We start from the raw sequence: 72,089 nt of genomic DNA, 5'->3' as shown, positions 1-72,089 counted from the left end.
AGTGCTGATTTCCAGTGAGTTGTGGAAGTAACTGCAGATTTTCTGACAAGTCTTATATTTCTATGAGTGGACATTAGAGAAAAGCTAGCCAGAGTAGAATAGAAGTTATAAAAAATGAAGAGAGAACAGTCAAAAAAGAGAAAGTACTGCAGATGTGCAAGACCTTATAAAGGAAGGGTCTTGTTATTCAGAAGTGGAATCTAAATTGTTGCAAGGAGAAAGATCTCCCCACATCTACCTCATAGCTTGCACTGCCGTCAGTGTGAGCATTTACTCTGCTAGCTAATATTTACTCTGGCTGGGTTATTAGAGTAGTGGGGTGTGCTGGTGTGCTGGTGTGCTGGTGTGCTGGTGTGCTGGTGTGCTGGTGTGCTGGTGTGCTGGTGTGCTGGTGTGCTGGTGTGCTGGTGTGCTGGTGTGCTGGTGTGCTGGTGTGCTGGTGTGCTGGTGTGCTGGGGTGCTGGGGTGCTGGTGTGCTGGTGTGCTGTGTGCTGGGGTGCTGGGGTGCTGGGGTGCTGGTGTGCTGTGTGCTGGTGTGCTGGTGTGCTGGTGTGCTGGTGTGCTGGTGTGCTGGTGTGCTGGTGTGCTGGTGTGCTGGTGTGCTGGTGTGCTGGGGAGCTGGTGTGCTGGTGTGCTGATGTGCTGGTGTGCTGGTGTGCTGGTGTGCTGGTGTGGTGGTGTGCTGGTGTGCTGGTGTGCTGATGTGCTGGTGTGCTGGTGTGCTGGTGTGCTGGGGTGCTGGTGTGCTGGTGTGCTGGGGTGCTGGTGTGCTGGTGTGCTGATGTGCTGGTGTGCTGGTGTGCTGGTGTGCTGGTGTGCTGGTGTGCTGGTGTGCTGGTGTGCTGGTGTCCTGGTGTGCTGGTGTGCTGGTGTGCTGGTGTCCTGGTGTGCTGGTGTGCTGGGGTGCTGGGGTGCTGGTGTGCTGGTGTGCTGGGGTGCTGATGTGCTGGTGTCCTGGTGTGCTGGTGTGCTGGGGTGCTGGGGTGCTGGGGTGCTGGTGTGCTGGTGTGCTGGTGTGCTGGTGTGCTGGTGTGCTGGGGTGCTGGTGTGCTGGTGTGCTGTGTGCTGGTGTGCTGGTGTGCTGGGGTGCTGGGGTGCTGGTGTGCTGTGTGCTGGGGTGCTGGTGTGCTGGTGTGCTGGTGTGCTGGTGTGCTGGTGTGCTGGGGAGCTGGTGTGCTGGTGTGCTGATGTGCTGGTGTGCTGGTGTGCTGGTGTGCTGGTGTGGTGGTGTGCTGGTGTGCTGGTGTGCTGATGTGCTGGTGTGCTGGTGTGCTGGTGTGCTGTGTGCTGGTGTGCTGGGGTGCTGGGGTGCTGGTGTGCTGGTGTGCTGGTGTGCTGGTGTGCTGGTGTGCTGGGGTGCTGGTGTGCTGGGGTGCTGGGGTGCTGGTGTGCTGGTGTGCTGGTGTGCTGGTGTGCTGGTGTGCTGGTGTGCTGATGTGCTGGGGTGCTGGTGTGCTGGTGTGCTGGTGTGCTGGTGTGCTGGTGTGCTGGTGTGCTGGTGTGCTGGTGTGCTGTGTGCTGGGGTGCTGGGGTGCTGGGGTGCTGGTGTGCTGTGTGCTGGGGTGCTGGTGTGCTGGTGTGCTGGGGTGCTGGTGTGCTGGTGTGCTGGTGTGCTGGGGAGCTGGTGTGCTGGTGTGCTGGGGTGCTGGTGTGCTGGGGTGCTGGGGTGCTGGTGTGCTGGGGTGCTGGGGTGCTGGGGTGCTGGTGTGCTGGTGTGCTGATGTGCTGGTGTGCTGGTGTGCTGGTGTGCTGGTGTGCTGGTGTGCTGGTGTGCTGGTGTGCTGGGGTGCTGGTGTGCTGGTGTGCTGGTGTGCTGGTGTGCTGGGGTGCTGGTGTGCTGGTGTGCTGGTGTGCTGGGGTGCTGGGGTGCTGGGGTGCTGGTGTGCTGGGGTGCTGGGATGCAGGTCACATAGAGATTGAGATGGTTGCTCTGCCCCCTTGCAGTATTCCCAGGCATCAGAGAAATGTCTGCTGCACACTGGGGATTAATAGCTACTCTTGGTGGGACATCCAAGTTCTAGAGGCCTCTTTTGAAAGACGTCAGCACCTGGCCATAAAAAAACGAGGTTCTGAGATCTTTAACCCAGTGAATTATTGCAATGTGTAAATGAATAGTAGAAGCTCCATTTGGTCATGGAGAAAAAAGTTCTCTGAGAGAAAACAAATGCTTCAGTTTGCCAAATTCAGCATTGATCTTTATGATGTTGGTTTATTGATGGTTCTGCAAGAATGGGAGATAGAATCTGAGGGCATTTTGAATCTCTGGGTTTGTCTCCAGGCCTCTGTACAATATGGAATTCTGGCTTATGTCATCCAACTGTCATTTTCTGCCCAATCCTGCTATGTAACTCTTCTTGCTCTCTTTCAAATTCATGGCCCCATTTTTCCATTGACTCTCTATATATTCCTAGGTATAATATATATATATATATATATTCCTAGATATAAATTTGATGTTACTCATATGTGTTTTCAGGGTTACCATTTGACACTGGGCAACCAATTAGGGTGCTCTTCCATGGTGAATGACATTATTATTGTATTCTTTGACTCTTGAGATAACTGCCCCTGGACCTGGGCTTAAGGGAATAAGAGAGGGTTCTAAGCATGTTCTCGATTTCACATAGACACAGCCTCCTCTGTGAGCCTCTGACTGAGGAGATCTTCCTGGGCTTTCTAGTCCTTACTGTCCTATGCTATGACACCACACCGATGCTTGTTTACCTTCAAGGCTGGTGTTGACCTCATACCTTTAGGTTCTGAGACAATTGACTTTAAGGCTCCAATAACAGTCCCCCCTCCCCCCAAGTGTTCTAACACTCAGTATCAGTCTTACAATAGTATGCAAAACTGAGAAAATGATCTAGTGATCTAGAGCCTTGGCCCTGGGTTCCGGTTTGAGTGTATGTACTTTTGGGGTTTCTGTCCCTGCTCAGAAACCTGTTTCCATAACACCATCAAATGCGTGGTATTATCTTTGCATGTGGCTTTTTTGGTAAGAGTTCTTTCCCTTCAGTCTCAGCAGTGATGATGCGGATTGATGCTTGGAAGTACCTCAGTACCTTGAAGCATTCATTCTACCTATGGGAATAGGATCGACGGCTTACTAAGACTTAAAAGGGGAGGTTTCTTGACCTTGGGCAAATGGTTGACTTAGCCATATGTTTTGTATTTCCATTCCTTGGTGTTTTCTTCGTTTGGAAACATGGTCACTTGCCATGGGTTACCTGGTTCTTTGAGCTGCAGTCAAGAAAGGAAAGGAGCAATTGTTAATGGTAGTGACTTGTTAAAACAGTAAAGGGCAAAGGAAGGTTAATAGTGTAGAAAGGACAAGAAGATACTCTCACCTTTCAGTCTTACTACTAGTGGTGACAGAGACAGAGTGGCCCATAAGCTTAGCTTGCGTTAATATACAGATACTTAGTTTTAACACTTAGAAACTTTCTTCATCTTTTAATGGGTGTCAGGTTCTGTTATGAATGATGTTATTATCAGAGATATGGTGGTAGCCAAAAGACTGGCTCAGTTCTTAATTCCACACACACCCTCTCTCTGGTTCTTTACTATGTCCTGGCTGTGGCCTCACTGTAGGAGAGGCTTGGTTCTCTATACTCAATAGTGTCTTCTCTTGTTCAGTGACTTGCAGGTGAAAGGGCCAATGTACTGGCCCTAAACATAAATCAGAAAGGCTTTGAATGCTTTCCTTGGGGACACGCATCAGTGCCACAGATGTGCTTTAGGAGGAGGGGCACCCCATGAGCCTGCACCCCATCTGACTGCAGCCTTCAGGAATGCCAGCCGTTGCCTCTAGAATCAGGAACACTTCTGCCCCCAGGCCAAGTGGTTATCATTTTAAAGTCAGACACTTTAAAAGTCATGTTAGGCAGTGGTGCAGTAGTAATAGCTTATAGGCACACATAGGTTGCATTATTTGATATCTACAGTTTCTGCATCAGGAGACATTGAGGCATGAGAGTCTGGTCCATCTGCAGTTGCACAGTAATGGAAGGCAGGTACTAGGACTTGAATGGAAGCATTCTGTCTTTAGGGCCAGACTTCTTCATTTGCTGTTTATTAAAATTAATTCTAAAGCTAAACTAAATTATTTAAAATTTTCTTTTACAGAACAGAAATAGAAAGGCACAAAGGCACATACTGTAGGAAATTCTGCAGGATTTTAGAGTTATGTTCCTGGATATGAATCTCAACTCTCTAACATTGTGTGAATTATCTGATAGCCATTAACTGGTAAGAAGAATGGCAAGGACATGGACTGTGTCATGAATACAAACATTTGTTCATGGAGACATGGCTTTAGATGCTCACCATGCTGTCATGAGTAACGCTCACTGAAACTGTTGTCCAGAGCAAAAGCAGATGGTGCCCAGCAAGATAAAGAAATAGAGATTGGTGGCATCAGTGTCTTAATCCATGTGTTAGTCAGAACCTTCTGGGCAACCATTTGCTTGCTTGCTTAGTGTAGAGATTTAGCTCACAGAATTGCAGAGCCTGAGAAGTCTGCATTCAGCCAAACTAGAGCTGGAGCTGGTGGTGCAGTTTCACTGAAAGCCCAAAGTCCTGAGAACAGTAGGTTCCGTGATGTGGGCTCCATTCTTTATCTGAACCTCATGGTCTAGCTTCAGACTCTGAACCAGAAAGTCCTGCCTTACCCTTCCCTTTCCTGAACATTCTACATGAAGTTCCATTGCAAGGGGGAGAGAAATCTGTACATTGCGCCTACAATTCAAGTGTAAATATTGCTGAGAGCTGGGGAGATGACTCAATGAGCAAAGGACTTGATGTACAAGCATGTGGACCCAAGTTCAACACCCAAACCACTGAAAAATGTTCAATTGTCTGTCAAGGCACACTTATAATTGCAGCTCTGGGAAGGCAGAGACAGGGAAATCCCTGAAGTTTGCTGACTAATCAGTCTTGCAGAATTCGTGATCTCCAGGTTCAGTGAGAGACTCTACCTCAAAGAATAATATAGGGAGCAATTGATGAAAACAGATGACATCTTGCTCTGGTTTCTACACATAAGTATGAACACACACACACACACACACACACACACACACACACACACACCAAAACCAAACCAAAACCAAAAATCAAACATTAAAATGAATCTTATGCAGAAAACCATTACAGCCACATGCAGATTAATGTTTATCTCCATCCTTGAGCCTCCCTGTGGCCCATGAAGACTGACATGCAGTTTCCCAGTATTCTCTGACTTGGGAAGTAGTCAGGGGTTGCTTTCCAGAGGGAGCTGAGAGACTGAGGCTTAATGAAGAAAGCACGGATGATCTACTGGGGTGACATGTAATGGGTACTCAGTAAAATCTACTTTTCTTCCTATCTCCTTCACAGGTCATGAGAACAACTACTACTTACTTCCCAGCAAGAACTTTCTGGGGCACAGAGCATGGACGATTTTCTCTGCCTTCTATGTCAAAAGAAAGAATTGCTGACTCGTTGATGGGGAGTGTGACTGCTACGGGTCATTTATAATTGTTCAGCATAATTCCATCCCCAAACAGAACACTTTCTGTGGTGTTATAAAAAAAAATCACTGATTGTTTTTACTTATGAGGTGAATTTCCAGTGAGCTTTGCTGTAAGGTAATCCAACCTGATGAGACACACTGCCCTGGACATTCTCAGACACATCTTTGCTCCCTGGAGAACAAGCTGTGAGGGGTGGACTGGTGATCGCTGTAACAGGATCAGCATGGGGGAGATTGATCACACCTTGGAAAGTGACCTCTTTGAGGAACTTTGCAAAAGGCACACCTTTCCTGTTGATTGATTACACATCAGGGTGACCAGCCCTGGGTGGAGGGCTCAGTGTGGGACTCACCTTCTGTTGGCACATGCACTTTTTTTTTTGTTGGTGTTCATGAAAGATTGATGCGAAGCAGCTGTAGTGTAAGGGACCAGAAATTCATACCACGAGAACACAGCTAGCTTTGAAAGGAGAAAGGAAAAGAGATTTATTATCCACAAACACAATAAGCTCAGTTCAAAAATGATGATTAAATTTTAATAATACCTGTAGAAGGCAATCCTCTTGCTGAAAGGGAGTAAGACGCATCCATGGAATGCAGGGCTCCAGGTTTGCATCCACGGCCATTCTCAGCTTTCCAGTTCTCATTCCAGGTCATGGCTTTCATTCCTTATAGAAAGTCTGCTCACTGAGGTTCCTCCATTTTCCACTCCATGTTGTCAGGGTCAGCTGTCTGATTTCTCTCATCCTCTGTGGAAGTCAGCATCATCTACACAATCTCACTCATCTTCTCTACTGAGTAACTACATACAGACAAGCCAGTGTGTCTTCATAGCCTGGGCACCTTTGTTTCCTCAGTGCAGGAATCCTTACCTTATTGTTCAGCTCCCTAGAGGAGGTCTTCCTCTCTCTCTCTCCCTTCATCTCTCCCTCCATCACCTTAAACTGTGCCATTATGACATGTTAACTCTGACAACAGGGACCCTTCTCTTCCCACCCTTGTGTCTCCCTCTGTAACTGTCCAGAGATCTGCCCTAAAATCTTTGGGTCTAATCTCTTTTCTCCTTTTCTTCCCTCTATCAGCCCCTCCTGTGGTTCTTTCCTGCTCCCAAATAATTTGATGTTGTCTATTTTCCTCAAATCCTGTTTGGTTTTCCAAACCCTCCAGACAGGTGGGAAACCTTCAGCTTTCCATCAGTTCAATGACATTTTCTTTCCCTCAACTCTTCCTAGGTGCTGAGTATTAAAAACAAAACACAGCAATAGAAAACCTGATCAAGACATCACTCTTCTTCATTCTTATAATCACCCTTTTCAAAGTTTCTCTCCTCCCAAACCTGCATACTTCTTGTTTCCCTGCTTTGTAAAAGATGATTTTCATTGTGACTTTTAAGAGGACAGAGAAATCATTCCATAAAAATTCTTTCAAACTCCTGCCCCTTACCTATATATACTTACTGCACTTAGTCAGGTTGTCCTTGTTCTCCTTGAAAGTCCAACTGCAACTCTGGTGTCGAAGCCCATCTCCCATGATCCCACATTCTTTGTCTGCTCAGCTGATATTTTTAGTTCCTATGCTGGAAACATGACTCTCATCCTTGACCCAACCTCATTTACTATAAAAGGTAGTTACAAAGCCCTGTCAAATCATGTCCTGCATATTTCCTGGATTTATCTTTTCCCCACCTTGCTGCCTTGGTTGCAACTGCCCCCTCTTTATTACTGACCCTCTCCCTTACTCAACAGTGAGTTGTTAAAGGTGATGGAATGTCCTTAGTGACACAAAGTAGAGGCTCGGTAAATATTTATTGTCAGAAGTAATTCCAGCTGCACAGGGGAACACACACACACACACACATATGCATGCATGAGAACTTTCTTACTCACTAGAGACAGGGGTAGCTGGAGCCATCTTGTCAAGGAAACTGGACTACAGATGACACAGAAGCACTGAAGACAATCAGGAAATACCATGTTGATCACTGAGTTCATTGTTTAACATGGTCTTTGTTCCTCACACCTATTTTGTTATGACTAGGTGACACTCACAGAGTTTTGTAGGGTTGTGTGTGGGTAGGGCATGTCAGTTTCTTGCTTTCAAAACCATTTATTTCAAGAAAAACACTAAAACATCATGCCAAGATATTGTATTTTGCTAGGTGGTCCGGCTTCATTGGAGAGTGACATTTTGTTAGAAATGTATTACTACAGATTATTTCCAAGGTGTTTTAAATGGAATATTATGTAGAATGGGTATTTTTTAAATTCTCAACTCTGTGCTTAAAACTACTGGAAAAAATAGCAAAAGTATAGTTGGTCTAATGGGACCACTTACAATTTCATGTTCCAAAGTATTGCTAAACACAACTTACAGTACTCTTGTAGTTCCAGTCTGTACCCATTTTCTCTGGTCCTTCAGTCTTGTGGCAGGCAGAGCACTCAGCAGTAGCTTGTCAAGTAGGACAACTAAAGTGCTACCCGTGACAAAGGACAACTGACTAAAGACAACCACCAATGTCTGCACGGAGGTGTCAAACTTGAACTTACATTTAGACATATTTCTGCCTCATTCAGTCCATTTAATGACATCTCCAAATATATTCTCTTGGGATCCTTGGCTGCCCTCCTCAAGGCCTGTTTGATAACCTCAAACCATGCATTTGACTTTACAGAAGATGGTTTTCACAGAACAACAATGTAAAAGATGTGCCTGGCTTGTGTGTAACCACACATTGGCTAGCATTTCAATTGTAGCAACAAAAGAAAAGAAAAAAAAGAAGCATAAGAGTGATTAGATGGATTTGTTTCAGGGCCATCTTTCCCCTCTCTGAAACACATGCCCATCCAAGCATGCATACATGTGTACACTCATACATACACTAATGCCAGTATGAACATGTGCACGTTCATGCACACACACTCACATGTGGCACCCTGGTCTAAAGGTGAATATCAACATTACTAGAACCCAGTCAGCAACTAAAGATTCCTCAGATTCAGGGTGAGGTGAATGAGTCTGTCTTGTCTGTCTTGGGACCCTGGTGTGCTTTATTATTTTATGATGACATTGGCACCATGAAAGCAATGTGACACATTAAGCCAATTTGAAGGCAGAGAGTTCCCATGAAGCATTTCAGTGATTTATTTAAACAGAGCAATGCCACTCAGTGATATTGATGCATCAAGAGAGATGGACTGTCAGGCTTTGGAATGGCAGAATCTGCTAGGACCTTACTCTAGCAAGACTCTCATCTTTGTGATTTTGTTATGCTGTATATGGAATCAAGTGAGGATAAGAACTGTAAATTATATTGTTAAGTTATTTGGTAGATTTAAGATTTAATCTTTAATTTGGGTTCTATCACATTCAGCCCAGACTTCCATAATAAAGTACTATACACAGGATGGCTTAAACAACAAAAGCTTTGCTCCATGTGTGAGATTCAAGGTCCAGGCAGATGCCAGGGGAGGGATTTCTTTAGGCTTGTAGGTGGCCGCTGTGTCTTCTCATGGCCTTCCTTCTGAACACATGCACTTTTACTCTTCTAGGGGCATCATTTCTGTGTTAACACTCCACTTTTATTATCTCATTTGATCTAAAAATCTCCTGATGATGTTGCCACCAAAGACACATAGGGGACTGGAACTTTAACATATGCATTACAGGGAGACAGTTTAGTCTGTAGAAGGCTCTAAAGAAGACCAAGAGAGAAGATGAACATTAAGAACCAGGGTCCAACCCATGTTTAGTATCAGGGACATGAACAAGGAAGGCATTGCTTTTCTAAATGCATTGATTTTCTTACAAGCCAGTTGAAATTTAAGTCCCAAATTCAATTAAAGCAAATGCCTTACAAAGCAATATTACTGCTGAAATGAGAAAGAATAAATTACATGTGAAGATGGAGATGCCCCATCTGGTTGACTCTTCAAGGAACACCTGACTGATGAGTGTTCCCTACAGATGGACTCCAGGGGTCAGCACTCAGGGATTTTTCTTCCAAAAACATCTTGTTCAGGGTTACTCCCTTCTTCAGGTAGCCAAAGTTCAAAGGCACAATAGATGGCTCTTGGTAGATGGATGGCAGATGACATCTCTGGAAAATTCTAGGTGGGTTTGTGAGAGCTGTCCTTAACCCACAACCTTGGTTCTCAACCTCTCCAGCCTCAGCAGCAGACCTCATTGGAGCATCTGCTTTCTGAAGAATTTAGCCTGCCACTCATTTAATCTAGAGTCACAGGACTCGTCACATTGTTATAAGGGATGATCAAAAACCAAAGAATGCAACTGGCTTTGCATCTTCATAAACACCAATGTTGCAGCCTGATTCAGTGGACTCATCATGGTTTCCAAATGTCTACACTTTTAATGTAAAAACACAATAAAAATTTTATGAAATGTACATGTGTACATAGCCATTTGTTTTCCTGCTTTATTATTACCAGACGTCTTTCTTATATGCTATGCGGCAGACTGGACTCAATCGGTCCCTCAATGTGTGGGAGAATCAGGGTCCTGGTATCCAGGTGGGCAAGGAGTTAGTGGGGTGACAAACAGACATGAACACCAGAGAGAGTGCTGGGTCCGAGTGTAATCTCTCAAAGCGAGCATCAGACTTATATTACAGATGGGAAAAAAAGGAAGTTAAGTAGTACATTAAGGTCATCCTGGGGACATTGAGGTTACCCAATGCAATTGACTCTTTATACAAAACAGAGAAATGCACACATAAAAGCTAACATGAATAAAAGAAATTTATATCAATAAAAAAAAGCTAACATGAACCAGGCAGTGTTTACAACTGGGATAAAAATCAGTGTTTACAACTGGGATAAAAAGCAGCCCCATCTAACGTCAACTTATTCTTAGAAGCCAGGGGCAAGGGCTTCAGGCCCTTGTCATAATTCCAAGTCTAGTCTATTGTATAAACCACCTTCTCCCTAGGCCATTGTAAATTCCTGTGTATGGGAGTGACTCAGCTGTTATTCTAAGTATTTACTCTAGTTCCTTCTTAGACCACAACCTTTCTTGTTCCTAGGCTATTGTAAATTCTTGCACATGGGAGTGACTCGGCTGTTATTCTAAGTTTACTTTGTAGAACTAGCCCTGAGATTTCTAGCCCTTTTCCAGTAAATTGTAACACCTGATTTCTTTCATTATCTCTCTGTCAACACTGGAGGCTTTTCATCTGAATGAATAGCATTCTTACAAAATTCAAAGCCCAAGGTTGGCTCAACGATTTCCTAGGATACTAGAACACTGGTGAAGGCTAATCTAACTTAGCTATATGTCAAAAATCATTCCTTGGAGGCACTTATAATAAAACAATATTGAAGGAAAGCACACAGATCTGTTCACTGACTGACATAGGGACAAGTTTGGAGCATTTGTGCTATGAGATGCCAAGACTGCAGGAGACTAAGTTTCTGTGAAACTTTTTGCCTCAGGACTGCGTTCAAGCTTTTGGGCCTGTCATGAGGTTTTCACTGGAGTGGGTGTTGCAATGCTAGTGTATAGTTGCGCGGTATGTAGAAAGTTTTCATATTCCTTTTATTTTCCCCACTGCTTTTTTTTAAAGCTTTGTTAATGTTAACTCAACAAATGAAAATTTGTATACATTCAGTGCATACTGCCTGTATGTACCATATGCTTTAATGCATATGTGTGTAAGGATAATCAGGAGACTTACACCCCACCACTTCAAATGACAGCCTGCTTATTTGTAAGTAATGATATTTAAGATCAACTCTCTCAGCAAAATTTAAGCACAGCATATTTCTACTAACTCTATGCCTGCCATAGATCTACATTAGTTAACCATCCTGAAACTGACAGCTTGGGCCCTTAGATCATGCTATTCCACTGCTCCCTGGTCCCAGTCCTGTAGATCCTTCTCTCTTGCCTTGAGTTTGACATCTTCAGATCTCACACATAAGCAAGATCATGCAGTAGGTACCTTTCTGTTCAAGTTTTTTCTCATCATAATGCCTTCTGGGATCATCTGCATTGCCACAAATAACAGGTTTTCTTTTTCTTTTCTAAGGCTAAAAGATCTTCAGTTGCATACACACATATACTTGTGATATCTCCTCTACCTACTCATTCATGGGCCCACACTCAGGCTGTTTGTTACATGGGATTTAGATTGCAAGACAATGTGGTATTTCTGCTTCCTAGTGTCGGAGGAATTACTATTGAAAGTCTGTGCTGACATTCATAGCATGTCTTTCGTTTTGGGGGTAGTGTAATATTGTCCTCTGCACTCTTCCCCAGGTTCTTTGTTTTTTTTTTTTGTTTGTTTGTTTTCTTTTTTAATGACACTGACCTAAAGTGTCTAAGACAAATTGCTTTGCAGAGTGGACTTCAATTCAGATTCGTTTCTGGCTATTTCTTCACAATTAGTTAATAACAATGGTTAGCATTGTGTCTCTTTGACAATGTTAATGACCATTATGCTTTTCCACAATAAAGGCTCCTTTTACATGAAGCAGGTTTTGAAGGTTTACACAGATGGAAGGTTCTACTTTCCCATCCAAAGAAGGTCTTTGTTTTATCTCTCAGATTACCGCCTCAAGTCATTCCTCGTTGACTCCTGACATACGTTGAGGATCTTATCAGATAATCTGGAGACAGTGAACTTGTAAATAAATGGGCGTCCACAGCCAAAGAAAATATTTTTCCTTTAAAGTACCATCAAGGCCAAGTGTGATGGTGCATGCCTTTAATCCCAGCACTTGGGAGGCAGAGGCAGGCAGATTTCTGTGTTAGAGGCCAGCCTGGTCTAAAAAGTGAGTTCCAGGACAGCCAGGGCTATACAGAGAAACCCTGTCTTGAAAAACCAAAATAAAATAAAATAAAATAAAATAAAATAAAATAAAATAAAATAAAGTAACATCAAGTAATCTTATCTTTATATTGTGGTTGCTTTTCATCTGATGACATGTAGTTTGACTCAAAACACTTATAACTTTTCACCCATGGATTTGAGCATGTCTGACCTCTCACCACCTGAGATATTGCTTGCATCTGTACATGTCCCGCACAATATTTAGAAAGCCAGAGATCAGACAAGCATCCACACCACATAGATCTTCTGTGTCCTTGGGGGATTCCTGAAGCAAACTTTAAGAGGTGAGAGACAATACAACACAGATTGTACCTGTGGCCTGCATCAAAGTCAGGGCTCTGAGGATGCTAGTGATGACCAGCACTGATTAAGAAGATGGAAAGAGGAGGCATGCAGGAGCACACGTGGGCCTCAAGCACCTGACCACCCATCCCAGTGCCAATACACAATTTCTATTCTATGTTAGACTTCAGTCATTTGGAATTTAAAGTTCTGACTCCTCCCTTCTATTGATATTTGAGGTTGGACATAATAGTTATTAATTCTCAGAGCCTCCTTTGTTCGTCCCCTACATGCGAATGGAAGCACCTTCACTGCATGGTTAGACTAGATACTCCATTCCTAGTTGCAGTAAATATCAAACACCTGGCATCGATTTTAACCACCATTAATGGAATTTTTATGGTATTTGTGATGTACAGATAATATTCATGTCAGACTTCATCACATTTATATCTTTCAAAAAACTACAGAGACAAGCAGATTAGTAATATTAGCAGATTGCCAAATCATGTGTGTCCAGAGGAGCAGCTCTGAATCTCATCCTGTTCAATAAACTCCTTAGAATTAAATGAGTCACAGCATAGTGCCATCTTCCAGTAGGAAGAGGTTTAAAATCCCTGTAGATAAATGATTGCATATTGTATGCAAATGCTGACATCATTGAAAGAAAACTGTCAACTCCAAAGCAGAGAGAAAAAAAAAAACATTAGATGGACCCGTAAGAAACAGTATTTCTTAGAAGCAAATAATTACCTCACCATTTTATCTCAGATGACACAGTCCTCTAGTATGCCTGTAAACTGAGCCACCTTTCCTTTGTCTTTTCTAAGGGCTACAAGTATCAGGAACATGAGGAGTAGGTGTCCTAGACCAGCTTGGCAGTTTTTCATGGTTATTACAGCATCAACTGTTCTACTTGGCTCAGTGGGCACTTATTTATATAAAGAGGAATTAATTAATTATGCAAGCAATTATACAACTATTGTAGTACATAAACTATATGATAGCCTGTACTTCTGTAAAATGGCTGTATCTGCATGGCTTTTAAGTCTACCGAAAGGCAAATAAATAAATATATTCATAAATAAGTCAATTATTAACCAAACCTCTAACTGGTTTTGTGCCATGCTCAACTGGAGATGAAACACATTTAAAGTGATTGCAGTTCATCTAAGGAAAAAAATGAATAGACAAAAATGCTATGTAATATACAAAAGTACAGTGGATTCTAGCTCAGACGCATGCCATAGAGTAAGACACCCACATCTCCTCGGAACTCAAGAGAATTGGATTCGGTAGAGACCTATCTTTATAGGTAGCTGTGGGAATCAGTAAGGATTTGTTACCTCCATAACAAGAAATAGTCCCTGTGTAAGATGTGACCTTCAGGTGCTTTCCTGCCTGTAGTCTTGTCTCTGCTGCTTAAAGTGAGTGTTCTGTGGATAAAGCAGAAAGGATTCTAACCAGGCTGAGGCTGCCCTGCTTTTAAGTAGGGAAATTTTTGGTTATGTCACTTCTGAAAGATTCATCGGATCACCAGCCTTTGAACTGGTACCAAATGGATAATGATATCCAATTTATTCAAATAGCATCAAGATGGTATTGGATAAAGGTGCTCATTAAAAATCAGGCTCCTGTTTAGAGACTAGTGAAGAGTATTCTGAGGGCTGGGGCTGCAGCTAAGTAGATGAACACTCAGCTTTCATGTTCAAGGTCCTGGATTCGATCAGCAGCACAGCAGGAAGGGAAGTATTGTGGCTTCTGGACAGAGGTTATCCCTTCAGTTTGATTTTTGTCTTCAATCATGCTCTTTGATAATCTGTCAAAAAATTAAGATTATAATGCAATCCTTTAAACTTTTTTTAACAAGTATTTTGTGAATTACCTAAGCCATCTAGGATCGAAAATAGGATGTGCAGTCTTCTCTCCTTCTGACAGATGGGAAAATGGGGAAAAGGGTTATTCAGTCCATTAGAACTTCCCAGACAGGAAGGCTGAGCTGGATGTGAACCTCTCTCAGGATCCTAAACCTTTGGTTTTTCACATCCACAGCTGCTCTACATGGTGCCTCCCCAATGGCAGGGTCTTACAGTTTCTATCCCACTTTCCCCAGCTCACTTCCCTTCCCCTATTTCTTCTCTCTCTGTCTGTCTTTACTATCCACACCATATTCTCCACATCTCTTCCACATTTGTCTTCTCTTCTTTATTCCCCTTCACGGTTTTCTGCTTGGGGTGTTTTACTAGGTTGACACTTGCCAGCTAAGGGTAGGGACCCCATCAATTGCCCCATGGTCTCTAACTTACAGAAGCATGTGGGGGTGCGGTCACATTATTGTAAATAATAAATTAGCATATATGAAGCATAAGATACCTTCCATTTCCACACTCCGTATGTCTTTAAAATATGCACTTGTTGAGATTTGTGTTTGAAACTATTTTTGGAACTAACTGGTGCAGCAAAGAGCTTGAATAACACACAGCCCCATCTCTCCAGAGTTCTGGAATCATCTCCCCTGGAGCTAGCAGCTCATCTCCCCATCTGTGCACTTGGTCCCGGGTGTATTGCCAGGAAGAGGATATTCACCTCAGGAGCCTTCATCCTTCTGAGCATTAAACCACTGGACTCAGCTGGGAAAAATGTCTGGATTCTGACTCCAAGACTGTGTACCCTAAGGCTCTGGATGAACAATTGTTTCTCAGAGATAAGCTGACTTCTTTGAAAAGAGCCTGGCCTAAGACATGGCTCTGAGGCACTGAAGGCACCTTCTGTGTCTACAAAGCCTGAACCTGGCCCTTAGGTAGATGGGAACTCTGTTCCTGTTTTTCTTTCGCTTCCCTCTGCAATAACATTGAGAGAACAGATGTTTTCCAGGGCTGAGGAGTGATAGACCAAATTGCTGTGATAATATTGCCTTACCATTCCATCCGGTCCATTAAGTGTCATTAGCACACCATGTGCCATGTGTTTTGTTTATGTTGTGATGCAACCACCCAGGAACTGTTTCTTTTCCCAGACAATGCTTCCTCAAGCCCATCATTTGAGCCAACGGAAGTGTGAAATTCATTTCCAGGTCACTTCTTGAGGAGACCACAAGGTCGCTGGCTCTCATCAAGCGCCAAGACTGAAGAAATTGAGACACAGAGTGGAGAGAGGAGAGGAGATGATCCCTGCTGCACTCAAGTTTAAACAGTTCCCCTGTGGTTCCAAGTTCAGCTCTGTTCTGCTTTTAATTTAAACATTCTCTAGCAGACAACAGAGTTTTGCTTGTCTCTCGAGTGGTTTTCACCATCCTCCCTCCTTGTGTATGCACTTAGCTCCCATTAGTGGTAATGGGCACTGTGCATGTATGGCACCCATTAACAATAATGGAAACTCTGCTTGTGCATCCAAAGGCTGTGTGTTATCAATGTTGAAATATCTTTAGGAAGGCAACTCCTTCTCTGGCGTTTGCTGTCATCAGGTCTTTTGCATGGTGACAGTTGGTGCTGCAGAGAGTGACCATGGTACAAGACACTGCTTCTCCATGGGAAATTTGCCCAGCAGCATGGCTTAGTGTGTGTGTGTGTGTCTACAACAAAGTTAAACAAAACTGATTAAGAATAATAAGAACTATAAACAGATCCAGATTACTCACACAGGCCCAAGGGCAGGCTATGTCAAAAACTTTAAGTCTCGAAATTAGGGCAAATAATATTGCCTGCTTCTGTGTAATAAATAGCACAGATTTGAACAGATGGAGAAAATAATCCATTAAAAAATAACAGAGTGCTATTTATGCAGCAGTAATGACGTTTCTGCAGATACATGTGCCTCAATCCATAGAGACCATTTCTACCACAACATATTGCTGAAAAATGGTGGGCCAAGGGTGATTTTACAAGGGACATGAATCACCAACTCATTACATTTAAAATGAGCTATGCAAGAAGAGGCTGATTCATCACTGTTTGTAAAGTGTCAGATGCCCTAGTATTAACGTGTCTCAGTGGTCTGAGTGTTCATCTCTGCTGCAGGCTTTTCCAAAATGTTCAATCATGAGGGGTCTCAGGCCCCCGATCTGGTGGAGGTACATCAAACATTGGAGTCTGGTGCTGAGAGACAGGTTCATAAAGAGCCTTGGTGATAGAGCCCAAGCCTGGGGAGAAACCCATGCCCAGATGCTGCTCTGTCTTCTGGGAGCTTATTCCATCTCTCTGAACACATGCCACTCTTCTGTGAAGCAAGGATTTTAATTCTCATCTTGTGGTTGTTGTGAGAATTAAATTATGCTGAAAACTGTATTCACAAGAACCAATATCAACAATTATTTATTCTGGGAGATAATGTTCAATAGTACTGGAAAGCCAGACATGTATCTAGCCAAATCATACTAACACCAGTTGTGCTAACTGTTGTATATTTTAAACACTAGTTTACTTTTTCATCATTTAACCATAAACATGCCTGTCAGAGCTCCTGTTTCTGTTTTCAGGGGAAGATCAACATAATATTCCCAGGTAAGGAATCCCAACACTTTAAGGTTGATGCTTGTTCTATGATCTACCTACTGTTCTATTTTTAAGCTAGCCAGAGCTTAACAATTGGGCCACGTAAACGTTTTAAAGATGGTGAGATTTTGTATTTTCCTCTCATCCTATCACTACGATATTGAAAATGGAGGAAATTTATAGAAAGTGAGGTTCTTTGCAAAGTTCAAGATTCCTTTCCCTGCCCATGATGATGTTCCCTTTCCCCACACAGAGCAAGACAGAATCTGTATCAAACCCACACACAAGCTCTGTGAGCTGTCAGTCATCTCTGGTTTATTTATAATCCTGAATGCAATGTCAGCACAAAGTGAATAGTTATTAGACTGTATTGTTTAGAGAATGATGACAAGAAAATATCTGTGTTTACTTAATAGAGATACTCCTTAAAATATAATTTCTGTCTTTGCTTAGTGGAACTCATGAATGTGAGACTTATTGGCAGCAGAGGGAATTATTTATACCTATACCTATACCTATACCTATACCTATACCTATACCTATACCTATACCTATACCTATACCTATACCTATACCTAGTGTAGTTGAAGTTGGGCATGGTGATGCACACCTTTATTTTCATCTTTTGAGAGGCAGAGGTAGGTAGATCTCTGAGTTTGAGGCCAATCTGGTCTACAGAGTGAGTTTCAGGACAACTGGGGCTACACAGAGAAACCCTGTCATGATAAACCATAAAGAATCTATCTATCTATCTATCTATCTATCTATCTATCTATCTATCTATCTATCTATCTATCTATCTATCTATCTATCATCTATCCATCTCATGGAGATCCATGAGTAGTATGCCAGGTTTAACTTGAGTAAATTCAATAGCAAACAGCACACAAATGACCTAGCAGCTTTGATTTTCTGAAGAAGTTCTAGGGACTGCAGTAGGCAGCCTAGAGAAGGTCCCAATTTTGGTTGCTGAGGAGATAGGGATGGGTGAGTTAAGGGGTTGTGTGAATGAGGAAGGCTCTAGAAGGTGGCGAAGGGCATCTATTTGATTGACTACTTGTTTTGGTTTTGTTTTAAGGCCTGAAGCATCAACTGTAATCAGGACAATCTAACTTTCAGATGATGGTCCTTAAGTTTGGAAGGATGTAACTTATCTTCAGAACTTCCCTGCTTGGTCCCAGGATTGATGGTGAATCTGTGCTTTATCATGACAATACCTACCCTCAAGCCCCTCGGTTTTAGAGAAATCATCTCTTTTTCTACCATGAAAAACTGCATTTATTGGCAATGATTGGGGGTTTCTGAGAAAGTTGAGATTCTATTTTTGAGACAGTTCATTTTAAGATTTTTGTAAGAGTTCAAAAATTTTTCTTTTAGGAAGATTTCAATGTATGCATTTCTGTTTATTTATTCATTGAAAACACTTAATGTTGCTTTTGCATCTGTGAGTTCAGATTTCTGAGTGTCAGAAATACATGTGCTAACCTGCTCAAGAGGAGACAGAGTCCCCCAAACACAGGAAGTGCTGCCCACTTTTCTCATCTCACCCTCAGACCTTCCAAATTAAATTTTATTCAGACAAGGACTCAACCAGGATTTGCTATGTAGATCAAGATGACCCTCACCCATATCACTGCCCAACACACAGTGCAATTAGTTTCCTGTGGGTTTGGCCTACCAGGAAGCATCATGGAACAAGAACAACTCAGTCCCTTGGGTAGATGCCGGCATGAGACTTGCCTTTTCTATGAACTGTGCAGTCATGTCAGTCAGCCGATGTAAGCTGACTGAGGCCGCACTAACTGGGTTCCTGAGTGGGAGGCCGGAGCTGTATGGGAGAGAAATAATGGAGGCCACGACATGTTTCTGTTCAAGGCCCCCAAGTTTACTAAGAGTCTGTGCTTATAAAGGGGGAGGCCCATCCCCTGCCAATCCATTCTTGGTGCCTGTTGCCAGCCTGTAGGTGATCTGCTGGATGCTGTCTCTGGAATATCTCAAGGGCCTCTCAGCAGGTAGCAGTGTCTTGGAGAAGAGCAGCAACAGGTGACAGAACAATAAAGCCATCTAAATTGGAAGGCTCCACCCCAGGTGGTCTCATACTCAGTGGCTGCAAGGTCAAAGCCAGCCTACTCAAGACTTGGGGGAGGCTACAAGCCGAGCTCACAGCCTCCTTTTGCTCCACAGGACCAACTTTTCCCAGTTCTCCACAGACTGTGTGGTTAATCTGTCTGGTGAGGTCTCCATTTAATACCTTGTTCTCACAGCTTATCCTGGTATAGCTTTGCTCTAGTGAAGCTCACTGAATCCAGCACTTGCAAGCAGAGAGCAAGACCTGCCGGCGGAGTCTGACCCCACAAGTGCACACTGATCCTTCTCTTGAACCATTTAACTTTTACTTTTAGAACCCTGGGCACCAGAGCAAAGATTATTACTTTTCAACTTCTCGTGACCCATATTAAATGTTGGAAAGCTAATATGTTCACACACATCTATCTTTTGTTCTTTCAAAGTTCTAGGTGGTGTTTAACAAATTTTATTTTCTTTCTAATGTGCAAGCATTCTAAAAAATATTTATTGATTTGTGTTATGTGTGTCATGTGCAGGACTGTCTGTCCTCTCCTTCCACCATGTGAGTCCCCTGGATGAAACTCAAGTCGGGTTTGGCAGCCAGAGCCCCACGTCTGTGTTCTCCAAGATTTCCAAAAGGGGCTACAGAGCCCATATTGCCCATGGTGTGTTGGAGGGAGGCTGTTCTGTCTTTCTTTCCTTACCAATATTTAACTCTTTTCTGATAATTCACCACATGTGATATTCATTTTATCTTTAACTAACAAGGTAACCTCTTTCCCCAAGGAAATTTCCTCAGTTCTTGATTTATTTACATATAGCTACCACATTAGAAATTTTAAAATAAAGCAATTTTGAATGACAACAATTTACATTTGTGTGGATTTCTTCCCAAAATGGTGTTTCAAATATTTCCTTGAGTGTTTCCTAGTCAATCTTAATTAATTTCAGACACAAGTAGGATGGGATAAACTTTCATTTAAAGAAATTTTATTCACACAAAAGTAGATTATGCAACAGATGGTAGAAAAGAACCCAATATGAAGAACTAAAATCACAAATAGAAAGATTACTTGTTTTCTTTTTTTTTTCTGTTTCAAACATTTTATTTTATTTTCCATTTTTATTAGGTATTTAGCTCATTTACATTTCCAATGCTATACCAAAAGTCCCCCATACCCACCCACCCCCACTCCCCTACCCACCCACTCCCCCTTTTTGGCCCTGGCGTTCCCCTGTACTGGGGGATATAAAGTTTGCGTGTCCAATGGGCCTCTCTTTCCAGTGATGGCCGACTAGGCCATGTTTTGATACATATGCAGCTAGAGTCAAGAGCTCCCGGGTACTGGTTAGTTCATAATGTCGTACCACCTATAGGGTGGCAGATCCCTTTAGCTCCTTGGGTTCTTTCTCTAGCTCCTCCATTGGGAGCCCTGTGATCCATCCATTAGCTGACTGTGAGCATCCACTTCTGTGTTTGCTAGGCCCCGGCATAGTCTCACAAGAGAAAGCTACATCTGGGTCCTTTCGATAAAATCTTGCAAGGGTATGCAATGGTGTCAGCGTTTGGATGCTGATTATGGGGTGGATCCCTGGATATGGCAGTCTCTACATGGTCCATCCTTTCATCTCAGCTCCAAACTTTGTCTCTGTAACTCCTTCCATGGGTGTTTTGTTCCCAATTCTAAGGAGGGGCATAGTGTCCACACTTCAGTCTTCATTCTTCTTGAGTTTCATGTGTTTAGCAAATTGTACCTTATATCTTGGGAATCCTAGGTTTGGGGCTAATATCCACTTATCAGTGAGTATATATTGTGTGAGTTCCTTTGTGAATGTGTTACCTCACTCAGGATGATGCCCTCCAGGTCCATCCATTTGGCTAGGAATTTCATAAATTCATTCTTTTTAATAGCTGAGTAGTACTCCATTGTGTAAATGTACCACATTTTCTGTATCCATTCCTCTGTTGAGGGGCATCTGGGTTCTTTCCAGCTTCTGGCTATTATAAATAAGGCTGCGGAACCATAGATGCGAGCATCAGCAACAGAATACAAGAAATGGAAGAGAGAATCTCAGGTGCAGAAGATTCCATAGAGAACATCGACACAACAGTCAAAGAAAATACAAAATGCAAAAGGATCCTAACTCAAAACATCCAGGAAATCCAGGACACAATGAGAAGACCAAACCTACGGATAATAGGAATTGATGAGAATGAAGATTTTCAACTTAAAGGGCCAGCTAATATCTTCAACAAAATAATAGAAGAAAACTTCCCAAACATAAAAAAAGAGATGCCCATGATCATACAAGAAGCATACAGAACTCCAAATAGACTGGACCAGAAAAGAAATTCCTCCCGACACATAATAATCAGAACAACAAATGCACTAAATAAAGATAGAATATTAAAAGCAGTAAGGGAGAAAGGTCAAGTAACATATAAAGGAAGGCCTATCAGAATTACACCAGACTTTTCACCAGAGACTATGAAAGCCAGAAGAGCCTGGACAGATGTTATACAGACACTAAGAGAACACAAATGCCAGCCCAGGCTACTATACCCGGCCAAACTCTCAATTACCATAGATGGAGAAACCAAAGTATTCCACGACAAAACCAAGTTCACACAATACCTTTCCACGAATCCAGCCCTTCAAAGGATAATAACAGAAAAGAAGCAATACAAGGACGGAAATCACGCCCTAGAACAACCAAGAAAGTAATCATTCAACAAACCAAAAAGAAGACAGCCACAAGAACAGAATGCCAACTCTAACAACAAAAATAAAAGGGAGCAACAATTACTTTTCCTTAATATCTCTTAATATCAATGGACTCAATTCCCCAATAAAAAGACATAGACTAACAGACTGGCTACACAAACAGGACCCAACATTCTGCTGCTTACAGGAAACCCATCTCAGGGAAAAAGACAGACACTACCTCAGAGTGAAAGGCTGGAAAACAATTTTCCAAGCAAATGGACTGAAGAAACAAGCTGGAGTAGCCATTTTAATATCGGATAAAATCGACTTCCAACCCAAAGTTATCAAAAAAGACAAGGAGGGACACTTCATACTCATCAAAGGTAAAATCCTCCAAGAGGAACTCTCAATTCTGAATATCTACGCACCAAATGCAAGGGCAGCCACATTCATTAGAGACACTTTAGTAAAGCTCAAAGCATACATTGCACCTCACACAATAATAGTGGGAGACTTCAACACACCACTTTCTTCAAAGGACAGATCGTGGAAACAGAAACTAAACAGGGACACAGTGAAACTAACAGAAGTTATGAAACAAATGGACCTGACAGATATCTACAGAACATTTTATCCTAAAACAAAAGGATATACCTTCTTCTCAGCACCTCACGGGACCTTCTCCAAAATTGACCATATAATTGGTCACAAAACAGGCCTCAATAGATACAAAAATATTGAAATTGTCCCATGTATCCTATCAGACCACCATGGCCTAAGACTGATCTTCAATAACAACATAAATAATGGAAAGCCAACATTCACGTGGAAACTGAATAACACTCTTCTCAATGATACCTTGGTCAAGGAAGGAATAAAGAAAGAAATTAAAGACTTTTTAGAGTTTAATGAAAATGAAGCCACAACGTACCCAAACCTATGGGACACAATGAAAGCATTTCTAAGAGGGAAACTCATAGCGCTGAGTGCCTCCAAGAAGAAACGGGAGACAGCACATACTAGCAGCTTGACAACACATCTAAAAGCCCTAGAAAAAAAGGAAGCAAATTCACCCAAGAGGAGTAGACGGCAGGAAATAATCAAACTCAGGGGTGAAATCAACCAAGTGGAAACAAGAAGAACTATTCAAAGAATTAACCAAACGAGGAATTGGTTCTTTGAGAAAATCAACAAGATAGATAAACCCTTAGCTAGACTCACTAAAGGGCACAGGGACAAAATCCTAATTAACAAAATCAGAAATGAAAAGGGAGACATAACAACAGATCCTGAAGAAATCCAAAACACCATCAGATCCTTCTACAAAAGGCTATACTCAACAAAACTGGAAAACCTGGACGAAATGGACAAATTTCTGGACAGATACCAGGTACCAAAGTTGAATCAGGATCAAGTTGACCATCTAAACAGTCCCATATCACCTAAAGAAATAGAAGCAGTTATTAATAGTCTCCCAACCAAAAAAAGCCCAGGACCAGATGGGTTTAGTGCAGAGTTCTATCAGACCTTCAAAGAAGATCTAATTCCAATTCTGCACAAACTATTGCACAAAATAGAAGTAGAAGGTACTCTACCCAACTCATTTTATGAAGCCACTATTACTCTGATACCTAAACCACAGAAAGATCCAACAAAGATAGAGAACTTCAGACCAATTTCTCTTATGAATATCGATGCAAAAATCCTCAATAAAATTCTCGCTAACCGAATCCAAGAACACATTAAAGCAATCATCCATCCTGACCAAGTAGGTTTTATTCCAGGGATGCAGGGATGGTTTAATATACGAAAATCCATCAATGTAATCCATTATATAAACAAACTCAAAGACAAAAACCACATGATCATCTCGTTAGATGCAGAAAAAGCATTTGACAAGATCCAACACCCATTCATGATAAAAGTGTTGGAAAGATCAGGAATTCAAGGCCCATACCTAAACATGATAAAAGCAATCTACAGCAAACCAGTAGCCAACATCAAAGTAAATGGAGAGAAGCTGGAAGCAATCCCACTAAAATCAGGGACTAGACAAGGCTGCCCACTTTCTCCCTACCTTTTCAACATAGTACTTGAAGTATTAGCCAGAGCAATTCGACAACAAAAGGAGATCAAGGGGATACAAATTGGAAAAGAGGAAGTCAAAATATCACTTTTTGCAGATGATATGATAGTATATATAAGTGACCCTAAAAATTCTACCAGAGAACTCCTAAACCTGATAAACAGCTTCGGTGAAGTAGCTGGATATAAAATAAACTCAAACAAGTCAATGGCCTTTCTCTATACAAAGAATAAACAGGCTGAGAAAGAAATTAGGGAAACAACACCCTTCTCAATAGTCACAAATAGTATAAAATATCTTGGCATGACTCTAAGGAGGTGAAAGATCTGTATGACAAAAACTTCAAATCTCTGAAGAAAGAAATTAAAGAAGATCTCAGAAGATGGAAAGATCTCCCATGCTCATGGATTGGCAGGATCAACATTGTAAAAATGGCTATCTTGCCAAAAGCAATCCACAGATTCAATGCAATCCCCATCAAAATTCCAACTCAATTCTTCAACGAATTAGAAGGAGCAATTTGCAAATTCATCTGGAATAACAAAAAACCTAGGATAGCAAAAAGTCATCTCAAGGATAAAAGAACTTCTGGCGGAATCACCATGCCAGACCTAAAGCTTTACTACAGAGCAATTGTGATAAAAACTGCATGGTACTGGTATAGAGACAGACAAGTAGACCAATGGAATAGAATTGAAGATCCAGAAATGAACCCACACACCTATGGTCACTTGATCTTCGACAAGGGAGCTAAAACCATCCAGTGGAAGAAAGACAGCATTTTCAACAATTGGTGCTGGCACAACTGGTTGTTATCGTGTAGAAGAATGCGAATCGATCCATACTTATCTCCTTGTACTAAGGTCAAATCTAAGTGGATCAAGGAACTTCACATAAAACCAGAGACACTGAAACTTATAGAGGAGAAAGTGGGGAAAAGCCTTGAAGATATGGGCACAGGGGAAAAATTCCTGAACAGAACAGCAATGGCTTGTGCTGTAAGATCGAGAATCGACAAATGGGACCTAATGAAACTCCAAAGTTTCTGCAAGGCAAAAGACACCGTCAATAAGACAAAAAGACCACCAACAGATTGGGAAAGGATCTTTACCTATCCTAAATCAGATAGGGGACTAATATCCAACATATATAAAGAACTCAAGAAGGTGGACTTCAGAAAATCAAATAACCCCATTAAAAAATGGGGCTCAGAACTGAACAAAGAATTCTCACCTGAGGAATACCGAATGGCAGAGAAGCACCTGAAAAAATGTTCAACATCCTTAATCATCAGGGAAATGCAAATCAAAACAACCCTGAGATTCTACTTCACACCAGTCAGAATGGCTAAGATCAAAAATTCAGTTGACAGCAGATGCTGGCATGGATGTGGAGAAAGAGGAACACTCCTCCATTGTTGGTGGGATTGCAGGCTTGTACAACCACTCTGGAAATCAGTCTGGTGGTTCCTCAGAAAATTGGACATAGTACTACCGGAGGATCCAGCAATACCTCTCCTGGGTATATATCCAGAAGATGCCCCAACAGGTAAGAAGGACACATGCTCCACTATGTTCATAGCAGCCTTATTTATAATAGCCAGAAGCTGGAAAGAACCTAGATGCCCCTCAACAGAGGAATGGATACAGAAAATGTGGTACATCTACACAATGGAGTACTACTCAGCTATTAAAAAGAATGAATTTATGAAATTCCTAGCCAAATGGATGGACCTGGAGGGCATCATCCTGAGTGAGGTAACACATTCACAAAGAAACTCACACAATATGTATTCACTGATAAGTGGATATTAGCCCCAAACCTAGGATACCCAAGATATAAGATATAATTTGCTAAACACATGAAACTCAAGGAGAATGAAGACTGAAGTGTGGACACTATGCCCCTCCTTAGATTTGGGAACAAAACACCCATGGAAGGAGTTACAGAGACGGAGTTTGGAGCTGAGATGAAAGGATGGACCATGTAGAGACTGCCATAGCCAGGGATCCACCCCATAATCAGCATCCAAACGCTGACACCATTGCATACACTAGCAAGATTTTATTGAAAGGACGCAGATGTAGCTGTCTCTTGTGAGACTATGCCGGGGCCCAGCAAACACAGAAGTGGATGCTCACAGTCAGCTAATGGATGGATCATAGGGCTCCCAATGGAGGAGCTAGAGAAAGTAGCCAAGGAGCTAAAGGGATCTGCAACCCTATAGGTGGAACAACATTATGAGCTAACCAGTACCCCGGAGCTCTTGACTCTAGCTGCATATATATCAAAAGATGGCCTAGTCGGCCATCACTGGAAAGAGAGGCCCATTGGACTTGCAAACTTTATATGCCCCAGTACAGGGGAATACCAGGGCCAAAAAGGGGGAGTGGGTGGGCAGGGGAGTGGGGGTGGGTGGATATGGGGGACTTTTGGTATAGCATTGGAAATGTAAATGAGTTAAATACCTAATAAAAAATGGAAAAAAAATAAAAATAAATAAGGCTGCTATGAACATAGTGGAGCATGTGTCCTTCTTACCAGTTGGGGCATCTTCTGGATATATGCCCAGGAGAGGTATTGCTGGATCCTCCGGTAGTACTATGTCCAATTTTCTGAGGAACCACCAGACTGATTTCCAGAGTGGTTGTACAAGCCTGCAATCCCACCAACAATGGAGGAGTGTTCCTCTTTCTCCACATCCATGCCAGCATCTGCTGTCAACTGAATTTTTGATCTTAGCCATTCTGACTGGTGTGAAGTAGAATCTCAGGGTTGTTTTGATTTGCATTTCCCTGATGATTAAGGATGTTGAACATTTTTTCAGGTGCTTCTCTGCCATTCGGTATTCCTCAGGTGAGAATTCTTTGTTCAGTTCTGAGCCCCATTTTTTAATGGGGTTATTTGATTTTCTGAAGTCCACCTTCTTGAGTTCTTTATATATGTTGGATATTAGTCCCCTATCTGATTTAGGATAGGTAAAGATCCTTTCCCAATCTGTTGGTGGTCTTTTTGTCTTATTGACGGTGTCTTTTGCCTTGCAGAAACTTTGGAGTTTCATTAGGTCCCATTTGTCGATTCTCGATCTTACAGCACAAGCCATTGCTGTTCTGTTCAGGAATTTTTCCCCTGTGCCCATATCTTCAAGGCTTTTCCCCACTTTCTCCTCTATAAGTTTCAGTGTCTCTGGTTTTATGTGAAGTTCCTTGATCCACTTAGATTTGACCTTAGTACAAGGAGATAAGTATGGATCGATTCGCATTCTTCTACACGATAACAACCAGTTGTGCCAGCACCAATTGTTGAAAATGCTGTCTTTCTTCCACTGGATGGTTTTAGCTCCCTTGTCGAAGATCAAGTGACCATAGGTGTGTGGGTTCATTTCTGGATCTTCAATTCTATTCCATTGGTCTACTTGTCTGTCTCTATACCAGTACCATGCAGTTTTTATCACAATTGCTCTGTAGTAAAGCTTTAGGTCTGGCATGGTGATTCCGCCAGAAGTTCTTTTATCCTTGAGATGACTTTTTGCTATCCTAGGTTTTTTGTTATTCCAGATGAATTTGCAAATTGCTCCTTCTAATTCGTTGAAGAATTGAGTTGGAATTTTGATGGGGATTGCATTGAATCTGTGGATTGCTTTTGGCAAGATAGCCATTTTTACAATGTTGATCCTGCCAATCCATGAGCATGGGAGATCTTTCCATCTTCTGAGATCTTCTTTAATTTCTCTCTTCAGAGATTTGAAGTTTTTGTCATACAGATCTTTCACCTCCTTAGAGTCATGCCAAGATATTTTATACTATTTGTGACTATTGAGAAGGGTGTTGTTTCCCTAATTTCTTTCTCAGCCTGTTTATTCTTTGTATAGAGAAAGGCCATTGACTTGTTTGAGTTTATTTTATATCCAGCTACTTCACCGAAGCTGTTTATCAGGTTTAGGAGTTCTCTGGTAGAATTTTTAGGGTCACTTATATATACTATCATATCATCTGCAAAAAGTGATATTTTGACTTCCTCTTTTCTAATTTGTATCCCCTTGATCTCCTTTTGTTGTCGAATTGCTCTGGCTAATACTTCAAGTACTATGTTGAAAAGGTAGGGAGAAAGTGGGCAGCCTTGTCTAGTCCCTGATTTTAGTGGGATTGCTTCCAGCTTCTCTCCATTTACTTTGATGTTGGCTACTGGTTTGCTGTAGATTGCCTTTATCATGTTTAGGTATGGGCCTTGAATTCCTGATCTTTCCAAAACTTTTATCATGAATGGGTGTTGAATCTTGTCAAATGCTTTTTCTGCATCTAACGAGATGATCATGTGGTTTTTGTCTTTGAGTTTGTTTATATAATGGATTACATTGATGGATTTTCGTATATTAAACCATCCCTGCATTCCTGGAATAAAACCTACTTGGTCAGGATGGATGATTGCTTTCATATGTTCTTGGATTCGGTTAGCAAGAATTTTATTGAGGATTTTTGCATCGATATTCATAAGAGAAATTGGTCTGAAGTTCTCTATCTTTGTTGAGTCTTTCTGTGGTTTAGGTATCAGAGTAATAGTGGCTTCATAAAATGAGTTGGGTAGAGTACCTTCTACTTCTATTTTGTGAAATAGTTTGTGCAGAACTGGAATTAGATCTTCTTTGAAGGTCTGATAGAACTCTGCACTAAACCCGTCTGGTCCTGGGCTTTTTTTGGTTGGGAGACTATTAATAACTGCTTCTATTTCTTTAGGTGATATGGGACTGTTTAGATGGTCAACTTGATCCTGACTCAACTTTGGTACCTGGTATCTGTCCAGAAATTTGTCCATTTCGTCCAGGTTTTCCAGTTTTGTTGAGTATAACCTTTTGTAGAAGGATCTGATGGTGATTTGGATTTCTTCAGGATCTGTTGTTATGTCTCCCTTTTCATTTCTGATTTTGTTAATTAGGATTTTGTCCCTGTGCCCTTTAGTGAGTCTAGCTAAGGGTTTATCTATCTTGTTGATTTTCTCAAAGAACCAACTCCTTGTTTGGTTAATTCTTTGAATAGTTCTTCTTGTTTCCACTTGGTTGATTTCACCCCTGAGTTTGATTATTTCCTGCCGTCTATTCCTCTTGGGTGAATTTGCTTCCTTTTTTCTAGGGCTTTTAGATGTGTTGTCAAGCTGCTAGTATGTGCTGTCTCCCGTTTCTTCTTGGAGGCACTCAGAGCTATGAGTTTCCCTCTTAGAAATGCTTTCATTGTGTCCCATAGGTTTGGGTACGTTGTGGCTTCATTTTCATTAAACTCTAAAAAGTCTTTAATTTCTTTCTTTATTCCTTCCTTGACCAAGGTATCATTGAGAAGAGTGTTGTTCAGTTTCCACATGAATGTTGGCTTTCCATTATTTATGTTGTTATTGAAGATCAGTCTTAGGACATGGTGGTCTGATAGGATACATGGGACAATTTCAATATTTTTGTATCTGTTGAGGCCTGTTTTGTGACCAATTATATGGTCAATTTTGGAGAAGGTCCTGTGAGGTGCTGAGAAGAAGGTATATCCTTTTGTTTTAGGATAAAATGTTCTGTAGATATCTGTCAGGTCCATTTGTTTCATAACTTCTGTTAGTTTCACTGTGTCCCTGTTTAGTTTCTGTTTCCACGATCTGTCCATTGATGAAAGTGGTGTGTTGAAGTCTCCCACTACTATTGTGTGAGGTGCAATGTGTGCTTTGAGCTTTACTAAAGTGTCTTTAATGAATGTGGCTGCCCTTGCATTTGGAGCGTAGTTATTCAGAATTGAGAGTTCCTCTTGGAGGATTTTACCTTTGATGAGTATGAAGTGTCCCTCCTTGTCTTTTTTGATAACTTTGGGTTGGAAGTCGATTTTATCCGATATTAGAATGGCTACTCCAGCTTGTTTCTTCAGACCATTTGCTTGGAAAATTGTTTTCCAGCCTTTCACTCTGAGGTAGTGTCTGTCTTTTTCCCTGAGATGGGTTTCCTGTAAGCAGCAGAATGTTGGGTCCTGTTTGTGTAGCCAGTCTGTTAGTCTATGTCTTTTTATTGGGGACTTGAGTCCATTGATATTAAGAGATATTAAGGAAAAGTAATTGTTGCTTCCTTTTATTTTTGTTGTTAGAGTTGGCATTCTGTTCTTGTGGCTGTCTTCTTTTTGGTTTGTTGAGGGATTAGTTTCTTGTTTGTTCTAGGGTTTGATTTCCGTCCTTGTATTGCTTCTTTTCTGTTATTATCCTTTGAAGGGCTGGATTCGTGGAAAGATATTGTGTGAATTTGGATTTGTCGTGGAATACTTTGGTTTCTCCATCTATGGTAATTGAGAGTTTGGCCGGGTATATTAGCCTGGGCTGGCATTTGTGTTCTCTTAGTGTCTGTATAACATCTGTCCAGGCTCTTCTGGCTTTCATAGTCTCTGGTGAAAAGTCTGGTGTAATTCTGATAGGCCTTCCTTTATATGTTACTTGACCTTTCTCCCTTACTGCTTTTAATATTCTATCTTTATTTAGTGCATTTGTTGTTCTGATTATTATGTGTCAGGAGGAATTTCTTTTCTGGTCCAGTCTATTTGGAGTTCTGTAGGCTTCTTGTATGATCATGGGCATCTCTTTCTTTATGTTTGGGAAGTTTTCTTCAATTATTTTGTTGAAGATATTAGCTGGCCCTTTAAGTTGAAAATCTTCATTCTCATCAATTCCTATTATCCGTAGGTTTGGTCTTCTCATTGTGTCCTGGATTTCCTGGATGTTTTGAGTTAGGATCCTTTTGCATTTTGTATTTTCTTTGACTGTTGTGTCGATGTTCTCTATGGAATCTTCTGCACCTGAGATTCTCTCTTCCATTTCTTGTATTCTGTTGCTGATGCTCGCATCTATGTTTCCAGATCTTTTTCCTAGGGTTTCTATCTCCAGCGTTGCCTCGTTTTGGGTTTTCTTTACTGTGTCTACTTCCCTTTTTAGTTCTAGTATGGTTTTGTTCATTTCCATTACCTGTTTGGATGTGTTTTCCTGTTTTTCTTTAAGGACTTCTACCTGTTTGGCTGTCTTTTCCTGCTTTTCTTTAAGGGCCTGTAACTCTTTAGCAGTGCTCTCCTGTAATTCTTTAAGTGACTTATGAAAGTCCTTCTTGATGTCCTCTATCATCATCATGAGAAATGTTTTTAAATCTGGGTCTAGATTTTCGGTTGTGTTGGGGTGCCCAGGACTAGGTGGGGTGGGAGTGCTGCGTTCTGATGATGGTGAGTGGTCTTGATTTCTGTTAGTAGGATTCTTACGTTTGCCTTTCGCCATCTGGTAATCTCTGAAGCTAGCTGTTATAGTTGTCTCTGTTAAGAGCTTGTTCTTCAGGTGACTCTGTTAGCCTCTATAAGCAGACCTGGGAGGGTAGCACTCTCCGTAGTTTCAGTGGGTAGAGTATTCTCTGCAGGAAAGCTCTCTTCTTGCAGGGAAGGTACCCAGATACCTGGTGTTCGAACTGGACTCCTGGCAGAAGTTGTGTTCCACTCACTTGAGGTCTTAGGATCCCTTATGGAATTCTGTGTGGGCCCTTGCGGGTGTCAGGCGACTCCGCTGGCAAGGAAGCCCGGGGCTCGAGTGGAGCGGAAGGGGCTTGTGCCCCAGGTCAGGCCCGGGTAGTCTGCTTCCCTATGTACCACAGTCTCAGGTTCCGCGCGATTGGATTGGGGCAGGCGCTGTGTTCCACTCACCAGAGGTCTTAGGATCCCGTGGGGAATCCTGTGTGGGCCCTTGCAGGTGTCAGGCAACTCCGCTGGCAAGGAAGCCCGGGGCTCGAGTGGAGCGGAAGGCTGTTTCAAACATTTTATTGCAAGACCTTTTAACTAATTATAAGTTTGAAATATAACTTGGTAATTTTAGTTGGGCAGCGAGCTGCTGCAAATTGCTTATTCAAATATTATCAGACAACTCTGGATACAGAGCAAGGATCAGAAATACCTCACTGGCCAATAGAGTTAAGCCACTAAATGGACCTTGATCATTTCTTAGGAAAGGTACACTGTAATTTCAAAACATCCATACAGAAAGAGTTCTTCACATAGACTAGTTCCCATTTAAGTTAACTCTCTCTGGCTATCACAATTGAGACAGACACATTCACATAACTGGCTGAGCTTGAGCCTTCTTTGCAAGCAGCTTTAGATCTTCAATGCACTTGGCAATGGTCTCCTTTTCCTGTTGTATGGTAATGCTCTGCACCACATGCTTCTCTACCCATGCTATCATGTGCTTTTCCTCCTTGCAACACATCACGCCCTGTTCCAAAATATGGTAGTCCAGGCAATTCTTTACCTACTTATATGCTCTATGTAGCTGTTCCTGGAAAGTGACCTCCAAGGCCAGGGCAATGCTATTCCTCTGAACATCGAAGAGGTAGTGGTGCTTCTGACCTGGTGCCTGCTGTGCCTTCTCCAGGTCGATTGCGTCTTGGATTTGTGTGATGCACAACTGCTTTACTTCTAGGTGAGCAGTTTTGTCCTCATTAAGTTTGTCAATAAATTCTCCAATAAAGGCGCCATATTTCTTAATCACACAGACAGTCAACCCTACTACTGATATGGTAGAGAAGGTCTCTGGGGTAACCACATATATTTCTTTGGATAGAAAATACAAGTAAGCCCACTTCTAAGCATGTAGGGTCCTGTTACAGCAGTCTTAGGGTAAAGGAACTGGAAAACTTCCTCAGAAACCAGCACAAGATATGTACTTTTCCTCCATATTCAGGAAGAGGTGCTAGAGGGGCAAGGCGATGCTGTCCTGTGTGAAAGACTCTTGTTGCCTGTAATACCCCTGGACCTAGGATGGCCTTGTTCTTCAGACATGGGGCCCACTATGGAGGTGGCAGAAAGTACTACCCCGGACAGCATTTGTCTCTGTGTCCCTATGACCCTGACTGGAGACTGTCAGGGACAGGAACAAGATGGCTGCTCACATATCTCTGATTACTTATTTAATAAGTTTTGGTTTCAAAATGAGCTTGCACTTCTAAATTTGATCACTGGGGAAAAGGTACAAGTGAAATCAAGACCTCAAGCGTTCTAAAGTCAGATCTGACTGTGCTTCTGCTAGTGCCTAAGGGGGCCACTTGTACAATTTAGTTAACATCCTTGTCCTGGAATCTCTCATGTGTAGAATGGGTTATCATAGCAGCACCTACTTTCATGGAAGATTGTTGTGTTTAAACAGTGTTTGTGGACAACAACTGTTGTACCAGTCAGCCCAAACCCAGTCCTCCTTGTTTATTTAAGATGGCTATTGCTGTATCTCATCTGTGGCTCCTTCTGAGTAAGGAGACTGAACTTCAGTAATTGAACTGTTTCCTAGTGTCTGCAAGGATCCCTGTGAACTATGGGGAAATGTGGGAGGTTTGGCCATAACATCATTAGGAGACCATGAACTTGTGCTATCTAAATCCTTAGTGTTGAGCACAGCCTTGTACCTGAGTTCAGGGCAGCAGGTGTGTCTGCCTTTAATTCAGCACATAGCCAAAGACTCAAGCACATTATGATAACCAGATGTCATAGCCACAAGTAGCAGGGGAGAGTTCCAGAAGGAGACAGAAATCTAACACTCTTTATTTGTAGCTTATTCATTCATTTATCTAACACTTGTTGGAAACTTCAGTGTTCTAAGCAATGTAGATGCCTAGATATACAACTCAACAAAAAAGGGCAGAATTACTTGCTGTGGGAGCTAAGGATGTGTAAAAATAGGTGAGCAAAAAGAGAGAGGTGGTGGTGGGGCGGTGAGGGAAAGGAGAAAAACTCAAGAGCAAGAGGGAGAGCCTTAGATACAGCCGCGGGGAGTCTCTTTAAATGAGTGGTATTTAAGATAAGAGGGAAGAGAGAGGTACAGCTGACTTCTAGAAGAAAGAGCCTATAAAAGTGGGGGCTGGCACAAGCATGCTGGAGACGAGGGCCCTGGAGGCATGCTAATATTCTGTCACCCCTTGGAATGGATATTTAAAAAAATGACTTGCTCAATATTTATTTCTGTGGGCCAGGGGGAAATTGACTTTTCTATTAAGAAAAATTATATGCAAAACACATTCAGTTAGTAATTCGCCTCAGCTGGGTCAAAGCAGGGGCGACTGTGGAGCTATTCAACAAAATGTTCCCAGTTTTCTTCTCATTCTTCAGCGTGCATGCAATTTCAACTAGAGAACTTTTTGGCAGGTGCATTAAAAATGCACAATTGATAATGAAGCAAATTACTGGCCACTGATAAACACCACTGTGCCACATGTTATTTGGTTTTAAAATCCAGCTTAATGTCAGCTTTCAACAGTCATTGTAGGTTTGTTTTGCCAAAACATTAAATGAGAACGTTTGGGGGGGATAGTGGGGGTATTTTTTATTGACTTTTGTGGGTGCTGGTTTCCTTTTCAGAAGCAATAAGCAAGTGGAGACTCAAGTTAGCACTCTAGGTGGGCTTGACTCCCAATCCAGTTCTTAAAGGTACTGGGCATGGTGGGGACTGAGTAGGCAAAGCCTAGCTACCAAGTGCCTTGAATAATATATATGGATTTTTATTGTAAGAACTCGAGGCCACTGAAGGATGTGAAACAGAGAACCACTAACACAAATCGGTAGAAACATCTTGCTTGCTTCAGTGTGGCGAAATCATTGTTGGGATGCTAGATTTTTTTTAGGGAAGATTCTTGAGAGAAATCCAGATGAGAAGCAATAGTTCTTGATTCTTGATACACAGAGCATAGTTCGCCGGAAGAGAGCGTCATCAAACGGCAGGACACCATTGGGTGAAACTGTAGGCTGAAGGCAAAGCCCCAACTCTCACATGGGTTCAAAGTAAGACTCAGTCTGTGTCGTAGGCATGCATAGTGAGGTTATAAACCTCCAGGTGGTTCTTACAGGAGCTCTGTGGTGGATCTGGCATGACAGGTGAAGATTGGATGAGATCTGGTATATAACCAGGCTCTGAACACTGTGGGTATCTGTAGTGGGAAGCCTCATGCACTATGGGTGGCGACATTATCAGGGTGGTATCTTAGACTACATAAAAAGCAGGAAATGAGCTGAATTCAGCCTTTGTATGCTTGTGGTTAAAGATGTGGTATGACCAGTGGCCTAGGCTTTCACTGCCGTACCTTCCCTGCAGTGATGGACTAGAACCTCAAGCTGTGAGCCCAACAACACTTCTCAGGTCATTTTGCAGTAAGGACAGAGAAGTAATTAAGACAAACTTCTAGGAGAAAGGCAGGAGGAAGAGGGACGGGTGGAGGAAGCTTCAACTTTTCAGAGGATGTGGATACTCAAGGAATCACTGTCTGAGAACTTCAGGGATCACATTTTTATATCAACAGTTTGAAAGAATCTGAGAGACTGGATCATTGCAAGCAGATAATGGTCAAGCATTGTACATTCTCAGTCTATGGTATCCTCCTTAGAGAAGCCAGAATTCTTCAGTGGCACCCATTTTTCACTTCCTCTGATCTAAATGCTTCGGATTCTCTGCTGCCCCTCCCCCCCCCCCCCAACAGGGCTCAAACCAAGGCATGTTCAATGACGTCTTTACAATTTGGTACCATATCTTCTCCATTTCAAAGCTGTCAGATGTGTTGCTTTGCCTGTGTGAGGACCCTGTGCTACCTTCTAAATGTCACTCAAAATCTGCTTCCTCAGGACAGTCACTCCACACTCCCACAGCTCCCTCCATTTTCCATTCACCACTCTTGGAATTGCAATTAATCATTATTGCAATTAATCATTATAGAAATGACTTTTACACATCTGTCTTCAAGAACAGATTGCAAACCACTAGCCTAGTTTATTTTCTAATCCAGTGATAAACACAATTGATAGTTTGAATGAGAATGGCTCCCATAGGTTTATATATTTTCATGTTTAGTTCCAGTTGAACTGTTGGGAAGGATTAGGAGGTATGGCCTTGTTGGAAGATGTGTGTTACTGGGAGGTGTTCTCTCTCTCTCTCTCTCTCTCTCTCTCTCTCTCTCTCTCTCTCTCTCTCTCTCTGTCTCTCTCTGTGCCTGTTGCTTGTGGACCAGGATGTAAAGATCTCAGCTACTGCTCCAGATCAATGCCTCAATGCCTGTCTGCTTTGTACTATGATGGTCATGGACTAACTTTCTGAACCTACAAGCAGGCCCTCAGTTAAATGCTTTCTTTTAAAGGGCTGCCATGGACATGGTGTCTCTTCACAATAGAACAAGAGCTAAGACAATGACCAGAAACAACTTAGAAGGAAAAGGTATATTGCATCTTACAGCTTGTAATCAATCCATCATGAAGGGACATCAGGCAGGAACTCAAGGCAGGAACCTGGAGGCATGAACTGAAGCAGAAGTGATGGAAAATGCTTCATACAGGCGTGTCCCCCATGGTTTACACAGTCTTCTTCTCTTCCTCCTCTCCCTCCTCCTCCTCCTTCTTCTTCCCCCCTCTTCTTCCTCCTTGTCTCCTCTTTCCCCTCTTTCTTTTTTATAAAAAAATATGTGTATGAATGTTCCACCTGTGTATATGTCTGTATGCCATACATGTGCCTGGTGCCTGTGAAGGCCAGAAGAGGGTATTGAATACTCTGGAACTGTAGTTACAGATGGTTGTTCTTTGTCATGTGGCTGCTGAGAATAGAACCCATGTCCTCTGGAAGAGTAGCTAGTGCTCCTAAACTGCTGAGCCACCTCTCCAGTCACTCAGTTTGCCTTCCTATATACCCCAGAACCATGTGCCCAGGGGTGAGACTGCCCACATAGAGTGCTGGGCCCTGTCACATGAAGCATTAATCAAGACATGCCTCACAGACTTCCTACAGGCCAATTGATGGAGTTGGGGTAATTTTCTCAGTTGAGGTTTCCTTTGCCCAGATGACTAGCTTGTATTAAGTTGACAGAAAACCAAACAGTACAGTCACCATAAAGGACCCATGTTTGCTTATTGTCTGCCTTTTACCAGGGTACTATATGTCTTGTGCTTGTCTACAATAATCCTACTTGAAGAAATAGCTGAATCAGTGGGTATTTTCATATATATGGTAGCTATGCTTTTTCCTAAAATGTTGCTTTTCCAGTGACAGTGCTTAGGGCATAGGCATCATGGAAAGAAACACTGGCTTTGCCTTGCAGGCATTATTTTGTATCAGTGAGATGTACCTAAACCTAAAGTTAGTTACATGCTGAGGAGAAAAATACCCAAAAAACTAGATTTCTTGGTTTAAAGTAATTAAATATCTCAATGGAGATATACCAGAGCCAAAGAAAGTGGTTTGTTATAGTTTGCTAACATGGGTATCTTTGAGATGTTAATTTTTCTTTTGAACCTTTCCCTTATACTGACTCTGTCTCAGACACCAGCAAATAACAACTTCAGCAACTCCTTGGCCAGCTTTGGGCAAGGGCTTCTGGCTTTGGTTTGATTGTTCCATGTGAATAGAATTTGAATAGAGGGCATTAGTGGCTCTGTGTTAAGACAAAAGATAGAAGGTCCCCCAAGGGGGTAAATTAGGAGCTTTCTTAGTGTGGGTTCTAAGGACAGAGGGGCCTCATCCATGCCCATAGTTAGCAGATATCCATATGAGGAACCTTGGGTGGTGAAGAGATGCCTTTGAAGGAGAAAGACTTTGTTCTGCACAGCAGCTGCTTCCAATGTTTGTCATTCACATTTCAAGTGAGACTGTTGCTGTACCTGATGAATTGTCTGTCTCATGTAAAAATGAGAAAGGAATGGGAAAAAAGTGTGTAATGTAAAAGTGATAATGGAATATTTAAATAAAATTTAAATGTAATATTACACAGACAATTGACCACAATCCACTGTTTTATTATCTAATTTGAACCATGCCTGGTGGAACAGAGCATTGTAGACTGTAGACATTGTTCTACCTGAACTTTGTGGATTATAAATCATTGTGGTCTATTTGAATGCATCATCTAACTCTCTAATTGAAAACTTGTACAATGTAGCAATATTAAGCCAATAAGTATTTATATACTCCCATCACGATTTATTGCCCATTCTATCAGAAATAAACCACAAATGCTAACAAACAATCAGAGGAACGGGAAGTGAGTTTTAGAGAAAAATCCCTAAGACTTCTAATTACATTGAATACCACATGTTCTAACTCATTAGCAAAGAGGTAGGATATCAACTGCTCTCCTGATGATTTGTGTTCTGGAATTCTGGCCAGGGTCACTACTAGGTAGAGAACTAGAGGGCGCTTGAAGCTAGGGATAAATTAAGCTCTAAATGATCTTTACATTAGAATATGGTTTTGTCCCAAACCATGTCTAGTTGATTTTGATTCTGGTTAGAAATTTGTTCTGATAATTTCGTGTTTTATTTGAGCCTTTGTACCAGAGAGATACCCAATAATTTAAATGCTTCAGGTTACCTGTCTGCCACTGACCCCATGAAGCTTCAGCCTTCCATGTTTAGAGCCTGATTACCGTGGGGACTTACTCAGGAATCCTCTGGCCTCCCAGGGTAGGGCATACAGATCCTACAGATCCAGGTATTGCTTCCACAAAAGCCAGTTCCCTTTCCTCAGGGTTTCTGGGGCCCTGGCCTGGCCTGGCCGCTCACTCAGATCCTGATGTGTCCAAGGACTCTGTTCTTGCTTCTTCCAGCTTCTCTTTCCCAAGATTTTGCTGACTTGACATTTTTCAACTCTATGTTCCTTCTGTTCAATAATATCGGCATATGTGCCCTCTCCATTCTGTCTGAGAAGGAGGATGTTTACACAGAAATAGCCTGAGAAATTGATACCTATAAATTTATTTATAGAATGAAGCAGGCTCCTGACAACATTGGATTGTAATGTTGTCAACATAATTCATCCACGGGGGATAAATATCGTTCCCACAGGTATAATGTTTCCAGGGATGACTTTCTTGGACTAGGCTCAGCTGAGAGAAGGAGGAGGATGGCAATGTTCTTCCTACCCACAGCCTACAAATCTTGGGAGAATAATTTTGTATTACTCTTTTATTTTTATATGTAATTTAGGTTTCAGTGCTGGAGATGCCACTCTTTTAATAGGGAGGGAATGGATGTTTCTTCCCTTACAGCTTGGCAAATTATGGCTAGTGGGTCAACGCTGGCCTAAACCTGTTTTGTGTGTGTGTGTGTGGGGGGGCTGTGAGCTAAGTGTGGTTTGCTCTTATATTTAACCTAAAAAAAAAAGGCTACCATTTAGTATCGTGCAGTTTGCTGACTCTTGTCTTAAAACAACTGTAATAGAGATGGGAACGTGGCCCAGTGGTGAAATCTTACCCTGTACACACAAACCCTACCCCAAAGAAAAATCAACAACATAGAAATTTAACAGATTTCTTGTGGTACATGGGTTTTCACACATATTAACTCACTTGAAACTTTATAAAAACCAATGAAAGAACTAAGATTCCTGTTTTAGGTATGAGAAAATCAAGGGGTTAAAGTCACGGGCATTCTGTCAGAGCTGAGCCACTGCCAGTGCTTTCATCAGAAGTTTGTTTCTAGTCAGTGCCTTGTCTGACATGCGTCTTCACAGTAAAACAGGAGAGCAGTGAAGCATTACTCACATGTAAGGTGGCTGTCTTGCAGGAAGGACACCATTATCACACACAAATGTGTGAGGTGGTCCCCCTGAGCACAGCAAGGTCATCAGGTGGGTGAAGGATCCTCTCTCCACTCCTTCACCCCTGGGAAGTCACCTGAGTCGCAGTGACTCTTATAGCCACTACCCTTTACTCCCCCCTGAAGCTTTACATCTTATGGTCCCTTATGAGTCCTTGCTCTAGAAATTCATGCCTGGATGCCCAACATTTGAAATGACTGTAATTGAAACAGGCTCCTGGAGCTGTTGGAGGACTTGGAGGAGTTCAGGGTCAACTCTTAGATCTGTCTTTCTTCTGGCAGGCTAAGGGCTCATTCAGTTGAGGCTCAGGCATATTCCTGGGTTTCTGGGAGCTGATCTTTCCTGATAGTGCTTCTTCTCTTATTATCTGTATTAGTTCCCCTTTCTGTTGCTGTGATTGAAAGCAACCGATGAAAGCAACTCAAAGCTCCAGGTACTGTCCATTAAGACAGGGAAGTCCTGGAGTTTGGAGACTGAGACAGCTGGTCACTTTGCACCTTGCTGTCACGGAACAGCAGGAGATGAAAGTACTTAACTCCTTTCTCCATTCTCAGTCCTGGTCCCAGTCTCTGGGATGGAGCTGCCCACAGTTAGGGAACTCAGTTAATCAAATGTAGATCCCCCCTCACAAAGGTGTTCAAAGGCCAATCTCTCAGTGAAGTGGAAATTTTGGAGTATTTTTGGAGACTCACTTATGTCATGTGATATTTTTCTGGAAATTGTCTTATGAGAAGATGTTTGTGTTGAAGCAGACACATGGGGGGATGTCTTGCTGAGAAGAGAGATGTGTTTTTCTGGTAGCTGTCTGGATAAAGGTCATGTGATGTTTTGCTACACAGATCCTTGAGAGAACATGTGATATTTGGAAAGAGTATAAATATAACCCAACAGACAGTGGATGGCACTGTGTGGTATTGGTTCACCTTGTTACTCTTTGCTGATCTTTCTTTGTCCTAACTTAATAGAGAGAAATGCACCAAAGAACTTCTGATTGTGTTCTGACAGCTTCTTGCTGATCCCATGAACCCTGGCCAATTGGCATAGCCCTGAGGTTTCTTCTGGATCAAAGTGCTGTTGCTGATTTGTGAATGGTATTTGCAAATGGATGAAGCTACAGCTGCTGATTTGTGTGAACTGAACTGCGGCTATTCTGACAATAAAGACTGGGATGGTCCAAAGAACTATTTCTAAACAGGTTAATGTCTTCCTTTGATCTATTAACTTTTCCTTTCTACCACCTCCGATGAATGGTGGGCTAGAAGGGAGATTAAATCATTTAAGTATACTTATTAAACAAGGTTTTTAAAAATGTAAGCCTACAGCTCAGTGATTCTGAAACCAATCAAGTTGACAAGCTTAACCATCACAATATGAATTAGGTGGGGTTTGTATTCCTGCACAAAAAAATCACAACCAAGAAGCAAGTTGGGGGTGGGGGAAAAGGTTTATTCAGCTTACACTTCCACATTGCTGTTCATCACCGAAGGAAGTCATGACTGGAACTCACACAGGGAAGGAACCTGGAGGCAGGAGCTGATGCAGAGGCCATAGAGGGGGTTCTGCTTACTGGCTTGCTTCCCCTGGCTTGCTCAGCTTGCTTTCTATAGACTCCAGGACTACCAGCCTTGGGATGGCACCACCCACGATGGGCTTGGCCCTCCCTGCTTGAACTAATTGAGAAAATTCCTTAAAGCTGGATCTCATGGAGGCATTTCCTCACGGGAGGTTTCTTTCTCTGTGATAACTCCAGCTTGTGTCAAATTGATACACAAAGCCAGCCAGTACATTGCCCAATCAGTAAGAAGCCGAGGTTCTTTTCATGCAGGGTCCTCACTTCTGCTTCCATCTTCTCTGATGTCCCCATTTTATTTCTTCATGGGTTTGATTGATTTACCTGCCTTGGGTTTGGGTTTTGTAAAACTTTAGCTTATAGTATTTTGAAAGCCTGTATAAATTCACCTTTTATCGTGTTATTTCAAGGGCACTTTGGAAAGAAAGGAGAAATGAACATATGTACTATCTCCAGTATTGTAAGTAGAATCTATCAAAATGTATGTGGCCAGAACATAAATATAAATACCAGTAGTTTCCTACCAGTTCATGTTTTGTTTCATTTCTTCTCTAATACTTTGTGAGTTTTTCCATCATCTCTGAAATTATGCGAATAAGAGCCACAGGGACCACATATAAAGCAGAAAACATATTGGCAGTTAGAAGCCTATGCAGTGGGAAAGGGGAGAAGAGACATGAAGAATATACTGTGATGTCACCATCCTGTCAGTCTAGCATCCCCAGGGGCTATTTCCTAGGGATGCAGGGAGTTGTAGCTGAATCTCAGCATCACCAATCTCTACTCTAATGAGTGGCATCTATTGCTTGATTGGGTAGTTCTTCATAGTCTTTCTGGTTCATACCTGTGAAGATTACGCATTGGTAGCAGTTAATATGTGCTTGTGGATCTTTCAGGAAGTCTGGGGCCCTGAGAGTTTTAGCCTTTAAGTGATCCAGTCAGAAAGAGTCTCCTTGCTTTCATGGCCCAGAGTGGGCTTTGTACACTCCAGAGAAATGATATGAGTCTAACTGTAGATCAGTGGCTGGCAGAATCTGTGTGGTCTACTTATTAGGTTAAAATTTAGAGTTCTACACATTTTTGAAAATTTAGACAAGCTTAAGAGACATTACACAGAGGAAGGCAACAGGAGGATTTACAATTGAAGAGCTAAAGCGTCCAAGGGGAGGTTCCTGGGAACCTTGAGAGGTGTCAAGCATCACGTGACAGCAGCTGATTTCAGCAACTTGCCCTTATTTCCTCTAGCCCTCTGAGGACAGAGACATCACACAGCTATAGACTCCCTCACAAGATTTGACCTAGAGAAGTCCTTGTCTGTACTGGTGGAAAGGGGCCAGTTCTTTGGTCTCCAGCCTGCTGAGAACTGATGCCATTGCAAAATTAAATAAAAGAACATCAGAGGAAAAATGGACATTGAAACAAAATCTCTGAGTGTTTTTTCCCCCCAGTTTTGTGTGATTAGACTTCCAGAGACAGAATCATTTTGAAAATGTTACACACTCATGCCCTGTGTGCTCAGGAACATTTTATAGATCATCTACTGGTGCCCAGCAGTGACATTTAGACAGGAGACCACAGCAGGATAAAACAAAACCACAGAAAGACAGGAGTAGTGTCACCAAAGGGGGATGTTCACGTTTCTTTATCAGCGCTCTTAGAAACACAAGTTCCCAGTTTGATATAAACACCACAGGGAAGTCCCCTCCAAGTTCACAGCAAACGCCTGTATAGCAAAGGTTCTGAGAAGTGTAGCATTGAAAAATTTTTGTTTAAAGCCAGTATTTCTCAAGCTTATGTAACTTATGGTTACATGGCTAAGGGGGGGGGGGGGAATAGGTGAGTCCTCTTGGCAGTACTCCTAATTTTATATATCTATGAAATGTTCAGAATTAGGCTTGTCATCAAAGATGGTCAATTCCTTTTTTAAAAGAGCCTTGTTTAAGCTGAATTTTGCATTTCTTATTCCATACTTGGTATGCATGTTGTACCAGAGAGGAATTGAGTTAGATATTTATTGTTAATGCAGCAATTTTCTAATTCCTCATTATCATTTCTTTGAAAAGAAAATTCTAAAGGACAACTCCAAACATATTAGTAAAGATTTGTCTGCTGGCATGCTTCATATGTGTCCAATTCTGAAAATTTATGTCTTCATAAATATCTTTGCAAAACAGAACTGTCGAAATAGCAGAGAAGGATAATTCATTCCCATCCATCTAAATGTCTGCCAGTGTGTGGAACATCTGCACAGAGAATAGCTCTCCGGTCAGGTGGGAACATTCAGGTGAGGTGGGAATGCTCAAGTCAGGTGGGAGCACCCATGTCAGGTGGGAAGATCTAGGTCAGGTGAGAGTGCTTAGATCCTGTGGGAATGCTCAGGTAAGGTGGGAGCACTCATGTCAGGTGAGAGCATGCAGGTCAGGTAGGAATGCTAAGCACTCATGTCATGTGGGAGCACTCAAGTCAGGTGAGAGTGCTCAGGTCAGGTGGAAGCACTCATGTCAGATGGAAGCACCTAGGTCAGGTGAGAGCACTCAGGTCAGGCGAGAACACTCAGGTCAGGTGGGAACACCTAGGTCAGGTGAGAGTGCTCAGGTCAGGTTAAACCTTTGCAACCAAGTTCAATCAGCAGTTGTCAGGAGGCAGTCAGAGGATGTTTGGCTTCGATTCTGCTAGTTACATCTTAATACCGGAATCCTCTGGGAACAGACTTGGTTTAAAACCTTCAGCACATCTCATCTTAGTCGCTTTGGGTTGCTGTAAGTGTTACTTGAGACTGAGTAATTTATGAGTATCATAAATAATTTTCTTACAGTTTTAGAATCTAGGTGTGAGCAAATTCTGTATATAGTAAGGATCCTGTCTCTGCTCACAGCTTGTTATGTGGAACACTGTACCTCTTGGGAGTTGTCATTGTTCCCCTATGTAGAGGAAAGCAAAGAAAGTGAACACACTCTCAAGAGGCCCCTGCTTTGAGTCTCACTCTACTTCCCAGCTTGGCCTTGAACTCACAACCTTCAGGCCTGAATCTCCAAAGTGTTAGGATTCCAGACTACTTATGCTTGGCTCCCCAAACATTAACATATATATATATTCTTTTTATTTTACCCCATCCCCTTTTCTCCTTCCAACGATGTACCCACCTTGCTTTCTCTCTCAAGTTTATGGCTCTTATATACATATACATCATATATATACACATATATATCATACTTATCTACATCTACTACATATACATACATCACATACATACACATACACATACACATATACATATACATGTATTGGAGTGGGGAGTCCAGAAGAAGAAAATAGATCTCTAAGGGCTGATCTTGAAATTTATAAGTCGTGCTCACTTCGGCAGCACATACACTAAAATTGGAATGATACAGAGAAAATTAGCATGGCCCCTGCTCAAGGATGACACACAAATTCGTGAAGCATTCCATATTTTTTAAAAACCAATCCTAAATTCGATAGGGAACTAATCCAATATAGACAAAGAACTCAAGAAGCTGGACTCCAGAAAATCAAATAACTCCATTAAAAATGGGGTACAGAGCTAAACAAAGAATTCTCAACTGAGGAATACCCAAGGGCTGAGAAGCACCTGAAAAAATGTTCAATATCCTTAATCATCAGGGAAATGCAAATCAAAACAACCCTGAGATTCCACCTCACACCAGTCAGAATAGCTAAGATTAAAAATTCAGGTGACGGCAGACGCTGACGAGGATGTGGAAAAAGAGGAACACTCCTCCATTGCTGGTGGGATTGCAAGCTTGTACAACCACTCTGGAAATCCGTTTGGCGGTTCCTCAGAAAATTGGACATGGTACTACTGGAGGATCCCGCAATACCTCTCCTAGGCATATATCCAGAAGATGTCCCAACTGATAATAAGGACACATGCTCCACTATGTTCATAGCAGCCTTATTTATAATAGCCAGAAGCTGGAAAGAACCCAGATGTCCCTCAACAGAGGAATGGATACAGAAAATGTGGTACATTTACACAATGGAGTACTACTCAGCAACTAAAAACAATGAATTCATGAAATTCTTAGGCAAATGGATGGATCTGGAGGATATCATCCTGAGTGAGGTAACCCAATTACAAAAGAACACACATGATATGCATTCACTGATAAGCGGATATTAGCCCAGAAACTTAAAATATCTGAGACAAAATTTGCAAAACACATGAAACTCAAGAAGAACGAAGACCAAAGTGTGGATACTTCGCTCCCTTTTAGAATGGGGAACAAAATACCCATGGACGGAGTTACAGAGACAAAGTTCGGAGCTGAGACCATCCAGACACTGCCACATCTGGGGATCCATCCCATAAACTACCACCAAACCCAGACACTATTGCATATGCCAGTAAGATTTTGCTGACAGGACCCTGATATAGCTGTCTCTTGAGAGGCCATGCCAGTGCCTGGCAAATACAGAAATGGATACTCACAGTCATCTATTGGATGGAACACAGGACCCGCAATGAAGGAGTTAGAGAAAGTACCCAAGGAGCTGAAGGGGTCTGCAACCCTATAGGAGGAACAACAACATGAACTAACTAGTACCCCCAGAGCTTATGTCCTTAGTTGCATATGTAGGAGAGGATGGTCTAGTCAGCCATCAATGGGAGGAGAGGCCCTTGGTCTTGCGAAGATCATATATATGCCCCAGTACAGGGGAATGCCAGGTCCAGGAAGCAGGAGTGGGTGGGTTGGAGAGCAGGGCAGGGGTGGTGGTGGGGGGGGGAGGGAGTATAGGGGACTTTTGGAATAGCATTTGAAATGTAAATGAATAAAATATCTAATTTTTACAAAGTTAAAATAAATTTAAAAAAATGAAAAAAAGAAAGTTATAAGTCCTCAGTTCTGATCTGCTTTCTGTTTTCTGTGTCCCATGTTGTGAAAAGCTTTCACTACCAGGTCGCACTACCATGATGGACAGAGCCCTCTGAAACCAAGAGGCCAAATAAATGCTCCCCCTAAGTTCTCCATGTCAGGTTACAGTCACAGTGCCACAAAAGAAACTGATATTTCAAAAATACCACATTAAAATATCAATTTCCCCTTGCTCAGCAAGGTCCATTTTAGGGCCATAGTAATCTCCCATTTTATTGATCTCTATTAAGCAATACATTTAATTCATTTGGGCATCTGGACGTCTGTAGGAATCCACACAAAGTGGATTTGCCCAAGACTGTTCCGTGTGAGGATGTATGAATCCTTAGACTAAGGGCTGAAAGGTTACATGGGACTGAACAGATCATCCATAGCACAGGGACTGTGATGTGACACTTTCACAGTGAGAAATGGCACTGTTTATGGGTAGGCTGGTATAATGAGAAGAGGTACCTTCTTTAATAACCAGCTTGTGTGGGTGAGGTCTGATTACTAATTTCCTAGTCTGGATACTTTTCGTCATGACTACGTTCAGAAGCTAATCCAATGCCCATGAGCAGAGTTGGGGAAAATGTCTTCACTATCATGGTGTTCTCTTGCCATATAGACAAAACAAACTCAGAAGCTCTGGCAGTAGTACAGCATGGCCAGATATCTGGATAGCAATATGCTTCTGGTGTTGATTGCCAACCTTTAACCTTTTACAGTTGGCTCTGGGTGCAAGCATGTCTACCAGCCGAGCCAACCTCTGGCCCTTCCCACATTTTAACATGTCATTTAATTATAGACTTATGTAATTTTTACTAAACAGCTCTGTTCGACATATAGTCTGGAACATTCCTGAAAATGGTCATCTCCAAAGGGTCCTTGTGCATCATAGGGAAGGGACACAGGCTGAAGTCGGATTTGGGTGAAAGTCTGCTGCTTGAAGCTGTACAGCAGGGGAGCCTCCATTTCTTCTTTACACCTTAGTTTTCTTGAGTGGGAGTTGAGAGCAGTAAGTGAGCCTTTGGATTGTCATGAGCATTAAATAGCATTAATCAAACCTGCTTTCCCTAGAAAGGGCGGCTCTGGTTGCTAAATATTTCACATAGCTCATGCTGGAGCAGCGATCATTGTGCGTCTCTTTCTTTTTTATTAATGAAGGCAGGAAGCCTTCATAGGCCTGTGCTCTGCCTTACATAATGATGTGATTTGCATAATTCAAGGGAATGGAGGCTATCTTAAAGGCTGGAGACCATGTTATCACTGAGAACAAACACTTTTCCTCGGGGTGTGTACAGTTTAGTTCCAACATGTTTTCTTTTTCTCTTAGAGTTAAGAAAACTGTATAGAAGGTCCTAATTATTGGAGAACCATCGTTTCCAGAGACTGGAGACCTACAGGTTCCTCAGCCCGCCTCCTTTGTGGACTTACAGAAAATAGTTAAGATGTGAGCAGATACAGAGGTCACCTTAGAAAAGGAGAAGGGTGGTATGAGGGGATGTAACCATAGAACAGGGAACAAACATCAATACAAGAGGAATCTGGTGAAGGTTCCTATTCCTGGAGGTTGGGCTCTTTCCACAGACTGTGGTTCTTATGGGTTTTAGACTGGACTTGTGAAATCTGTAAGTGACTATTCCTCATATACTGGTGAGTCTGGGTATCAGATGATTACCCCCTTCCCCTGTATTCAGGCTTACATGCTAGGGAATCCATAACATATCACCATTTGAAGGTGTTGTGAACACCAAGTGGCTAGGGAAGTCCTTGTCATTGGGGTGCACCCGGGAAGGTGACTTGGTAACTCTGGCCCCTTTTCTCTTGCTCTTTGTTCCTGGGCATGAGTTGAAGTTGGTCCTACCAATACTCACCATCATTGCTACCTGGGTTACCCACCAGAGAACAAAACTTAGCAGTTTCTTGATTCGCTGAGTTATACTGAAGTCTCTATAGCATGAACTAATAGAATCCTTTCATTTTTATTAGGTAATTTTCACAGGCATTTAATTATAATGACAGAAATCTAACTAATGTGAACCTACTATGTGCTATACATGGTGAATACTAGGAAGGATATTTGATACTAATGAACAGTGAATGACCCTCATCTGTATTGAGCTTGAATCTACTGGAGGAAAAAACAGATTATCTGCAATTAAATTGATAAAATAATATTTGCAAACAGCAACAGGTACTATGAAGGAGAAAGATTTGGTAAGATTGTAAATGTTGTTTTCTTATAAGAACAATGGAAGTCACTGAAGAGTTTTAAAGATGGTAAGGAGATTGCCCTGGATGTTATGTGAAGAATGGGTTAGAGGGAGCTCTGTTGGATACACAGAGGCAGTGTGAACCTGTTGTGATAATGTAAGAACAATGTAACAATGTGCTATGCCAGTGTGGCCGCTGGAGAGACAAAGCCAAGTTGACAGAGACTAGGATGTCAGGATCTGAGTTACCTGTGGTCTCAGAAGAAGGCACTGGGACAGGAAAGATGACTAAGTTATGCTCCATAATTTCTGTAAGCAAGGAAACCATAAGCATAGAGATTTACATCCAGAGGCTATTTCTGTAAGGATGCCCTTCAGAGGCTATTTCTGTAAAGAGACCAGAAATTAACATGAATAAAAGATCTTTTATTCATGTTAATTTCTGGAAATGAAGCAGCTACTTACCATAGCCTTCCTCCACATCCTCTTTGCTGCATAGCACTGAGGAGCCAGCTGGTAGGCATGTGGAGGAGGAAGGTTGACTGCATGTGTATGTACGTGTGTTGGGTTTAATGCTTTAAACTTACTGAAAGATGCCCTTGCCTCAGGAGCACTGATACCCCACAGAGCCACTAATACCCTACACAAGGACAGACTGGAAGTATAATGTCATGTAAAGGTGTGCTCTACCAGCCAGCTATAGAGATGCTACCAGAGTCAGGGTTGAACAAACAGGTTTGAAATTGATGTTCTAATTTAATGGGTGTGTGTGTGTGTGCACTCAGTGGAAACCAGAAACATAAGCAGAAATGAGGAACAGTGCTGTGATAACATTCTGAAAGTTCTATGATTACAGTAGGAGAAATAACACCAGTGTTAAGATCACTGAGAAGGAGAAAGAACTTAGATATTAACAAGGATGATTCACACTTGGGAGGCTGAGATTGAAAGTTTCAGTCCAGCCTGTCCTGTCTGAAGAGACCCTGTTTCAGAAAATAAGGTGAGAAAAGAGAGGCAAAGAAACAACAAACAAAAGGACGTCTCACCAAAACATGAAGGGGCAGGAGAGATTGCTCAGCTGTTAAGAGCACTGGCTGCTCTTCTAGAGGTCCTGAGTTTAATTCCTAGCAACCACATGATGGCTCACAACCATCTGTAATGGGATCTGATGCCCTCTTCTGGTGTGTCCGAAGACAGCGAGTGCACTCATATACATAAAAAATTTTTTTAAAAATCTTTAAAAGATTGTGAAGGCTGTGCAGATTGGACACTTTACAAAAAACAAAAACAAAACAAAAACAACCCCAACAGACAAACAATATCAACAGAACCAAACCAAATCAGACAAAACAGTAAAGGAAAATGCATTTTATGATCATGATCCTTTATCTGGCAAAGGAACCTTGTCTACTAAGCTCTGTGAGCTTTCATTATGGTCTTTCCATAAAGGAATAAATATACTCGACACTGTCTAATAGTATAAAAATGTATTTCAAAAATTTTACCTATAATTACTAGAAAATCAAACAAAGACTAAATAGAAGACAGGGCTACTCAAGCAGATACCTTGCAAACAATGGCTGGGATGGCTGCAGGTCCAGATTGGCTCTTCCTTCAAGAAGAGGTTGCAACAATTGTGGTGTTACTTCAAAAATATTTTTTAAAAGATTATATGCACATGCATAGGTGCCTGTGGAGGCCAGAAGTGGGCAAAGATCCCTAGGAACTAGAGATACAGGCTCTGTTACTGCCTGATATGGGTGCTGAGATCTGAGCCTCACTATTGAGCAGGAGGGGCTCTTAACTGCTGAGCCCTCTAACCCCTAGCTAAGCCTCTTTTAAGGAGACAGAGGAGAGTGGCTTACTTTGAAAGAAGACCTTCCAGGTTAGGTGGTAGAATCATAACCCTTGAAAGTCCTGGGGTCTCTGCAGAGCACAGGAAATCTATATTTACTTGGATCACAGGTAAATGAATCACAAGGGCCTCTCGCTTGCCTTGAATAACAGACAAGCAGGGAATACAAGGATTAACACATTCAAAAGTGGAACACACCCTGTCAGAAGAAACAGGAAGACTGGATTTCTTCAATGTGGTAAATTCAATTCCTTTTTTTGAATTAACTGTTGGGAAATGTCAAATGGAAAAAGTAGATGTTACACACTGAATTCAAGAATAATTAGTAATATATTTTTATAATATATGTGAAACGAGGCTGCAAACATCAAAACACATGAAACCTCAAGTCAGGGTTCAGAACACAAAGCACAATAATAAACTCCAACTTGAATAACTTTTAGGCTCTTTTGCACATGGAAAACACCTATAAAACTGGGGTTGCATCTTAGAAACAGAGCTCAAACCAGCATGTGTAAGGCAAGGTTCATCCCTGCCCAGCCCTGAACAAGAAGAGGAAAGATGAAGGAAAGCTGAAGAGAAGGAGGAGGAAGTTGTTATTTTTAAATTCAAAACAGTGAACAAGTTTAGAAACCACCTACCAGCTGTTTGGGGCTGAGGCTGTAGTTGGAGCCTAGGAAGCTGTTCAGAAAGGTAAGGGGTGTGGACTGGGGACAGGGAGGGGCCGGTTCTTGAGGTTCTTGAGCAACCTATAAGCACACCAGCATCCTGTTGCTCAATTCCTTTATCATCAGAGGTGATGATAGGACAGGGCTGGGTGACCAGGTATGAAATTATTGAGGGCTTCAGTTTTTACAGTCATGTTCTCTTTACTTCACAGATACAGTATTCTAAGCAAGGAGACACTTTAACATTTTATGTATGTGTGTGTTTTCACTAAGAAGTTTCAATGTAGCAGGAATTTCTGCCATTATAAAGAGGCTGAGCCTTACTTGATAGATAATTTTAAAAATCAACTTCTTTTCTAAAAGTTTTATGTAACTAGCTTATCTAAACAGCTGATGAGGCTTGAAACACCATTTTAACCATGCTGTTGAAGGCATTCTGGAATCTTTCAATAAAACAAGTGAGAAAATATAGCCCCTTGATTGGGGAGTATGTAAGATGCACCATATTTTATCATCTAAGTTTTCTTTAAAATATTGAAAGAGCACCCTGAAAAAAAATCTTAAAAGAATCTGTCAGTAAGGTTGAATGATGCTTTTAGCAGATGATTCTCACTTAGAGAGTAAAGGTGTCCCTTTTGCCAACATCCCAAGCCATTGGTTGTTCCAACATGCTCTGCCTTTGAGACATTTCTTCTCCCCAACTAATCTCAAAAGCTGGGGAAAACGAACCTTAGAGGCAATTGTTTCATGCTGGAAACTAAAGTCCTCTTAAATATTGACTGCCACTATGCCAGCAGGACCCCTCAGACCCAGATTGAGGTAATGGCCAACCCAGCCAATTCAGACTGTAACTTCTTAGCTACACTGTTGTCATCTTGAAATTGTGGTCAATACCAAAGGCAGAGCTTGGAGAACCCTGTAGCTGACTATCCTTTATGCTATGACCCCCCCTCCCACTATTTTCCTACTCCCTTCTCATGTTGACCCCACCCTACTGTCCAGCTCCCTCAGGCTGGTTTCTACCCTTCACACTGGCCTCTCCCCCTGGCTGTGGCCCTTCCCCCTAACATTGCCTACCTCACACTAGCCCCTCCCCTGTTCTTCCTTCTGCTCCCATGAAACATTCCCTGTCACTCTTTCTCATTCCCTCCTACTGTTGAGTCCTCTTCCTCTCCTACTTTCATGTCATATATGTGTGTATATGAAAATTTAAGTCTAGATGCCACGTTCACGGGGAGCATGTACCGCTTGTCTCTCTCAGGACATTCCATCTGATCGTGAACACACTGTCCATCAGGCGAGATGCTGCTCAGGGACCATTCGCAAATAGTGTATGACTGATTTAAAGTATACAGGGAAGGCATTAAGCAGGGCACATAGTATGGGCTTGTGTTAAACTTTCCACAGCCCTCTTGCCATGACAACAGACCTTTGTAAGGAATGGCCTTGAACCTGCTACCATCAACAACAAAAAAATTAAAGCCAGCAGCCAGCAGCCAGCATGGCAGGGGCTCCTGTATACATCTCAGGTCTCTTCCTGAGCCTGCAGTCTACTCAATCTGTGTTCTTTCTTCAGGAGGCTTCTTTTAGCTCAAAGTGAGATATACACACTTAGATGCTTTACAGGTTTCCATCTTGTTTTGGAATTTTATTTAATCTGTCAAATTATTAAACTAACACATTCAAATGAATACTTTTGGTTTTAAGTCATGAATTTTTCTTCTTCTCATAGTCCTCTAAAAATACAGTAACAACCGTCAGTGACTTCTGAAGAGAGAAACTGAAATTTCCTTCAACAAATTGAATATATACCACATAAGCAGAAATATATAGCTCCAGTTAATTATAAACTTACATTGCAGTTAAAAAACATTTTCTTCAATATTATAGAAACCAGAGAGAAAGAAAAAAACAGGAACTGCCATGGAATTCACAAAATGAACATAATTCTGCAATCGAGGCGATCCTGCTGAGTCCCCTACAGAGCTGCTATCCTCAGGTATAGGAAATAATTAGGATTTCATATGCAAAAGCATTCACAGTCTCCTGGGATGCACCTGGCAGGCTGGGGAAGCATGAGATGAGCGCTTTGTTTCTTGAGTACAGCAAAGACCTTGATAAAGAGCCAGGGTGGTGTGGTCACGAAGCAAGAGAGGATGAGGTACTGTAGAGTCTTCACAGCTTCATTCAGTCCCTCTGACACAAAGATGCTCAGCAAACACAGTTTTGTAAGTTGAACTGTGCTATAAGGACTATGCCCTTACAAAGGACCACAATGACAGAGCGTGCTCTGTGTCTTGTCCTTTCTGCACCCATGATGGATGGATGGAACTCTCCAGGGACTCATCACAGGACATGCCCTCAGTCAAGCAGTTTACCAGTTCTCCCCAAGACTGTAATATGTATCCCACCTCACTCTTGACACATAACTGGCTACTTTTAAGTTCACTAATTTGGTGAACAAAATTGTTGTATGGTGCTTCCTGGGGAGAGGCAAATATATATCTCTTAACTCAAGACAGAATTTCAAGAAAGACAAAGGAAATGCTTCCATTCCAGTCTCCTATGTTGGACCAAGGAATTTGCTACTGTTGATTACAAGAACATCAGTGACTGGTCAAGGTGCATTACCAAAAGTCACAATGGCTGCATCCCAACAGCTCAGCTTGCAGGATGCTCCATGGAAGAAAGCTCTTCACTGCCAGAAGTTAGTGTTAAATAAAGTTACACTGTTATGTAACCTCTAGAAAGGCTCTCTTGCATTTGAGTTTGATTTTATCTTCTCTTTTTTCCTTCAGGAGATAATCTGTATTTCCCTTTCATTATGATAAGCAAGCACAATTTTCAGAGATCCTTAGGGCTCCATTGTGGGTGCTTGTGCCCCTTGGCATGCACTACATGAGTGCTTTAAGTGTCGTCCCTAACAAGTAAATATGGATTTTTATTGCAGAAATCCATCTACTCATTCTTTCCTGAGGTTCTTAAGCCTTCCACGAGGGATGGGGTGTCCCTGGTACTGTCTCATCATGAGCAAACCAGCATCTCAGCATCACCTCACACCTCCAGTGTCATGGCACTCCTCTGCCAAACCCTCAGAATCCAAAGGCCTCTGTGTTGTGTTTCATGAAAAAGAAAAAGTAGCCAGGGATATGTTTGGTGGAGGCGTGGTATGTTGCAGGGAAGTGGTGCCTCTGCGGGGGCCCATGCTGAGGCATCCCTTCCCCCTGAGGTACCAGCCACACAACAGTATAGTATAGAATAGAGTTTATTTAGGGTATGGGGAGGGCAGTTGAGGGGGTAGTAGAGACAGAGAAAGGTAGATATAAAGATAGACAGACAGACAGACAGATAGATAGATATAAAGATTGATAGATAGATGATAGATAGAAGATAGATAGATAGATAGATAGATAGATAGATAGATAGATAGATAGATAGAGATAAGAGGAGTAGAGGCCAGTCATGAGCACATGGAGAGTGGGGGGAATGGGGAGAGAAAGGACAGGAGGGGGAAGAGGGCAAGAGAAGAGAGAAGAGAAGAGAGTGAGAAGGGGGCAAGCAGCCCTTTTTATAGTGAGTCAGGCACAGCTGGCTATTGCCAGGTAACTGTGGGGTGGAGCCTAGAAGGAATGCCAACACTCTGTCCACAATAGTGTTGAGGTGGTTCCAATGATATTGGTCATCTAAACCTCTCTCATTAGAACTTCTTACTGCTTCTCAAGTTCACCAGCACTGTAAGGAGACAGGCCACAGCCACCTCACAAGCATTTATACAGTTGTGCACACCCCACCTCCTCTCCAAGGATGGCTGAAGCTCTCCAGTTCCTCTTCATCTTTACCTTGTCCATGCTTCTGCATACTTCTGTCTGTATCTTTCCCTCCTTGAGACTCTTTGGTGAAAACTTTCTCTTGCTGAAGGATAATCCTGTGATAGGACAAGTGTTAACTTCTCATCTTATCACTTTTAATGATGGTTTTATCCCTGGTCCTGGTATAGTTACAATGACAAGAGTCAAATATAATGTTTTCTGGGAAAGGGGGGGGGGATAAACTGCTTCTTGTATGATTTTATGTGACTATAACTAGTGTGTAATTTCTACTTTATCTTAAGTTTTTAGGAACTTGAGAGCATGGTTTCAGATGTGTTAGAATGGTGGGTCACGTCTCAACAGTACACTAGGCCAAGGCAGTTCCACGTGGAAGAGGTTTTATAGGTAGAGACAAGGTGGAGGCAGTAAGAGAAGAGGGAGAGAAGAGAGAGCACAAGAGAGGGGCGTTCTCCTTATTTATATGGAAAATGACAGAATGCAGGTAAAGGTGGGAGGTGAACCAAGTGGATTCTGGGACTATGCTGCTGGTCACGCTGCTGCCTATGTGATGTCATAGGTTTGGGAGGTCCTGATTCCAACAGTTTCCATGCTGTATACTTTTTAATTCCCTTCCAAAGCAGCATTAAGTATTTATTAGCTTATGGATTTCTCGTAGAATATTGTTGCTGCTGACCTTCTGCTGTTTGCTAAACACTTATTATAATTATAGGTTCTAGGGCAAAGAACCATAGCTTGGGAATACAAACCTGAGGTCAAAGGCTAGGCCTCTATTTACTGGTCCTGACAGTGGTATCCTCCCCAAAACAGTAAGATGAGGAACAATCAGAGCTCACACACCACCCCTTCCCCTGATGCTGCTGACCTTCTGTATTGTAATTCACATCAAAAAGTCTCATTCGCTTAAGTTGTTGTTTGCTTGTCAATAACCTCCCTATTGTTCTGTATGTGATATTCAAACCACAGCCACTCTGTCATGGCTCCAGAATCCCTGGGTACAAAAGTCTGCAGGTGTTCAAGTGTTACACAAAATGGCACACTATCTGCATATAATCTACACATCCTCTTGCATACTTTAAATCTTGTCTGTATTATTTATAGCACCTAATACAATATACATGCTATGAAAATTCCTAATGTAATATGCATGGCACATAAATATTTATTATGTTATATTGTTTATGGAATAATGACTAGAACACACCTGGACAGTATATATAAGTTTGGCACAAAATACATGCCCCCTCACCCTCATGTACACATATCTGTCTTAGGGGCATTGAATTCCAGAACATGAAACCTGCAGGTTGGAGGACCATCTATATACCACAGTTTGAAGCTAAGATCTCCATGATCAGGCTGCTCCCAGCCTGGCACACCCTCATCAGTCTCTCCTTTCCTGACTTCAGGCAGAGTCTTTCTGAATCTACAATCTAGATACTTCTCCAGTCATAAATCATTCATGCTAGTGTTTCTCAAATGACTTTAGTCACAAAGATCTTCTTGTTCAACTTCAGCATCACTGACCTCTGCTTTCACCTCCTGGTCACTCTGTCTGTCCCTCTATCCATGTTCATTTCATGATACATTAATACTTAGAATTATTTCGTTTGACTGTTTTTGGTAGGGCTTCAAGTAGCCCAGTATGTCCAGAAACTGGTCATGTGGGCCAGGCTGGCTTGAACCCCTAACTTTCCTGCTTTTGCCTCACAGGTGCTGAGCTCCCATCAAGTGGGCCCTTTGTCTGATCGCGTGTTTATCATCTATTTTTCTGCTGGAAAAAGTGTGGTGTTTGCCAAACTAGCTGCTTGTCTGAAACATTATTCAACCAAAACAAATGCTCACAAAATGGGTAGGCTTTATTAACAAGAGTAAATACTTTACAGGTTGTTGGAAAATTAAATTAAGTTTAGTGTCTGGGAGAAGACATGATGGGTTGAGGGTGGTTGCTATTGCTGTTCATGAAATAAGGGCAGAACTGTCTAAGCTTTTGTCAGGAGGGTGTGTGCTTGACAAATCAAATCTGACAATGAAGAGGGCAGAATGGGGCTTTTGTGATATACATCTGTGAAGACGTTCTTAGGAGGTTCTTACACAACCATTATTTTTACTCTCAAATGTTCTGAAGAGAGACTTCTGGGAACAAGAATAGTATAAGATCCAAGGTTGGAGCTTATTCCAGTCCTTCCCATCTAGAGTTAATGTTTGTTACTATCTGCTCACCATAGAGTAATGACTTCTGTGCACTGGCCTTTCTGTTTTGTTGCCGTTATCTTTTGCTCCAGAAGAGTCACTGAATGAGAAACATGTTATGAAGACCATGGCTATGATTTCAAGACCATTTCTCCTCTCTGTGCTGGTACTCAGAAAGGATTTAGGGAGGTGTATTAGTCAGGGTTCTCTAGAGTCACAGAACTTATGGGTAATTTCTATATAGTGAAGGAATTTATTGATGACTTACAGTCTGCAGTCTAACTCCCAACAATGGTCAGCAGCAGCTGTGAATGGAAGTCCAAGGATCTAGCAGTTGCTCAGTCCCACACGGCAAGCAGGCGAAGGAGAGAGAGAGAGAGCCTTCCTTCTTCCAATGTCCTTATGTAGTCTCCAGCAGAAGGTGCAGCCCAGATTAAAGGTGTGTGCCTTTAATGACTCTGAGAGATGACTCTGAGATCTCCCTGTCTTAATATTCTGGATTCCATAGCCACTATGCCTCAAGATCTCTATACCAAGATCCAGGTCAGAAACTTGTATCTCCCAGCCTCCAGATTAGGATCACTGGTGAGCCTTCCAATTCTGGATTGTAGTTCATTCCAGATATGGTCAAGTTGACAACCAGAAACAGCCACTTCAGGAGGTTAGCCCTCCCATAGTCTCCATAAGGCACTCCAACACTGGTCCACATTAAATGCAGTCTAAGTGATGTGCATGTGTTCTGCTATGCAATTAGGTTGGTCTAGCCTCTTCCAGCCCTGTGGGGCTGCCTTTCATATCCTGAAATCACTTGCTTGGTTTTACATATTGTATTTACCCTCAAAGAATCTATACTATTCTTTCCCAACTTTCTGTCATGATAATTTTGTGTTTAGGAAATAATTTCTTCTTAGAAAACCTGCAGAACATACTGTGTCAAATAAGAGCAATCTCCCAAAGTTTATGATAAGGCCCACACATTTCTATGTTGCTGAATTACAGATGGAACAAGGCAGGTTTTATTTTTGCACAGTCTCTTCATCTTAGTGTATTAAAACTACTTATCCAGTGCAGCAGCAGGGCTCTTCCTTACTGACTTCTCAAATGGGAACATGCTCCAGTACAGATCAAACAAGGACCATAATTTCATCCTAAAACCAGGCAATAGACAATGCAAATAGCTTGGCGTTTTGTAGAGAGCAGAGTGTGTGATGGGCTATTGTGTGTCATTGGATACATACAAAGCAAATGTGATGAGACACCATGACAGTGACCTTGCTGGCAAGGATGCCCCTGAACTTAAGAGTCACTAAGTATAGGATTCTATGAGGGGGTAACTGACCACCTGAAAGAGTGCAGAGAGAGTAGGGGCTTCAAAAATCTGGGTAAACAGTCATTTCCATCCATCAACCTTTAGAAGGAGTGAAGTTGGCCATAGCAACTTGGTCTCCTCAGATTATCCAGCAATAGACTTCCTATGAATGACTTCATACAGAGTTCTTCTGCCTCAGAAGACGCTTAAAGGAAAACCCCACAAAGGGAAGATATGTACTGCTGCAAGGCCAGATTTCAGGTGGTAATTACTACAATAATTATAACACCTTCCAGAACAGACAGTGGACAAACAGCAATATAAAAGCAGGCAATATCAGACGAGGTGAGGGGCTGGTGATGGTGGCTTAGAATCACTTGGTGTGTAATGAAAACTTTCATGTTCATTATTTTATTAATTCACACAACAAATGCAAAGATAATAAGCAGACAGCAGAGACGAGAGGTGTGAATCAAAGAGAGCTTATTCTGAGGCCACATCCTGAACTACAATTTCTGTCCTTGTTAGGGTTTTTATAGTTGTGTTAAAACACCATGGGAAGGAACTTAGAGAGGAAGAGAATTATTTCACTTCCATATAACAGTTCATCATGGAATGTGTTAGGGCAGGAACCTGGATGAGGAGCTGATGCAAAAACCATGGAGGGTTGTTGCTTACTGGTTCGTTCCTCATGGCTTGATAGGACTTATAGAAACTGAGACCACCAGCCTGGGTTGAATCCACCCACAGTGAGCTGGGTCCCCCATGTCTGTCACCAGTCAAGAAGATGAACAACAGACCAACCTGATAAACATATTGAGATTCTGTTTCTTTGGTGACCCTAGCCAGTATCAGGTTGACATTCTTCTGCCCACCTGCAGTGCTGTGGTTCTGGGTCATGTAAGCCCTTCTCTACAGTGCAACCCACAGAGCTGACTGGCTATTGTCCCCTATGTCCCCAGAACCTAGCAGAATGTAGAAATATATTCTCAAAACTACAACAGTTTGGAGTTTGTGTAGCTTTTACCCATAAAGCCTTCCCCACGAAGAAGGTTATGATGCTTCATATGCTGCACATTTGAAAATTCACACAGCTTCCTCCTGTCTATCAACAGTAAGAAAGTTCAGATAATCAAAGTAAGAGCCACCAGCAGCAAACAGACTCAAGAGAAAACCCAAAAACTTTTTTCTCAGGCTTACAATATGTATATCAGTTACTTAGGGGGGTAATCTGGGAAATGAAATGTTAAAGAAAAAGTCAATTTCTGTTTGTTAGCTTACAGGTGATTCCACTAGGCTCCTCCCAGGGACCTAGCAATAGCTTACATCATCATTTGTCAGTGAACCCAGGTGCTCCAGCTGTGGGCTGCATATAAAAGAATTGCCAGCCACTCCTCTCTCTTCTCTTCTCTTCTCTTCTCTTCTCTTCTCTTCTCTTCTCTTCTCTTCTCTTCTCTTCTCTTCTCTTCTCTTCTCTTCTCTTCTCTTCTCTTCTCTCTCTCTCTCTCTCTCTCTCTCTCTCTGTCCCTCTCTCCTCCCTCCCTTCCTTCATCCCCTCCCCCTTCTCTGTTCTTCTCTGCCCTCATGGCTTTGCTCTGGTCTGTCTGCCTGTCTACATGTCCACTCATCTGCTTCTATCCTCTCCCAGGTCCTTACTCTACTCCATTTCCCCAATAAGTCCCCTTTATAGCATATTGTATGGCGCCGTAATTACTCAGGGTGTATCTTGGCAAGGGCTGCCAGGTCCATCCTTGTTGCACTATATTTTGTAACATTGTTTGAATTCTTTTTTTTTATTAGGTATTTTCCTCATTTACATTTTCAATGCTATCCCAAAGGTCCCCCATACCCACCCCCCCAATCCCCTACCCACCCACTGCCCCTTTTTGGCCCTGGTGTTCCCCTGTGCTGGGGCATATAAAGTTTGCAAGTCCAATGGGCCTCTCTTTGCAGTGATGACCGACTAGGCCATCTTTTGATACATATGCAGCTAAAGACAAGAGCTCCCGGGTACTGGTTAGTTCATATTGTTGTTCCACCTATAGGGTTGCAGTTCCCTTTAGCTCCTTGGGTAATTTCTCTAGCTCCTCCATAAGGGGCCGTGTGACCCATCCAATAGCTGACTGAGAGCATCCACTTCTGTGTTTGCTAGGCCCCGGCATAGTCTCACAAGAGACAGCTATATCTGGGTCCTTTCAGCAAAATCTTGCTAGTGTATGCAATGGTGTCAGTGTTTGGAAGCTGATTATGGGATGGATCCCTGCATATGGCAATCACTAGATGGTCCATCCTTTCGTCACAGCTCCAAATTTTGTCTCTGTAACTCCTTCTATGGGTGTTTTGTTTCCATTTCTAAGAAAGGGGTTGTTTGAATTCTTAATCCTTTTGGGGCTGCCTGGCTGGGATGAGATTGGTGATGGGCTCTACTTCTGCCTTTGCAGTCATGAAGCCTAAGATCCTGCTAGGAAATCACCAGTCCCTTTTCCCTGGTTATGCATTCTTAGCCATCTTTCTGTGCAGTCAGCATGCCCCTGCCATGCAGTCCATGTTAAAACCACAGCATGTACAGAATGGCCCCAATTACAGTTGTGTCTCACTCCGTTCATTTACCCACCTCTTACTTAGTCATGTAAGCTGCTGTGATCAGTTTAGCTACAGAGTCTCAAGATTTGTCTGCCCACAGCTGGGCTCTGCTGGTGTGGTGGTTGAAATAGGAATGACCACCATATACTCTTGCATTTGAATGCTTGGCCCAAGGAGTGGCACTACTAGAAAGTGAGGCCTTGTTGGAGTAGATGTGGCCTTGCTGCTGGAAGCGTGTCAGTTTGGATGGCAGGCTTTGAGGTCTTATATGTCAGTCTCCTTCTGCTGCCTGGAGATCAAGATGTAGAACTCTCATTTCCTTCTCCAGCACCTTGTCTGCCTGCACACCACCATGTTTCCCATCATGATGATAACTCTGAAAGTGTAAATCAGCCCCAATTAAATGTTTCCTTTTATAAGAGTTGTGGTCATGGTGTCTCTTCACAGCAATAAAACCCTATCTAAGACAGCTGGATAGTGTGAACTCTATACACTTCAGTCTCGATGGGAGAAAGGTTTGGGGTTGAATTAGGATTTCTTGAAAGAATGAAACTGAAGGAAACCATAATCATTTCCTTCTCTTCCTCCTCCTCCTCCTCCTCCTTTTCTCTTCCTCCTCCTCCTCCTCCTCCTCCTCCTCCTCCTCCTCCTCCTCCTTCTTCTCTTCTTCTTCTTCTTCTTTTCTTCTTTCTTCCTCTCTCTCTCTCTCTCTCTCTCTCTCTCTCTCTCTCTCTCTCTCTCTCCCAGCTGAGATATCCTAGGGTCTATTGATAGCAAACTGGAGACAGAGGACAATCAGTGTCATAGAAACAACTTTGACAAAGGTCATATTGGGACCTAGACAAAACCTGCACTCTACTTGGAGTTCTAGAGCAGGACACATCTCTGCCTTGACATACTCAGAGAGGAAGATCTCCCTTCATGTGCAGAAGGGTTATTCTTCCTGTTCTCCTCAGGCCTTCAGGTGGCTGGCTGAGGCCTGTCATATCAGAAAGAGCAAGGCAGTGGCTCTAATTGTAATGTTATGCAAAACTTCCTTTGTAATATCTGACCAAACACCTAGTTACCCTGTGATCTAGTCAAACCATGGCATAAAACCAACTATCACAGGAACTGCATGCTCTGGATCTCATCTCAAACAGATGAGCTTGTACTAAGTAGCTCACTATACCTTGAGATAAGGAAAACATTTCCCCAAACTCATAATAATAGAACCTGCCCACTTGGATCAAAGTTGTAGGATGGTGCTCCATCATAGAATGCTAAAACAATGGAGCAGAGATTTCAAAACCAAACAAAAGCACAGGTAAAACAGTCATCCAGGACCAAGATATGAAGAAGCAGACTCTTCCAGCTGTGCTCCAGCTGTGCTGCCATCAACCCCATGACTCTCTGTGGGTACACAGCATGGCAAGAGTTTCTCCATATTGATTTCAGATCTGGGGAAAGTTAGGATTAGGTTAAGAGCACATATGCATGCTTGCTGGTTTCTGCTTCTATGTGCTGTGGAGGGAAGGCAGTCATGCCCTGTCTTATGGAAAGTTCCGGAGGGCTTTTGCATGCTTCCCTTGCTGACTGCATGAAACTTCAAACACTTTGTGGAAATGTAGGCTATGGAATGTGGGTTTTATTTTTTCCGGAAGAAACTGTTCTAAACAGAAACTTGGCTTGAGCAGGTCTTGGTATTTGGTTGCACCTGTCTGTCTTTGTGTGTCACCTACTCCTATAATGGGAAAATATTTTGACGTTGTTTTTCTCATTTTTTGACTCTCTGAATCATCTCATAACTAGGGTGACTCTGCATGATGTCTATTCTATAGGCTTCTGCATAGCTCTTGCTGCTATGTTTTGCTATTTTTAGATGTCTGAGATTTTTGGTAAATTAATATATTATGGAAGTGACCTATTTAGTCTGATTTTCAAGACCCAGTCCGGATAGTTGCTACTATGTGTCTTTAAATGCACAAATTTAAGACAATTAAAATTAGATTACTGTTATAGGAATCAAACAAGCCAGCCATTTTCAGAGCTGACTTAGGTGATTCACAGAAACTGAGACTCCCTGTGTTGTGTTTTATAAAAATGTAGAGAGAAGGAATATGCTTGGTGGATGTGCAGTCAGGTGTGGGGGAAGGGATGCCTCTGTGGACCCATGCTGAGGCATCCCTTTCTCCTGAGGGAGCAGTCACAGGACTGTATAGTATAGAATAGATTTTATTCAGGGAATGGAGAGGGGAGTTGATGAAGTAGAGACAGAGAAAGGGAGAGAGAGGGAGAAAGAGAGAGAGAGGGAGAGAGAGGGAGAGAAGAAGAAGAAGAAGAAGAAGAAGAAGAAGAAGAAGAAGAAGAAGAAGAAGAAGAAGAAGAAGAAGAGGAAGAGGAAGAGGAAGAGGAAGAGGAAGAGGAAGAGGAAGAGGAAGGAAGAAGAAGGAGGAGGAGGAGGAGGAGGAGGAGGAGGAGGGAGGGAGGGAGGGGGGAGAGGGGAGAGGAGAGGAGTAGACACCGGCCATGAGCCTGAGAGAGATGGGGAACAGGAATCAGGAGAGAGGGGAGCAGGAGTAAGAGGACAGAGCAAGAACAAGAAAGCAAGAGAGAGATGGTGGCAAGCAACCCCTTTTATAGTAAGTCAGGTACACCTGGCTATTGCCAGGTAATTGTGGGGCAGAGCCCAGACAAAATGCTAACACCTGGCCTATGAGACTCTAATCAAGAAACTGGAAGGAAGCATCACCCAAACTCAGGAGTGGTACCTGCTCATCACTCTCAAGGTCACTCAGGGGTGGTACCTGCTCATCACTCTCAAGGTCACTCAGGGGTGGTACCTGCTCATCACTCTCAAGGTCACTCAGGGGTGGTACCTGCTCATCACTCTCAAGGTCACTCAGGGTGGTACCTGCTCATCACTCTCAAGCTCTCCCAGAAGCTTTAGGTGGAGAAAAAGCCACCAGTGTGTGAATATAGGGAATTGATTCTAGAAGCTCACATTCAGATGTTAAAATCAGATGCTCTTGTCAGGGCAGCACCCCTCCCCCCCCACCCCCCCAATGCAAGTCATCAAAGCACCCACCCAAAGAGATATGGCATCTCCTCACCCATTGTAGAGTGTATGTCCTATATGTCCTTTCTTGTTGCCCTATCACTACCCACCTTCTGGAAGCATGTCTGCTTCCTTTGTGTTTAGGTATTTTGTGTGATATGAGGATTTATGTGTCAGAGTCAGAGGACAACTGTCAGAAGTCAGTTCTTGCTTCTCCTCTGGATCCTGGAAGACAGTTTTCTACTGGTGTAAGAAAACACCAATGACCAAATCACTTTATTTAAAAAGTGTTTAATTGGGGGCTTGCTTACAGATTCATAGGGTTAGTCTGTGATCATCAGGGTGGAGAGTAGACAGACACAACACTGGAGCCATAGCTGAGAGCTCATATCTGATCAGTAAATTGGAGGCAGAGAAAGAGCAAGACAACTGGGCCTGGTGCACCTTCCCCAACACCTCCTAATCCTTCACAAACAGTTCTACCAACTGGAGTGCAAGTATGGGGACTCCATATGGGGACCATTCTCATTCAAACTGTCGCAGATCCAGAGAGACTTGTTGACTAGTCGGTTTCCCACATGGTCTTTCAGAAACACCTAGCCAGCCATTGCTGCTAGGGTACATTCAGAGGGGCAGTGGGGCAGGGTGCTTGACATTTGGCTTGTAGAAAAATCAGAAAATGGAAGTGCGTACAGGTTTTTCTCAGGCTTTATTGACGCTACATTTGCTAGAGCTGCAAGATTTTAGAAGTATTTTCTAAGACATCGATCTTACCCAGAAGAGCCCATTTTAAATTGGACTCATTAAATCATTTGCTGTCACAGCCAACAGCTGTGCGGAGGCTCGTTAACAAATGAAAAACGAGCCTTTCGGACTTGTTTACTTTATCTGGATTTTTTTTTTTTTTCAGTTTTTAGTTTTTCTTTGTTGTTGTTGTTGTTTCTTATTTTCTCTGATAACACATCCACACAGGGATCTTGTTACACTACTACCTGCAAGAATGAAAAGCGTGACTTTGGGAGATACTTTCCCTGTTAGCTTCCTTTACAGTCTTAGCTCAAGCCGGGCCTGTCTTCAACTTTAAAGAAGCTGAAGTCTCATTTACCTTTCTGAAAAACTCGAAACACAAGATCCTTGGCACAGGAAACAAAACTAGATGATGATTCCACATTTATGTCTGAGCTTTTCCTCCAAGCCCTGGGTTCCGAAGTGGGGACGAGGGGCTGATCAGGATGTTTTCTTATCCCCCATCCCCACCCCACATTCATCAATCCGGGTGAGAGTTGGTTTTGGTAGTGCAATGTTTCCATTCACTACTTATGGTTAGATGTTAACCTAGATGGTTCCGTAGCGCCTTCAGGTTCTAGATCTCCCTTCTCACACTACTTTCTGAGGAAGCATGCGCATGCACTCACTTCCGGTTCCACTTCTCCTTTCTGGAGGTTTGTTTAAAACTTCTCCTCAGGCTTTGCTCTCAGGTCCTTAGAAGGCTGTGGCCTGCACTCAGGCATTAGCTCTAATTTTCAGTGGGAAGATTTCCACAACACTGGAAAGTTTGGCATCCTCCTCTTCACGGGCTTCAACATCCTCTTCTGGACTCTGTGGGCACCTGTACACACCCGCATACAAGCAGGCAGGCACAAAACTGAAAATAAAGCTTAAAAGAAAATTGCCTCCTCCCAGTTTTAAGCTCATACACGTAGTTTTAATGTATTTGGTAGGTGGACAGGGCTGTGTGGAGTTCATATTGTAGGAAGGAACCTCCATGTGTACATTACTAATAGCTTGGTGTACACAACGGTAGGGTACAGCTCGTATTTGCTCTGTTAGCCCTCCAGCCCAGGTGATGTCAAGCCGAATGAGCCAGAGAGGTGGATGTGAGGGAGGTTTGTGTGTTTGCATGTGTATAGGGGTGAAGAAGAAAGAGACACAATGCCACGAGTCTCAAGAACATTCTGGAATGCTTTTTGGCTTTTGTGCCCTTCCGTGCATAAAACATTCTGATTGGAAATGAGACATAATGTTGTTTGGTTTTCATAGTGTATTAACCTTTCCGCCTTAGCATATCTCAGGCTTTTTTTTTCTCTTTTTTTTCTTTAGGTATTTTCCTCGTTTACATTTCCAATTCTATCCCAAAAGTCCCCCATACCCACCCCCCCCAATCCCCTACCCACCCACTCCCCCTTTTTGGCCCTGGCGTTCCCCTGTACTGGGGCATATAAAGTTTGCAAGTCCAAAGGGCCTCTCTTTCCAGTGATGGCTGACTAGGCCATCTTTTGATACATATGCAGCTAGAGACAAGAACTCCGGAGTACTGGTTAGTTCATAATGTTGTTCCACCTATAGGGTTGCAGATCCCTTTAGCTCCTTGGGTACTTTCTCTAGCTCCTCCATTGGGGACCCTGTGATCCATTCAATAGCTGACTGTGAGCATCCACTTCTGTGTTTGCTAGGCCCCGGCATAGTCTCACAAGAGACAACTATATCTGGGTCCTTTCAGCAAAATCTTGCTAGTGTATGCAATGGTGTCAGCATTTGGAAGCTGATTATGGGATGGATCACTGCATATGGCAATCACTAGATGGTCCATCCTTTCGTCACAGCTCCAAATTTTGTCTCTGTAACACCTTCCATGGGTGTTTTGTTCCCATTTCTAAGATGGGGCAAAGTGTCCACACTTTGGTCTTCGTTCTTCTTGAGTTTCATGCATTTAGCAAATTGTATCTTATATCTTGGGTATCCTAAGTTTCTGGGCTAATATCCACTTATCAGTGAGTACATAACTCGCACACAATATGTACTATCTCAGTCTTTCTGAATAAACACAGCTTCAAGTTTTGAATCCTCTGTTCACTAGCGTTTGTGATGATGAACAGTAAGGACCCACTATTTTGTTACATACTGCTGGGTGTCTCCTACATTTGAGGAAATGCACTTTCAATTCCAAAATCAGACAAACCCTCATTATCTCTCTGTTCCGTGCTTGCCAACATTTTTTGATGCAAAGTGAGCTCATTGCTTATTGAATGACGTGTGGGATATACAGAGATTTTTTAAAACTTCTCTATCAACTTAATAAAGAACATTTTTAAGCTCATGCATAAATAATTTGGTTGAAAATGATAATTACAGCCTACCCAAATAGTGTAAAGATGAAATTTCCAGTCAATGGCAGCATAGAGCAAAAGTCTTGTACGTGAAGATTTTGGCCTGCATTTTAAAAGTTTGAGTTCTTTTTGAATTTGAATTCTTTCACCTTTGAGGTTGAAAATAAACACTGCATTTTCTATGGCATTTCGGGGACTGAACTGGATAATTCTGGTAGTGCTGTTTTGCTCTTTGAAGGCATTCAATAGCAAACACATGTCTGTGAATAAATGTCACCGTGCTTAAGGTTTCTATCCGGATTCAGTGCTGGCATTGGGAGAAGAAAGGCTGAACTTGATAGTTCCTTATTGCCTCATGACGTCACGTTGTTCATTTGACTCTAAGGGTTCCAGTTGCTGTAGCACTGGGCTTTTAGGGGTTAAGTGCTCAGTTGAGATGTCAGACAGCGGTTAGAGAAGGCTCCTTAGCTTTCTGTTCTTTCTGCAAAAGGAAATGCAGTAATTGACAGGTTGATTGTCCTCAACTCACAAGTGGCTGAGAGAGGACAGAGCAATGGAGGCTATGCTCAGAGGAACAGAGAGATTGGAAAAACATATCATTTAAAACTCAAGAAAACATTGTTCTTCCATTACAGCCTCATCTCTGTTGCTGCAGCGAGAGGGGCTCTCATCTTGTTGTGTTTTTTGGTGTTTTAAGGACCCTTGTTACTTCTCATACAGTTGCTTCAGAGCCCTGGGGTTGAGCACACACACATATCCTTGTGATTAACTCATGGCAACATATACACAACACATTTATCTAGGTGAACAATTACAAAGCTGATAAATAACAGAACGGGCCCTGGCTGACCAGAACCATAAACAATGGCTTCATGGTTGGCAGTGTTCCTGAGGACCCACAGGTGTGCGGCAAAAACCACTGTGCTGATCCACAAAGGATGTTCCAAACTGCTCTTGCTGTCTTATTCAAAAGTTCCATTTAGATTTCAGTGACACAAGCAGAATGGTTGTTAATGTAACTCCTTAAAAAACAGAAATCAATTAAGTGCGTAAATATGTGGCGTTAACGATCAGCATTAAGGGGACAGGTGTCCCTTTATCAGTCCATGCAGCAAAAATCAGAAAGACAGCAAAGTTGAATACTTTGGTGAAAGGTGAGCAGAAAGCCACTTGCAAACACCTGGCTCTCACCTGCTCCCGGGTCTGGGTTGTCTGAGTTTCTCACTGGGCTTTGCTTGCATTTAGGTATGGGCAGGAGGCCACAGAGTGAGCGGTTCAGATTGGCCATTACCTCACCAGGACCTTGTGCTACTCTGGCCTTGAAGTTTTCCCCAGATCAGAGCTTTCGAAGGGTGACTTTGGAACTGAATTTGAACTAGTTTGACTACTTATTAGTCCTGTGACTTTGAGCAAAGACCTTAAATTCGCTGACTTTGGTTTTTTTTTTTTTTTTTTATCTATAAAACAGAAGTAATGATTACTATCTTGCAGGGTTCTTGTAAGGATTAAATAGGATGTAAAAATCCCTTTTATATTACAAAGGTTGGGCCCAAAAGAGAAACCACTGAATAGTGCATAATTACAGGAGTGCATTGTACAGGGAGTCGAGTTCTGAGAATGTTCTACAGTGTAATGGAAGAGCTAAGGAGCCACAGGAATGTTTCTAAAACTTTGTGGAATTTATAGTCTGGCTCATACAGGATAGCAAGGAGTCCAGATTTGGAATTTCCCCAGAACCACAAACACTATGTCTGGATGAGTCCTGGCTAAGACTGGTGCTTCTAAAAGGAGACAAATAAGAGATATCTTAATTCATTCTCATCCTACCCTCTAAGATCCTCAGCTAGGATCCAGCAAACATGAAAGCCTGCTGAACACAACTCCTTGAGATGCATGCCGAGAGGATTCTGGGAAGGCAGGACACAGCAGACCCAAAGACAACATAGGGGCTGACTGCAGCCCATGTGGCCTCATAAGTAGTGCCTGATTGAGGTCATTTCATTCAGAGGGATTGTCTAGAACCCCAATTCTTGTTGTGAATGTAGCAGATGCATGTCAACAGCATGCAGCCAGAGCATTTGATCACATCAGGTACTTGAATGCCTTCTTCAGGAATCACCAGTTAAAGACTGAGCCTTTTCAGGCTGCCATCACCATAGTTTGTATGTCTGGCTTTTTCTACCTTACACAAATCATCCAAAACCACTATGGGTCTGAACATGAGAGTATGCAAATTCACACGTACCCTCACGGCCAAGCCAGCTTTTTCATGCTGCTGTGCAGAGTGAGTGTTCCATTCCTCACCATAAATATTGTTTCTAATGGTGACTCTAGTTCTGTGGAGCTGATGGAAGTTTTACATCTCGTCTTTGTAACACACTGCATCTCATCAGACTAGATGACTGAAGCAGTACACTGTCCACTCACTGTAGTTTCTGCTCTGACTCACAGTTGCAGGACAAACCCATGTTCAGCTTGCTGTTCCCCAGTATGCCCCTTGCTGTTGTGCCACCTGCTTCTGCTTGACATCCTTCTGTCCTAGTGAGAGCAGACTCCTCTGTAATTTCTCAAAGCTCTCTCTGAAGCCACTTGTCCTGTGGTTTCAGGAGTCTTGCTCTTCAGAGTCTTGTCTCTTTCCTTTCAAGTTTTGGTCCTTCTCTTTGGGCCCTAACTTGTCTCTGGCCAACATTTAAGGTGAACCAAAGTCTTCCTAGACTATAAACACTTTGAGACCAAATTCTGAGTCAATTCTTGTTTTAATTTTTGTAAAGGTCTCTATCAATTCTAAATGAATTCCTATGCATTTAATAATACCCAAGAATGTCAATTTGAAATGCAAAATGCAAATCCCATTTTAAAAATCATGTCAGTGTCTTAAAAATTATCTACCCAGAATCACAACATTTTTAGTTTAAGTTTAATATACACTTAACAACTTGTCTGTCTTTAAGTACAGGGGACCCACAGTGTCTTTGGTTATTATTAGAAAGATAGAAAACTAAGAGACATCTGTTTAAAAGACATTTCCACAGAATCCAGACTGAACTGAAAGCAGAGATCAGCAAACCAAGCAGGGCAAGAACAGAGTCAATATGGGGCCTTCAACAGCTCATGCCCAGGAGGATGTGATGAGCAGTACAACTGAGAGAAGGTCTCACCAATCCCCACGCACTCCCCTGGGAGGCCCAGAGGTGAGAGGGTGTTTTGTGATTTCTGAATATATTGACTTCGTTGAGACCCAGCACACATTTCAATATAACAAACAGTAATTTCCCAGCATCACAAGACTGAACAAGAATTGGTAATTTCTTCATCCTGTTCAGTCTCTGGGCTGTGTCTGCAAAGAAGAATGGAAAAAAAATCCTCCTTTCTATAAGCAGTGCACCTGTCAGGCAGTAGCTTGTCACAAAGAAAATGAAAACATAGGTAGAGATGGCTTGGCAGTTGAGAGCATTTGTTGGTTATGCAGAGAACCCAGATTTAGTTCCAAGCATACACATGGTGATGTACAATCTCCTGTATCTCCAGTGGGATTTGATGCCCTCTTCTTACCTCCACAGGCATCTGCAATCTCTCTCTCTCTCTCTCTCTCTCTCTCTCTCTCTCTCTCTCTCTCTCTCACACACACACACACACACACACTACACATAGATAATAAACTTAAAAGTTTAAAATACATAGAAATATGAAGGGATAAGTATTTAAAAATAAGCAAAGATAGCAGCACCACAGAATAGATGCTAGCAAATATTTACTTAAAAATGGCAATTATTGTTTCAAATCTAGCCATGATGAATAAACATTACTTAATAATTGTACAATGACATGAAAGAAACACTAAGAAGGAATCAAATATGTTCAGGAGAAGTTACAGCATCCTGTTCATCACCCATCCATGAAACAGAAGTAACACGTAAAGTTGCTTACTATCATGCACACACAGTAAACATCTATCAGGAGGACTTTTGCTTTGCAGAACCTGGACCTCACCTTTGCTAGGGAGGATGGCCACTGAGGACCATACTCAGCCCTGTGCACTGGGAAACTGGATGCCAGGACTGTAGAAGTGCTTTGTTTATAGCTAATCAATAAACAGTCAAGACTCCAATTCCAGCATTCTTTGTTCTCTCAGCATGTTTGTTCTTCTTCAGTGGTTTTCAACCTTCCTAATGCTGTGACCCTTTAATACAGTTCCTCATGCTGTGGTGATCCCAAACCATAACATTATTTCATTGCTATTTCACAACTGTAATTTTGCAACTGTTGTGAATTGCAATGCAGATTTCTGATATGCAGGATATGAAACATGGCCCTCAAGGGGGTCATGATCCAGAGGCTGAGAACCGCTGCTCTTCTTACTCAGTGCAGGGGGTGGCCCTCTGAAGCCTGGTTTCATTCAGGATAATCTTTACAATTCTTTATACATCATAACATGTGTCTATCTTCACTAATAGAACCTGCCTTCCTCCAGCAGCGTGACCACTTGGCCTTTGCCCCCATCATCACGGCAGCTGATTAAAGACTCAACACAAACTCATATTCAGATGCTCATGGGAAATGAACAGGTTTGACAGACACAGGGCATCTGTGACAGACACAGAGCATCTTTGATAAACATGGGGGTGGTTTCACTTCACATCCTTTGCTTTGCTACTTTCATGCCAACTGCACCCCCTTCCTGAAACTTCCATCAGATATGTAAACCTAGGGTCATATGGTCCTCTCACCTGGCCAGAATGCCAGAATCATGCTGCAGTGGGCAAGGTGGTGGGGCTTAGAGCTGGGTAATTACAGAGGAGGCCCCAAGGATTTTGCCCCAGAAATGTGTAAGAAGGCAGTCATCTTAGCTGTTGAACCCTTTCTAGAATGTGGCTGTTGGGTGGTGATGTGTTTGGAGATTTCAGGGGCATTTGTGCCAACTGCTCCTGTGGTTTTCATGATTATTGGGCAAAAGCATAAGAGTAGCACAGGTACAGCTTTGACTTCTGAGTGAGTCTCTAGGCAGTTTAGTACAGGGTATAAAAGCTAGTAGGTCTAAGCCTAAACAAACTCCAATAGAAATTGAAATGGTTATTCATGGCTCAAATCGTGTCCCTAGACTAAGCTGAAATATCACCCGTGTCCTGAAGAAAGATGTAGAGAGAGTTGTAGTCTCAGTTTCAACCAGGTCTGTCCTCAGTAACCTCAATAGATGTCGCCTAAGGAATCTCTAGTGAGCAGTGCAATCCAGGGCAGCAATAAAA

At 42.3% G+C, this 72,089-nt stretch overlaps 1 non-coding gene and 1 pseudogene across 1 annotated transcript; one reads left to right on the top strand and one right to left on the bottom strand.

Annotated features, from left to right (window-relative positions):
• Gm5983 (predicted gene 5983) lies at nt 31,896-32,928 on the bottom strand (annotated as a pseudogene).
• Gm23379 lies at nt 44,505-44,611 on the top strand. The gene has a single exon (XR_003954713.1). It is a non-coding gene; the product is annotated as a U6 spliceosomal RNA (small nuclear RNA).
• The last annotated feature ends 27,478 nt before the right edge of the window (nt 44,612-72,089 follow it).

This window comes from Mus musculus, chromosome 3 (assembly GCF_000001635.26).
Source record: "Mus musculus strain C57BL/6J chromosome 3, GRCm38.p6 C57BL/6J".
Lineage (NCBI taxonomy): Eukaryota > Metazoa > Chordata > Mammalia > Rodentia > Muridae > Mus > Mus musculus.
Note: the sequence above shows the minus strand (reverse complement) of the source record. Positions and strands in the feature narration are given on the sequence as shown.